Source organism: Mytilus californianus, unplaced genomic scaffold (assembly GCF_021869535.1).
Source record: "Mytilus californianus isolate M0D057914Y unplaced genomic scaffold, xbMytCali1.0.p SCAF_5, whole genome shotgun sequence".
NCBI lineage: Eukaryota > Metazoa > Mollusca > Bivalvia > Mytilida > Mytilidae > Mytilus > Mytilus californianus.
The window spans coordinates 91,324,021-91,376,237 of NW_026262701.1; the positions used below are offsets into that span (position 1 = coordinate 91,324,021).

The following is a 52,217-nucleotide window of genomic DNA, read 5'->3' on the forward strand; positions in this document are numbered from 1 at the left end:
GTAATCGTCTTCGTTATATAAAAATAAAGAAGATGTGGTATGATTGCCAATGAGACAACTCTCCACCAGAGACCAAATGACATAAAAGTTGAACAGCTATGGGTCACCGTACGGTATTAAACAATGAGCAAAACCCATACAGCATAGTCAGATATAAAAGCATAGGCACTTGTCTCTGAAAAAAAAACCTATATACTTAATTTAACAGTATATAGGTAAAGAAAAATTTCAGAGACAAGTGCCTGTACATAAAAGGCCCCGAAATGACAAATGTAAAACATTCAAACGAGAAAACTAACGGTCTGATTTATGTACAAAACAATGAACGAAATAACAAATATGACATACAGCAACACACGACAACCACTGAATTACAGGCTTCTGGCTTGGGACAGACACACATATAATGTGGCGGGGTTAAACATGTTTGCGGTCGCCTAACCCTCCCCTAACCTGGGACAGTGGTGTAACAGCACAACATATGAACAAACTATAAAAATCAGTTGAAAAGGGCTTTACTCATCAAATCGATATAAAACAGAAAAACAAGTAACAAAAACACAGACCGGACGTAACATCCCCATCACCAAAAAAGTCACTAAGTACAGATCACATGCTTCACCTGCCATGGCCAAGTCAATGGCCAAGTGGGGCATTACCAGATGTTTATTATATCCTTTTGATTTACTCCCTATACATGTATAGTCTGAATATATATAAACTCAGCTTATATTCTACCAGAAATCAAAAATCGGAATTAGCCTTTGCTGATCTGACTTTTGTAAAAAAGTTTTTCAATAATTATATAGCTATATTTAAGTATCTTTTTTTTCATGGAAAATATTCAATTTCTGCGACTCTTTTCACAAAAAATCTTAAGAGTAAAAATACTCGTAAGTCATACATATTTCAGTATAACTTACGATTAATTTTAATCGTAAGATTTTTTGTGAAAACAGTCGCTGGATCCTATACTGAAATGAAAAGTAAAATAACAAAAAATACCGAACTCCAAGGGAAATTCTAAACGGAAAGTTCTTTATAAAGTTGCAAAATCTAAAGCTCAAACTCATCAAACGAATGGAAAACAACCGTCATATGATGCAGATCTGTATAATACAGATGTACTTTTGAACAGGCTTTTTCTATATATGAAAAACAAATTCTAAATATGTACGAGGAGAAAAAGCAATGGTCGCCAAAAAAGGAACTGAATGCGACAAATATTTTTTTAAAAGATTAAAAGATGTAATACTGAATAAACAAACAGAATATTAGCAATTAGTGATATCTGCATTAAGTTCGGCACAATTGTTCATAAATCCTTTAGGTACATAAATATTTACTTTTTGGAGTTGCACCTGACAATTAATAATATTACTATGTGCTGTAAGTCGATTAAATACTTACTGCATCCCATGAAAAGTAAACCAGTCAAGCAGGAGTTTGCAAAAGCCATAAGCACGTATAGATCTTCTTTACAATGTATTTTTTAAAACTTCCTGTTTGCACTTAAAAATATAAAATGTCAGATAACACATATACTACACAAGTGTTATTCATAATAGAATGAGTTAAATGTATTTAAATAATCGGATAAGGTTTGAAAAAAAAACTTGTATAAGGGGAGGAGGGATCGATAAGTACACCATACATACATTATGCACATATATATTTCTTACATAAAATAGATAAGGAAACAATTGTATGTGATGTATACGCTTGTCATTGAAAAGGCATCAATGAGAGGACCACTACATGTATGCTCGCAAAAATTATCTTTCGTTTAGTTTTTTGATTTCCCATGCACGTCTGTGTTAATCCTAAATTAATCCGTTCTATAAAAGAATCTTAGACTAATTTAAATCTTAGATATCTTTTAGATTTTGACATACTACAGAAACTATAGAACTAAATATTTTTATAAAAATTGACAAAGATTGAAAATTCACAAGTGTGATATAATAATCAGTATGACAAAATGCGACGATTCAGCATTTCTAATTGTTCACGTCCGATTCTCGAGTTCAAGTATAACATTTTCTCCGAGCATAAGGAATCTGTTGATATGATATGCCAGTGAGAGTTTATTAAATAAATTAATTTCAAATGATCAAAAGCATTAATAACTCATGAATTCACGAGATATTAGTATGATCTATACTATATCTTAAATAAACTCGCGAATAGAAGTTTCTGATCTATTCGTGAAAATGGCAATAAAGCATGTTCATGGTTTCTTAATTGACAACCAATTTACCAACTTTCATGTGCAAAATATAATTTGGTATTTGCATGTTGTTTTATTTTTCTCTTAATAATTGTTGGTTAAAAGAACTCCTTTATAAATATGTTGCCAGTCATACTTTATCACACTGTTTCCTGTTTGCCTTTTTTCGGAAAGGTAACTTTCTATCGATTGTAATGCTGATTCGGATACAGAAAACGCGGAATGATTGAAATTAAAAGAAAACAAAAAAATAACGGATTTTGGAGGAAAAAAGGGGGAATTGTCCTGTATCCATGTACTTTTGTGATCATTAAGTGGGATAGAAATGTTTATCCTGAAATGATGCTTCATGGTTTCAGCAGCTGTATTTGCCCTACTACAGTTGAAGTTCAGAAGTTAGCGGTTTGTTAATCATTAATTCATTTTTATTAGTAATAGTACTTGCAATTTAAGATATAAAACAGACCACTGAAAGCGATTGTCTTTTATTAATATTGGACATGAGCTTCCACAAATCTACATGTATTATTTTTTATTAGTGGTTCTTTTCTCTTTTGCATTTGTTATTTATATTGTCTTTTTTTAATTTTTTTTTATTTAGTTTTTTTTTGTCAAGAATAGGAGCCTGTATGCCTTTAGCGACCGTTTTTCAACACTGGTTTCATTTATCTTTTTATGTATAAATTCATCAGATATTTCTTTAAATTCAAGATTAGATGTTTCTATTTTATTTTTGTTATTTTTTATGATATTATGGTGGTTATTATCAACAGCAGTTTCGTTTCCAATATTTTTTGCCACATTTATAAAGAAATCATTAAAACATTCTGCAACTTTGTTTTGATCATTTATAATTTCATCTTTTTCACATAATATTTCATTTTAAGTAAAGTGGCTCCCTTTATTGGTTAAAAAGGGTTTTAGAGTAGGCCAAAAGTCCTTTGATTTTGGACTACCTATACATCTTTCATAGATAGAAATACGTTTTTTATAGATGAGGGGGTGGACAGTTTTTGAGGGAGGTGGGAGACAAAACATAGGTTTTCCCATTTTGTTTTTTGTTTTACACTTGTTATATTTAGTATATAGTTATCAAATGAAATAGATATATGACTTAAAGTCTTTAAGCTCGGAACTACCAGAAGTGACTTATTAAATGTGTGTATTTTTAGTTGCGCAGAATAAACGTGTACACGTTAAACGAAGTTACCATTGTTAACAAATCAACACTTCATGCTCAAAGGGAAGCACACTTCCGGTTGAACCAATAACCCGACTGTTGTTGTTGTTGACGAAGAATTTACTACGTTTGTAAATATATCTTTCCGTTTAGCTGGTTTTGTGGTATTGCATGATTTAAATGGTTGCATTTGTTCATTCTTTGAATGTTGTGCATGCCAAAAAGAAAGATAATGAATTGACAAAAAGTTTATTGGTTTTAACTTTTACCTAGGCTATTTTTGGATTCTGCTGGTCAAGTTACATGACTTTACATGTACCGTCAGTTGTCAGTGAGTGTCTGTCCCCTTGCCTTTCAAGGCTTTCGAGACCGGTTGAATACAAACAACCATTTTTACCACAGACCATTTCGACAACATAATGAACATTATTTGATAATGTTCTTAACATAAAATATGCATTAAATGTTTTGACAGATTTATTATTTGATAAAAAGTAATTTTATAGATAAAGTGTTGCTGTGATTCACAAGAACACAAGATTTTCTTATGTTGCACTTGGTTAAGACAATATTAATGGCAGATTTTGATTATAGTATTTCCTGCAGCTATTGAAAAGGGCAGGGTAGTTTTTTTCTCAGAGGGCACTCTTATCGTGATTGGCTACCCTTTACAGGAATTCTGGGCCGTTCGCCCTGATTCGCGTTCCCCCTAGTACCTGTTCACCTTTATACCCTGGCTTCGTTCACTCTGACTTTTATTTTATTGTGTTGTCTTGTTGTATAATGCTTATTATAAATTTGAAAAGAGTATGTTAAAGTTTGTTGAAAATTTCGCTGAATTATCAATATTTATATTGTATTGCTGCTACCAAATAATTATTTTCCTTTTATCTACACTGTAGAGTACCAGGAATACAAGGTATTTAACATAAAACAACTGAAGACTATGTTATCTGCATGTATTTATCTTTATTGTTATATTTTAACAATTTCAAAACAATCATTAACAGTTATAACAAGATCAAATTCAAACTTCGCATCACACAACAGTTATGTCCTTAATTTTTTACACTATTATTATTTTAAAGAGCACATATATAGGAAATATGTCCAAACGAACTTGAGCATGTTGAGATCAAAGAAACCAAGCCGTGTGTGAAAAAACATTCCCTTTTATGTCTCGTACATCGTCGTTTTTGTCTCGCTTGACGGAGTCAAAAAGCGAGACATAGGTATGATGTTCTGGCGGCGGCGTCAACAATGTATTAGTTTGTGATTAGGTCTAGTTTGTGGTGAACCACAAGTTGTAGGTCAATCATATTTGGTATACAGTTGTATTAGCATTGGCACATCTCATTTCCATGGAGATTATTTGGCCCTGCCCCCTCAGTCATGATCTGTTGACTTTGAAACTTTTGCTTATTTTACACGTATTAGTTTGTGATTAGGTCAGTTTATGAGGAACCATTAGTGGTAGGTCAAAGATATTTGGTTATGCAGTTGTATAAGCATTGGCATATCTCATTTTCATGGAGATTATTTGGCTCAGCCCCTTAGTCATGGTCTATTGACTTTGAAAATTTTGCTTAGGGTAGTTAACATGTATTAGTTTGTGATTAGGTCAGTTCAAGGGGAACTATTAGTGGTAGGCCAATGTTAATTGGTATACAGTTGTATAAGCATTAGCACATCTCATTTCAATGGAGAATATTTGGCCCCATCCCCTCAGTCATGGCTTATTGATTTTGAAACTTTTGCTTAGTTTACATGTACCAGGGCTCACGCTACCAGGCGACTGTGGCGATAAAGTCGCTTTCTCCTCTGTCACTTCGCTTTGCCCAACCGTCAAAAGCGAAATCTAGACGCCCTGTTGTTCACCATACTCGCTTTCAGTCGCTTTCGTCATCGGACATTTTCAATTTTTAGCAAGTCGATGAAACATCAATCTTTTAGTGATAATTAAAGAAATTGAGACATAAACGATTCATTTACTGAAGATAAGAGGTTTAAGCATTGACTTTACAGTGTGTAGCAGGTTATTTAATAAAAAAATACAGTTTTTTATCACTTCATGCACTTCCGGTACTTGTTACTCGATAGCGTACATCAATCTAACTTTCGGCGACAAAATAAGTTTGTTACTTCATTTGAACGTGATAAACGTTGCCTCCAGTAAATGTTTAATCCATTAATTGCATTAAAAACGTCATATTCCTTTCCAAATAGCTTGTCAAACATCGTTTATTTTTGTAAATTTTCTTCGTCCGCCATAACTGTTTACTAAATACGGATCGAAAACGGACCAGCTACATGTATGACCGAAATCCGTATTTTTATAATAATAACTATGGACGCATGAATGGAACAGCTGACAGAAGAATATTGATCCCAAAAGGAAAAATTATGCATTCCACACGCATTAACAGACTTTTGGTTAGATCTACATGTACTTGATTAATGTATATAATTCCATACATATGGATTGTTTCAAAATATTGATTAAAGTTGCATAACTCTGTGACTATAATACTATTATATCAATATATTACGGCCCAGCTTAACTTTGTATATCTTTTGACATGTTTGATGAGAAACACTGAATTTCATAAACATGATAATCAAGATAGTTTTTTAATTGAATTGTAATTGATATATTATAATTTCTTTACCTTTTTGACATAAAAAAAACCAAACTTTTTAGCGCTAGATATTTAGTTGGTTAGGTTCTCACAAGAACCTAAACTTAAACAACTTTGAATTTGAACTGTTACTTTAATTGTATACTCAGATATGAATTGAAGAATATAAAAAGAACATTATTTACATATGACCCTTTGTACTATAGGTAGTAAAAACCAAACATCATACCGCAGCGCGCGAAGGAGCACTTCTCTTTCAAATCTCACCACTTCTCCCTATCAGTTTCAAAAAGAGAAGTCACTTCTCCCTATGATTCTGAAGTAGTGTGAGCCCTGTGAACATGTATTAGTTTGTGATAAGATCAGTTTAAGATGAACTGCTAATGTTAAGTCAATGATATTTGGTATGCAAATTTATTGGCATTTGTACATGTTGTAAGTATCGTTTCCATGGAGATTATATAGCTCCACCCCCTCTTCATGGTTCATTGACTTTGAAACTTTTACATAGTTTACAAGTTAATGTTTGTGTTTAGGTTTGTTTAAAGGGAACGACTTATAATAAGTCAATGATATTTTGTATGCAGTTGTATTAGCATTGGTGCATCTCATTTACATGGAGATGGTTTAGCCATGTACCTCAGTCATGGTTCATTGACTTTGAATATTAGCCTAACTTGTTTTAATTCCAACATTTGCATAATCAAAATTACAAAAATGCGAGACATCTCTGTGATAACAGTTTATTACTCATTTCAAGCTGTCTAGTTTATTTTTTTTTTAAAATGTTAATTTCATTATTAATTACAAAAAAGCGAGACACATCTCTGTGATAACAGTTTATTACTCATTTCAAGCTGACTGGTTTATTTTAAAAAAAAAAGGTTAATTTCATTCTTAATCCAACAAACACAATTAATACAAAAATAAGTGAACTCAAAGACATCATAATTATACCTAATCAGCATTCTAAATAAAACAAATGTATGAATGAAGCCTATTAATGCTCCAAAACAAGCCATTATTTTTATGCCCCCCCCATAGCGGTGGGGGCATTAAGTTTTACCCTTGTCTGTACGGACGTACAAACGTAAGTCTCAAAATTGGTTTCCGTTCTCTAACTTGAGTTTGCTTCAAACAAATGTTATGAAACTTATACACAATGCTTATTACCACATAACACAGATCATGTTTGAATTTTAGTGGCGTCACTATAACCGTTCTAGAGTTATGCCCCTTTATAAATGGAAAAATTGCAAAATTTTTAGTTTCCGTTCTCTAACTGAAGTTTGCCTCAACTAAATGTTATGAAACTTATACACAATGCTTGTAACCACAAAACACAGATCAAGTTTGAATTTTGGTGGCGTCACTTTAACCATCCTAGAGTTATGCCCTTTATAAATGGAAAAATTGCAAAATTAATAGACTATAGTCTCCGTTCTCTAACTGAAGTTTGCCTCAACCAAATGTTATGAAACTTATACACAATGCTTATTACCACAAAACACAGATCAAGGTTGGATTTTGGTGGCGTCACTTTAACCGTTCTAGAGTTATGTCCCTTTATAAATGGAAAAATTGCAAAATTTTTATTTTCTTCTAAATATCAAGTAATTTTTAAAAATGGAGTTATCTTCCTTTGCCCATGCATATGATTATAGTTGAATCAACTACAATCAATGCTTTATACAATGCAATGTTTAATTTTGACTTCCAGTGATAAAACACAGATCAAGTTGAAATGGGTAGTGTCACTTTAACCATTATTTAGTTATGCCCCCTTATAAATCGAAAGATTGCAAAATTTTTAGTTTCCATTCTGTAACATAAGTTAGCCCAACAAAACATTATGAAACCTATACACAATATTCATTACCACAAAACTAAGATCAATTACAAATTTTTTGTTTCTGTTTTCTAACTTTAGTTTGCCTCAACCAAATGTTATGAAACTTATACACAATGCTTATTACTACATAATACAGATTAAGTACGAAATTTGGTGGCGACACTTTTACCATTCTTGAGTTATGTCTCTTTATAAACATAAAAATTGCTGAATTTTTCGTTTCCGTTCTCTAACTTTAGTTTTGTCTCAACCAAATGTTATAAAACTTATACACAACCGTTCTAGAGTTATGCGTGTTTACAAATAGAAAAATTGCTGAATTTTTAGTTTCTGTTCTCTACTTAAGTTAGCCTCAACCAAATGTTATGAGACTTACACACACTGCTTATTACCACAAAACTCAGATCAAGTTCAAATTTGGGTAGCGCCACTTTTACCGTTCTTCAGTTATGTCCCTTTATAACTATATGATATGCAAGCGGGGGCATCATCTGTGTCCACATGAATACACTATCCACATTATTTTAAATATTTCCATGTTTTTTCATGAATTTTGAGAAAATATATTTTCTTAAATATTAATCATATAAATATCTGAATATGTTAATACAGACTCTATGGGCGAACAGACTCAGGGCGAACGACCCAGGGCAAACATGTAATCAGGGCAAACGTACCCTGTACCCCCTTTAAAGACACCCTTTGCTTGGAGGATAGCACTTTTAGGGCACCCTTTACATACATGTAGATATATTAAGGCACGGTTATAGATTAGGATTTAATCTAAACATACCATTGTTTAATATTTACTGTTTAGAAATAAAGATACATGTATGTATATTAGGTAACCTGGTTACTAAGTAAATTCCTTTTTGTAATAGAATTATTACTTCTAGACTCAGTAATTAAAATCTTGAAAGTGTAAAAGTCTCATTTTAATCATTAACTTCAGTTATAAACTTTGATACTGGACCTGACTTCAGGCTTAACCACAAGTCCTATGGCCATGGCTTGTAAAATTGCTTTCGGGCTTGTAAAATTCTCCTTTACAAGCCAACACACTGACAGAATCCAACTAAAATTTTCAAAATATTGAGCGTCTGGCTTGTGGACTCAAATTTCCTATTAACATGATTAAGGTCTAGATCTTTAAGCATGATATATATATATATGGTTAACATAGAAACATACATTGTACATATATCACCCACTGCCTACATGTATCAATACTAAGGCATATGTTTGAGACCTACATCATTTTGTACTTGTGTCATTTTATATTGGCTGCTGTACATGTCAATTCAGAAATGTTTGCTAAGTTTTGGGCTATTTCCAAAATTTCCATGGGATAGGTTTCACAAAAATAGAATTTAGCATACTAAAATTTGATAATATTATTTGTATGCAGAATTTATGGAAATCGTAATAATTAAACTCAAATTTTTGTCCTTTGTTCAACCATTGCAATACTAAAAGACCAAGAGATTTTTGATTTTAAAGTATATATAATATTTGTGAAAAAACTGTATGTAAAAATATTTGTCAGCTTTTAACTAAGGAATTGGGGGTTTATCCTGGGATCTACCTCACAGAAAAAAATTGACTAGCATTGAATCATATGAATTTAAAGACAGTGGCCATAAACAATGTTAAACTCTATCAAACAAACTTAATTGCAAATATATTTGATTTGGAATGTATTGCATTAGACAGTTGACAGGTACTATTTTTATATATCCAAGACAAGCATGACAAGATTAAAAATCAACAATGTTAATGTTTTTCTAGTCCAAGTAATTATGACGTCTTGAAAGGCTTTTTTATTTTTTTCTTATGTGACGCCTCACAGAAAAATACTAAAATAGCCTTTCAAGATGTCATAATTATTTGGACTTGTGTTTTACAAGACGTTCTACATTGAACAAAGATGACATTTAGAAATCATTTCCTTTGATGATAAAATGAAACATAGACCAATATAAATGATATAGTATTTAAATGTTGTAATTATTTGGTATGAATAGACTGAGATATTGGTAATGTGTCAGTTAAGCAGCAAATCATCAATTCCTCAAAAACAGAAAAGATATGTACATGTAGAAATCAACAAACATGACAAAGTGTCTTTGAAATTAATAAGACATTTAATTTGGATATACCATATGTCAATCTCTTTATTGAATAGACAAGCTGTAAACAAATTACTGTGGATTCATTTATTTTTTATCAATACTAATTTTTGTGGATTGAGAAAAACTCATATTTTGGTGGATATTTGATTTTGTGGATTTGCCAAAAGTCTGTATAGAAGTAAGTTAGAAAATTGTACTATGTTGAACATTTGAATTTCGTGAATTACCTTTATCCACCAAAATTGGTATCCCATGAATAAAACTGAATCCACAGTAACCAACAAAGGTATGACATAATAATGTAAACAACAAATATACTAGCTCATGTACATGAAGTAAGGTTAAAATATTTGATTTTATTCTTAGTATTATCATGATTATATATGTAAATGGTATTATTATACCCCGCTTTAAAAAAGTGGGGGTATACTGTTTTACCTCTGTCTGTCCGCCCGTCTGTCCATCCATTAGTCCATCCATCCGTCCCATGAATATTTTTCGTTGCATCTTTCTCTGGTACTCAAGGATTTCTGAAATTTGGTTTCAGGGTTTATATAAGTCAGCTATACATGCTATACCGTGTGATGCATTTTCAGATTCATCACTCAACAACTTCCTGTTTACCGAACACTTGCATATTTTTACACTATTAAAATTATCCAGTTGCGGCAGGGGTATCATCATTGAGCAGTAGCTCTCAGTTTCACTTGTTTATTTTGTCTTTTTAACCGAAACTTACATGAATAGTAATACTTTTTTCATCTTCTTGTCATTTACAGATAATCACAGATGTTTTCAGATGAACAGTCTGTTGCTCAGGATCTGTACCACACAGATATGTCATCATCCACGATGGGAAATTCACAAATGACAACATCCATAATAGTGCAGCCTTCACAAATATCTGCTACAAAAATGGAACAGTTATCCACTACAGATATGGGAGACAATCCAGACAATCCAGGAACACTGTACATAGGAGACCAAATGATGGGACAGCAAATATCACCACCACCACAGGTACTAGGATATCAGATTGACTACAAATTGATGTGATAAAATAGTCCTTCTTTAGTTTCAATAAAATCCATTTTTGGTTAGCAAGCACATTCTATTGAATCATTATTGTGTTAGATTACTGAATTAATATTCTTTTTTTTTCAAAAGTCAGAAGTACCAGTATAGTGTTCTGTTTTTAAGCAGTTAAGCTGCTTTATGCGAGCACCCTAGATTTGTGTTCTACCCAATAAATGCTGAAATATGTGCCACTGTTATTATCTGGCTGGCTATTATGTTATTTATAACTAATTGAACACTTTTTTCATACTTTTTATTCTGGAATACAAAAAATATGACCAGAAAAACCTTAAATGATCGTCGAACCACCCAAAAGTTTTGAAGTTGCACATAGAAAGTAGTGCTCGCTTGAAACCCTTATGTAGATTATTATCCCCTGTGCTTTTGGCTAAGATGTCAAAGAACAATTGTATGAAATATTTAATCGCCGAAAATCTCTAATTACAAGTCGTTTACATTTGCCAAATTGCAAAAAGCGCAGGAATATTGTATAACGGCTGTGACTAATATGACACGGTGTTAAGTCTCAGTTGGCGGTAATTTTAACTTCGTCGACAAAACGTAAATCAAGGACGTTCTAAATTTGGTGGATTCAGATAATACGAAGGTAATTAATATTAATCATTTTATTCGTTTTTGTCTGAGATGATTGTGATTATTTAAATCATCTTAATTAAATGTATGCTCATTTGTTTTCTTGTTAACACTATTCCGTTTATCTCGTAAATGAGCGTAATGCTTGTCAAATCAAGTTGTTGTTATTGTTATTGAATGAAATAAAACTAGAGGTCTGATTGGTCGATGTCAAGGTCATTTCAAGATGGTTTCCTTTGTGTTTTTAGTTCAGGCTTTGGTGTTACAGACTGCTACACGTGCTTTGATTTAGCTCAATGTGCTTCAAATAATATTGAGATTAAAACTTTAACAATTATTTTCTAAAGGAACTTCCAAAGTCGCATATTTATGTAAAATATTAAGTCCGAATTTGTGACGCGTCTCACACCGTAATTGTTTTTGATTTACAAGGACTTTTCGATTTCCTGTATTGAAAAATACAACTTTTTCGATGTTTCTTATTATGAATTTTTTCATATTTAAACACTCATGAAGTGTTCTAGAATCATTTCTATGCGACTTTTCCATGAAAATACTGCAAAAAGAAATCGCATGATAAGAACAGAAGGTAACGTTAACGTTGTCAACAAGTTGAAGTTACAAACATTTTTTTTCTTAATTCCTATTACAGTTATTCTGGGAACAGTATATCTAACGGGAAATGAATCTGATACGCTTTTCAGTATAAAATTGATAAAATCTCGGACTCCCCGAGACTTCCCAAGATTTATGGATTTTGGTAGCGTCTGACTGAAAAACTATCAGAACAGTTCAACAAATAAACCACATAACTCTAATAGTAAATAAATACAAGTTTTATCATTTAGTAGATATATTTTGTCATATAAAATTACCAAAATAAGTTTGATTTATTTGATGTGAAGTGTTTTATAATAGTTTGGGAATTTGTAAATCATCGCGGCAATGGCCGCCATTTTTTTATTACCTGGTTTGCATTCTGCACAATTCTGTGATGAAATGATTGCGATTTTAACAAATTTGAAGTGACAGAATACAAGTTTGATACACTAGCATCACTATAAAACTAGTTTGAATGACATTTTATTGATAATATCAGAAATTATTAGGATAATAGCGAATCCGTTTTTAACACATGTCCGTTTCTGTATCGTATCTTTATTAACTATGGCACGACGATAAAATCGACTACAATCAGGTAGTGTCAAGTCCCGTCAATATATATGTTCCTGAGTTATTTAAATGTCAAATAAATGTTTTTTTTTATTATGATATTAATAATGGAAGACAGTGAAACCGTAATCAAGATATTTTAATTCACTTATAATTTTAAATAAAATTTAGAATAGGGAATGTGTTAAAGAGACAACAACCCGATCAAAGAGCAGACACCAGCCGAAGGTTACCAATGGATCTTCAATGCAGCGAGAAACTCCCACACCCGGAGGCTTGCTTCAGTTGGCCCCTTAACAAACATGTATACTAGTTCAGTGATAATGGACTTCATACTAAAATCGGAAATATACACAAGAAATTAAAATTAAAAATCATACAACACTAACAAAAGGCCAGGGGCTCCTGACTTGGGACCCCAGAGAATATAAACATTAATTATCACAGCATCAATGAAAATGGACAAAGCTAATACGTAAAGATTTTAGACATGAAGTTTTTTTGCTACATTGTATTTGTCAAAATAAGCAATATTATATACCTATTTGTATTTGTTTCTGTTTCTGTTTCAGCTTGATTCCAACCTTACGCCCCTTTGAACTTATTTACTTTAATGCACTACTGCAACAGTTTGTCATCGCAACTCCTCTCAAACCACACAACAGAATTTCATGAAACCTTTTCAGATAATAAGGACATACTACGTAGATGTGCATATCGACAGGAAATTACGATTCAATTTTTTTCCAGGAGTTACGCCCCTTTGAACTTATTTGCCCAATATACTACTGCAACCTTTTGTCATCGCAACTCCTCTCAAACCACACAACAGAATTTCATGAAACCTTTTCAGATAATAAGGACATACTACGTAGATGTGCATATCGACAGGAAATACGATTCAATTTATTTTCCAGGAGTTACGCCCCTTTGAACTTATTTGCCCAATATACTACTGCAACCTTTTGTCATCGCAACTCCTCTCAAACCACACAACAGAATTTCATGAAACTGTGTAGATAATAAGGACATACTATGTAGATGTGCATATTGACAGGAAATTATGATTCAATTTTTTTTTCTGATACAATTTTTTTTTCTTACACTTATTTTATTTCTCTAGTGACAATGTGGGAACGTGGGGTATGTGAGCGCGCTCACTAAGGTTCTTTCATTATTAAGTGCGCCTATCGGTCTAGCAATTTTTATTATTGTGCACTAAGAAGTATGCCTAGTAATCCAAAACATTTTGCATGAAGTTATATAAAGATAGTTGGAATTCATGATATTGATGCATTGTGCAGAAACATGAAATATTTTAGTTTGTATTCTTAACAATCCAAGAGTAGGGTTAAATTGTACCAAGGAGAATTACTTATTACTATAATTACGCAGCAGTATTTTGATTGTGGATTCTTTTCAATTTTATTATTTACTGAATGCATATTTGTCACTTGTTTAATGCCTTGTTCAAACGTAAGTTTAATTTGAATTGAATGTAAACCAATTTCACAAAATATTCTTTTTTTCATTTTGAAGCGAATTCAAATATAATGCGAATCGAATTCACTAATCGCGTTCACACACTCATCTTTTTTTAATTCGAATCTAATTCAAATTAGCTAATTTGCATTATCCAAATCTCATTAGAAATACCTTTTTGGGTTAATTCGATCAAACTTTGGTGTGAACACTTTCCAAATTGTAATTCAAATTAAACTATAATAGATTAATTCATAAATCACATGTGGAGCAGGACCTGCTTACCCTTCCGGAGCACCTGAGATCACCCCCCAGTTTTTGGTGGGGTTCGTGTTGCTTAGTTTTTGGTTTTCTATGTTGTGTCATCTGTACTATTATTTGTCTGTTTGTCTTTTTATTTTTGGCCATGGCGTTTTCGGTTTGTTTTCGATCTATGAGTTTGACTGTCCCTCTGGTATCTTTCGTCCCTCTCTTGAATTAAAAGTTAACGTCATTTGGACAGTAAAGCGATTTTGACACGTATTGCAATTTGAAGTAGAATTTACATTTGGACATTAAACATGTTAAACTTTTCGAATGGGTATTAAACTATAAATTCAAATCAGTTAATGCGAATCGAATTGGAATTATGTGTGAACACAGCATTTATATATCTAAGAAATGAGGAATATAAAATTATTAAAAAAAAGATGGCCAAATATTTGTATTAATTTTGTTGCAATTTTTGTCTTGCCTTGACAGAGTCGAAAAGAGAGACATCTATATATATAGGCATGCTGTTTTGGCGGCATCAACAATGTATTAGTTTGTGATTTTGTGATAAGGTCTAGGTTATGGTAGGTCAATGATATTTGGTAAGCAGTTGTGTAAGCATAGGCACATTTCATTACCATGGAGAATATTTGGCCCCACACCCTTAGTCATGGTCTATTGACTTTGAAACTTTTGCATAGTTTACATATGTATAAGTTTGTGATTAGGTCATTTTAGGGGGAACCAATAGTATTAGGTCAATGCTATTTGGTGTGCAGTTGTATAAACTTTGTCATTTCTAATTTCCATTGATATTATTTGGCCCGCCCCATCAATCATGCTCTCTTTACTTGAAACCTTATGTTACTTTGAAAATTCATTTATTAGCTTTTGATTAGGTTAGTATTAGGGAAACCAATAGTGGTAGGTCAATGATAATTGGCATGCAGGTGTAGAAGCATTAGTATGTCTCATTTCCATAGCGGATATTTGGTCCGTACTCGTCAGTCATATGCATGATCTATTGATTTTGAAACTTTTATTTAGTTTACATGAATTAGTTTGTGATTAGGTATTATGATGATGTCAGTTTAATATTACCAGTAATCTTAAGTCGAAGCTATTTGGTATGCAAACGTATTGGTATTTAAAAGGTTCATTTCCATGGATATTATTTAACCCCATCTCCTCATTATGGTTCATTGACTTAGAAATTGAAGTTGTGTTAAGGTTTGTTTAAAGGGAACGACTTATGAAAAGTCAATGGTATTTGGTAAGCAGTTGTATAAACATTGGCACATCTCATTCGCATGGAGATTGTTCAGCCCTGTACCATCAGTCATGGTTCATTGTCTTTGAATATATTTTACACGTTAAAGTATGCCTTTTTTAATTGCAATATTTGTATTATCAAAACAACAAATAGGCAAAACATGTCTCTGTGTGAACAGCTTATTATAGATTAGACATGTACAATTATTATAAAAATAAGAAGATGAGGAATGATTGCCAATGAGACAACTATCCACAAAAATTCAAATGAAGTGGATGTAAGCAATTATAGGCAACCGTATAGCCTTCTAAAACATATGTTGCATCATTGCTAGGCCATTTTAACAACATAAGCATGTATTGTAATATAATATACAAGAAAATAACACCACTTCAGATAGTTTCAGGTATGATTTGATAATTGTGCATAGTACTAGTGGCACCAGCTGATCCAACTAAAACCGCTAATATGGCATATTCAAACTCTAGTACATACAAAGTGGAATTAAACCATATATACACCAGGGCTTCCAAAATTTCCTGACGACAGCCGGACATTTTTCAAAGAAATATTTTTAACGGTCAATGATCAGCTGGATACTTAAATGTAACTGAGAGGATGCATAAATTGATATATGTCTAAATAATTAGTAGTGTTATATGCAATAAAATTATTTATATCTGTTTTGTTTTCTTCATTCTAAAAATAAATAAAATATTATCCTCCGTATTGTGTCATTTTTCTGTGTATCGTAATACAGTAACCATCATTGCATCAATCAGCTTCAGTACCTGACTGTTCTCATGTTTTTGTTTCTGTTTATATAATCTATCTTCTCTCTGTGAGTACTTAACACTTTTTATATTAAGGCCATCTTATTTGAAACTGTTGATGTTGGCTTTAATTGCAGTACAACTTGATCATCAATACACGTGATACTTTTCTTTTTGTGTATTGATTACCTGACCACGTGACTTTTACAACTGATGCGGTATTTATAGATAACATTGAGGAGGCCCAATGAAGGATATTGTTTTAAACCGTGTAAAATCTACTGAACAGTGATAACATTTTTCTTTGTACAATTTCCCAACCTGATTTAGAAAATAAGGAATAAATAAAAACATACTCAGTTGATAAATAATTTAATGAATAACAACATGATATTTTATGTAAGCATATAACAACAATAAAATATCAGAAGAGCACAATGTTGACAAACACACGCAATAAATATTACAATGAGCACATTGAAAAGAAGCACAGATCACAGCACAAGATTAGAGTGACGGTTACGAACGGATTGCCATTTGCGGATAGCAGGAACAGGGTCAAAGTCTTTAACATCTACACCTACTAAGCTTATCCTCATAAGTTGATCTAAAGCGTCAATACCTAGACTACACCTTAGTCGATCATAATTCCCACGGCGGGACTTAACTTTACGTCGGACATCGCCTCTTTCTCTATAACATCGGAAATTGTCTGAATAAATTCGGAGCAGGCATTGTTCTCTTGATATAATTTAGAAGTGATCACGGCACCATTTAACTTTAGCAATAAAGTAAGCATTACGGAACAAGGTGCACATTGCGTTGTCAGTCTTTTCATGAACTTTCTCAAATACTGATACAATTGGATTACTTTTGGAAGCTGTCTCTAATTTAAGAGCTTGAATGTGGTCATTGCTATTAGCATGCTCTACAACGGCTGACTTTCGAAAATTTGTCGAACCAGGCTTTACAAAGTTATTTTTAAGTCTATGTTTTTGACAAATGTCACAAAACATGGCATTTAGCATACTGTCAAATCTTAACCATAAAAACAGTTGTAACCATTTATGAATAAAGCTTCTAGCATTTTTAGCAGATTTCGAATTTTGATCGGAATCGTCACGTTTACGTTTGCCCATGATGGCAGATTTGTAAAGTTCAATTTGAGACAAAGTCTTTATAACAGTCGGAGATTGTCATGATTGGATATTATTCTTTATGATTTTAATTATAAAAACAGTTTTTAATATGAAAACAAGAATAGAGAACGCCCCCTTATTTATTGGACAACTCAGCTTGGTATACCCAAGCGAAGCTATTCTCGGTGTTTTTCCTATATATTTTAGTAAATTTTCCCCTTGAGAGTACCCCAGTATTTAACACGATGTACAGTGCTTAAATAAAATAATATATATCATACTTAATCATTTATAAATATCCTTATTTGAAGAATAACTTTTAAATATCAGGATACTTTTAAACTGAATGCTCATTTAAAATAATATCTATAAAGCGTAATTAAATAGGATGTTGTTCCGTACACGCTTACATGTTTGACCTCGTTTACCTGATTACCTTTATGTACATTGTTATGCATCATTAATTCTATTGATAAAGACAAGCTAAGGACACCTCATCAAAGGTAACAAACCTGTAATCAGTGAATGATTTATGGCTTCAATATAACTTATTGAAGGGATAATTGTTTGACAGCTTGTTGTTATTTAAATAAAAGAAAACGTGTTTTTTCTACTTTTTATTGATGTACACAAGCTAAAGACCAAGCCGTACATTTATGTACCCAGAGGATTAGACTAACTGAGACACTTCAAAGTATCTGAAATATGCTGCTTCTGTTTTATTAAACCCAATTATGACCGAAATATCTTTGTGAAATAGATTGCCACAATTATAAACTAAAATGCCCAAACGGACATGCCCAAAGCCCCAAACGGACATTTTTATCGATCGATAGTTGGTAAAAATTGAAATGACCGTTTCATGAAAATGCCTTGAATAACAAAATGTGGCACACCAATTCTATTTGACCGTTTGAGGCTGAGAGCAGCCGGTCTTTTTATGAAAGTTTCGGTCAAGTCCGGAATATATGACCGTTTTGGAAGCCCTGATATACACCACTGTTGGACACCATTATCGAAATTATTATTCAGATAAGAATATTCCTCCATGCAGCCTGCAACAATTAGCAAAACCTATACTGCATAGTAAGCTATAAACGACCATGAATTGACAAATGTAAAACAATAAAACTGAAGCATCCTGATTTATGTACAAAACAATTATAAAAAATAAATATGATATACAGCAACAATCACCAAATTAGTGGGTCCTCACTATGGACAGGTACATGCAGAATGTGGCGGCTTAAACATGTTAGCTGGCACAAAATTCTCCCCTGAATGGGACAGTGTATGTGCATAATCTCAGACTGAATCTTTAAAAATATAAATTGGAAATAACTTTTGAAAGTGGTGGAATTGGATAGCGTACACATTTCTGTACAAACATTATTTGATACTTCAGAAATAGCTGAGAATAATGCCTGAGATAAATATTTCCACTATATTCATCTGAACTTCTGCCAAGTTTGCCTTTGGTTTTTTAATTAACTGCCTATAGCGCCCTTGGTGCTTTGATTTTTTTTGCATGTATGTACTTCTGATATTTTTTGGTAACTGTGGATTCATTATTATTCAATGGGTTCTAATTTTTGTGGATTTCATTGTTATATATTGATTTTGGTGAACAACATATACATGACATATTCAATTATAACATATATGGTGTAGCATTCTTCTTTTTTCATGGTTATTACGATCACGTTATTCAAAGGGTATTCCATGTACATTGTACCTGAAGCCTTGTTTCTATTTATAAATATATTGACGCTATGTTTCTATTTATATATATATTGATGCTATACTTCAAAATTTATACATATTTTTCCTCAATCCACAAGAAATTGGTATCTACGAATATAAATGAATCTACAGTAACTCATGAACATGATGAAAACAAAGTCAACAATTCTATGATACTTTGCAAAAAGAAAAATGTGGAATGTAAGCAATATTTAAATGGAATTATCAGTATCATCTACAAAATGTACTTCTACTTTGCAACTTATTTTAAAGGTTTCCACAACAGTTGATCTCCATTCTTCAGACTCCGGACATAGCTCCCAATTCCAAGAGCCTATAGCTCCATGTCTGGTATGTGGAGATAAAGGATCAGGGTATCATTACTCTGTTTTCTCCTGTGAAGGTTGTAAGGGCTTTTTCAAGAGGACTGTTCAAAAGTTTCTCACATACACATGTAAAGGTTCAGGGAATTGTAATGTGAGCAAGTTCACCCGTAACAACTGTCAGGCTTGCCGATTTCAGAAATGTTTGGAGGCTGGTATGAAGAAAGAAGGTAAGATAATACTAAAACTGTTCGGTCATGTTTGTCTTTGAGGGGAGATAAAACTTGAAATGTTATTGTTTCTTGAAATTTAAAAATAAGAAATATAAAGATGTAACTATACAATATTTAGTACACAAAAAGGAACAAGATAATTATTGAGCATTTTGGTGTCATTGTATGATTAAATATATTAAAGAGACAGTAAACCACCAACGAAAGTTGTAAATGCATTCACCAGCGACAAGGGAAGTGAGATAAACACATTATTGACAAGCCATTGATTTAAAAAATGGTACAATACTTAGTTTTTATACGCCCGTTTACGGGACGTATTATGGTATACCGTTGTCCGTCCGTCTGTCCGTCCGTCCGTCTGTCCGTCCGTCCGTCGTCAACATGTCGGACATTAACTCAAAAATGCTTTAACCAATTTGCATAAAACTTTGGTGAATTGTTTATATCTATTGACGTGAGCTCCCTTTCGTTTTTTATAAATTTTAGATTTTATGTTTCAGAGTTGTGGGGTTTTATTCATTAAAAAAAGGGGGATTTTCCAATTTTCGGACAATAACTCAAGAATACTTTCACCAACTTGCAAAAAAATTGTGGTGAATTGTTTATATCTATTGACATGAGCTCCCTTTCGATTTTTATAAATTTTAGATTTTACGTTTCCGAGTTGCAGGGTTTTATTAAAAAAAAGGGGGATTTTCCAGTTTTCGGACAAATACTCAAAAATGCTTTCAGCAGTTCTTATGAAACTTTGGTGAATTGTTTATATCTATTGATGTAAGCTCCCTTTAGAATTTTATAAATTTTACATTTTACATTTCTGAGTTATGGGGTTTTATTCATTAAAAAAGGGGGATTTTCCAGTTTTCTGACAATAACTCAAAAATGCTGTCAGCAATTCCCATGAAACTTTGGTGAATTGTTTATATTTATTGATGTAAGCTCCTTTTGATTTTCATAATTTTCTAATATGACATTGAGAATTAATTGAACTTTATTTGTTTATAGTCTGACAACAGATTTACTAAGTATTGCGCAACAGCACAGTGTATTGCACAACAGCAAGAAATCTTTAATTGAATATAAATTCAATTCATATAACCAATTTCAAGTTCTTTGACTACATTTATTCAGAAACCTGTAATATGTCAAATATTTAATTACAATCCAAATTCAGACCTGTATCAAGTTTGAATATTGTGTCCATTTTTGCCCGAACTGTTCAGGGTTGGACCTCTGCGGGCGTATCCAGCTGCACTCAGCGAAGCAGTTTATTGGCTTATTTTTATCTATGAAGCTTGCAGGACATATATAGCCTTATTCTGTTAATGGTAATTCGATTTTGTTATTTTTTATTTGTCTGTTGTTATCCTGCATTTTAAATGTCCCAGTCACTTACTGCGACTGACTGAAACGTTTTAAGGCAGCAAGAGATAAAAGAGAGGCAAATGACACAAAAAATAATAATAAATTTCCTCCTAAAAAACAATCTGTTTGCTCAATATGACCTGTCTGTACTGTATATTAATCTCTCCTAGACATTCTTTGACAATTTTGTTGTTAAAATGAAAAATTTATTTGAATATTGTAATGAACATTTTACATATATGTAACAAATATGTTTTAAGCTGTTCGTGATGACAGATCACCTGGTGGTAAGAACAGGAACAAGAGACAACGATTAGAAGACATTCCAGGTTTAATTAATCCAGATGGTACCATTAACATTATACCAGAGAGTATAGAACCAGAAGAAGATAACCTAATTGTTGGACTGGTACAAGCCAAACCAGATCTAACTCCTAAATTTGAAAGTGGTAATGTGATAAGGAATCATCTGGCACTTGTTTACATATAAGCAATAGGTCAACTCCATTTGTTGTATAAAATGATTGTAAAGTGTATATGTTCGTCTGGCATTGTTCATCAGCCCTTGAACTCATTTATTTTCATGGTTCATTACTCAACATTTACTTTTCATGATGGGTCCTTTTCTCAGAAACTGTAATTATGTTTGGTGATTGGAATGATTGTTAGGTGTACATGTCCGTCTAGCATGGTTCCCTTAGTCCCTTTTCTCAGATATTATAAGCAATAGGTCAACCATATCTGATTTCTCCAGGGCTTGTCATTTTCACCATTTACAAAATGATTTTCGAATTGACAAAAGTATATATGATCAATTACTTCATTTAAATTTGTAAAAGTAAAAAAATGAATTGTTCAAAATTTTGCCTGGCAACAGGTTTATGACGAGTTTACAACCCTAAGCTTATCAACAGTCACACCTGATGTCATAATTAATTCATTAAAATAGAATCCATCAGTCAACATTTTGTCTTTTCGAATTTTTTCATATGACCACACAATTTGGAAATTTTACCGTAGTTTCATGATGAAAACGTAATTGACAGAAACCGTAATGAACATTAAACAAACTTTGTTTTACTAGAATTCTGTTAATATGGTTGATTAGAATATTAAATTCAGACGTATTTTGTCTTTGCCTGCTCTCACTTTTGATATTAAAATAACAAAACTGGCGCCATTGGTTGTATTCACTTTTATTGTGTATAATCCTCGGAAGAAGGCTACGTAAGAGCACACCCGAAAACAAGAATGATAACTTTTAAAATAACAATTTTTCCTAGTGTTGAAATACCTACCCAAGATCTGTCTACATACTTCTGACTTTAGGACTTATAGGTTTAGGAGGTCTTTTAAGTTATGGTGAAGGTTAAGGGGGCTTGGGTCAACAATTTCTGTATTCTTTATTTATTATACAAATCTTCTCTATTTTGTATTTAAGCACCCATTATTTTCTCTTGTTCATGTTTTTGCCCATTTTTCTCTGTTATTTAATTTTAATTTAAAACATTTTCTATATTCTGTAGCACAAACAAACCATAAGCTAATTATAAGGACAGGAATATTGACTAATAGATTCATTATATTAGTCCCAGTTTTGAGACATAACAATCAAAACAAAAACATACAATATGTATCTTTTGAAGAAAACAAACCAGCTGTTTTGATTTAATCTTTATTGTTATATTTTTATTTGTATACTAATGAAATACTGAAAAAGATTTTTTTTAATGTATTTAACCCTATGCAATAACTACCTTATACCTATGATGTTAAGCTGCTACCCAAGAAACATTAGAAAGGTCAGTTTTCTTATCATGCAAAAGTGACTAAAGCCCTCAAAAATCCTCACTTAAACACTGACTATATTTGGTATATGAAATAATAGTTGTACATGATTGTAAGGTGTAAATGTTCATCTGGCTGGCAATGTCCATCAGACCTTGAGCTCATTTTCGTTGATCATTGATAATGTTGAGTTTATGCGAAACCTGCAGTAAAACCTCAGTTTAAAAAATTTTCAACATAAAATTAAAACATGATGAGTAAAGCAGGAGTGTCACTACAGCATGTCCACTCTGTTTTACAACTTAGAGATTTAAAGATAATTTTGAAAACACTTTTGATTGATTTGTATGCATTATATATAAATGTGCATTTATTTAAAGAAAGGCCATGGTTCTGTACTAGCCCCATTATGTCCATTATTTGAAGATGAAAAGTTGATGCACAATCTGGGAGAAAGTGAGAGGGACTAATTTTGTCTTATTTTTCTTACAAAGCTTACAGTTACACCCCAGTTACGTAAAAAATAGAGATTTTTTGTGAAAGTTGACCGAATCTTTTGGATTTCAACCACAGTTAGGCCTAGGAAACATAGAGGGCAGGGTTTGACAAACTAAATATTAAAGGAGAGCTAGTTCCTTTGTTTTTACAAACATAACATTAAAAATCTTTTTTGTGGACACATACACTCTATACTTACAGTCTCAAAAATGTATTGAAATTTGCATGTTTTCATTGGATTTTGTGGAAAATTAAGAGTTATGCTTATAATAAAGTCCTTAAAAAATGCAGATATGCAAATTTCAAACAAGGATACCTATTTCCTATCTAGTCAATGTTAAAGCTGATACATTGCAATGATGGCCATTGAATTTTTATTTGTAATAGTAAGCTATAAATAGGCACCATATTGTGGCCTAATTGAACATACTCCTTTCATTTGAGTATATTTATCAAATGATTTGTGTAAATGACTATTTTTTTTATATTAGTTAATGTTCAAGACAACGCCCCTAAGTTGTATGCAAAATCTATCAAAATTTGTGACATTGCCCATTTTAGTGTTCCTTGAACTTTTTAAACGTAAGTTTCAGACTGTGAATTAATGTCTGCTGTTTGCATGCAGTGCAATTTTTCCATAAATTACATTGAAAAGTTCGAGCGAAAACTTGTTAAAAAACAATACAATAATTTCTGGAACTATGGCCGGGACTGATATATAAAAATACATACTGCCAAACAGAAAATGGCCCATAAAACATGCAAAAAATTATCTTTATGTTCATTTAAAGCCAGTTTGAAGGCTATATTATTCCTCAGCTATCTAAAAAATAATTTTATTGCACAATAATTTTGAAAATGTGAAACCAAACTCCTAACTATGTATTGCTACCAAAGATCACATGCTTGTTCTGATTAAAACAATTAGCTATCCTGTACATAGTTAAAATGATCTATTATTTCATTGCAGCTATAAACCAAAAAGTTACTTTGTTAAGTCACAGTATGTATTCGTCTCCTGTATTTAGTCAGTCCATTTATATATGTTGTAAATGTCTCAGTGGTCTCATTGTATTGTACTCAGCTGGAGTACAGAAAGATAGGGGTTCTACTCTTGGCTAGATAAATCCAAAGACTTTAAAAATGGTATTTACTGATCCTCCATCGAGCATATGTCATTTATGAGTAAGAGCAAACTAGTTGGCACAAAGTCTGAAAAAAATTTATAAAAAAAAACTTGTTTAGACCAAATTCAACATTGTTGAACCTGTCAAAAAAGGCTTTCTTGATTGGGTAGATAAAATTTTTTATGCCCCACCTAGGGGCATTATGTTTTTCGGTCTGTGCGTCCGTTCTTTCGTCTGTCCGTCTGTCCAGCTTCAGGTTAAAGTTTTTGGTCAAGGTAGTTTTTGATAAAGTTGAAATCCAATAAACTTGAACCTTAGTACACATGTTCCCTATGATATGATCTTTCTAATTTTAATGCCAAATTAGAGTTTAGACCCCAATTTCACGGTCCACTGAACATAGAAAATGATAGTCCCGCTTCAGGTAAAAGTTTTTGTTTAAAGTTTTTGGTCAAGGTAGTTTTTGATGAAGTTGAATCCAATCAACTTGAAACTTAGTACACATGTTCCCTATGATATGATCTTTCTAATTTTAATGCCAAATTAGAGTTTAGACCCCAATTTCACGGTCCACTGAACATAGAAAATGATAGTGCGAGTGGGGCATCCTTGTACTATGGACACATTCTTGTTTTTTTAGCAGTTTTATAAAAATTGACGAACATGAACCTCAAGTATTACCATAGAAATGTATGTGGTTCAAAAAGGACATTATCGTTTCTTTTAATTTACATGTTTACACATACAATCCTCTGTTCAGGTTTTTTAGACATCAATAACTTTGTCAAACCTTCATTGAATTTAATGAAACTTGGACAGAAGCTTCTTTAAGATCACTAAAAAGCATCCGAAGATAAAACTTCTAATTCGGTCATTCTTTTCTGTATTTTACTAATGAATTGACTTCGTTTTTTGGCAGTCAACAGTACACATTTTGACTGACAACAGCAATCGCAGGCAAGACACAGGGTTCCACTGAACCCTTTACAAACTTTTGTATTACTTCCATAGGAGAGTTGACACATAGGGATAACTAACAGCTATCTTGCATTTTTGTTGTAAAACAAATAGAAAATTGTGTTTGGCATTGTCCAATTATTTGTTTACCGTTCATGTTTGTTTTATTTTCAGGTAACTTGGATTCTGAGTATATTGACATAAATCAGATCATGCAGCATGGTTATGCAGAGTTAAAGTTTATCATTGACTGGGCCAAGAAAGTTCCAGGTCAGTTATTTAAAAGTTTAGTGAAGACTGAAAAAGTATGAGGTCCAATATATTATTAATTGAACATAATTTAAACCCAGTTGTGCATGCATTTAATTTGTTTTTTTACAAGGAAAGTAGAAAGCGTTCATTGCCATACCTACCAACCTTTTGGAGCTACAAAGTGTGTGATATCTTTCCAGCTTCACTGAGGGGGAGATTTTGTGTGAAGACCTTTATATGCAACCACAGTCAGGTGAAGGGGGCATTAAGGTTTACCCTTGTCCCTCTGTACATATGCCCCTAATTTGGTTTCTGTTCTCTAATGTTATAAATGAAAAAAGTGGAATTTGCTGTTTCATCACTCTAACTTTACTTTGCCAATTGTTATGAAACTATGTACCTGTCCTCATCCATGTCCAGTGCACAATGTTAAAACAACATTGTTGACATCACGATATTTATAATGTTAACGCGATATCGTGTCAACATCGTTTACATTGTATGAAGTCTTATATATTGTTTACATCGTTGACATCGTTAACATCGCGATGTATACAATGTTGTAAAGATATCGTGTTTACATCGTTTACATTGCGATATCAACCGTGTTAACACTATATTGTGTCAACATCGTTTACATTGTAACAGCTGTTTATACTGTTTACATCGTATACATCACGATGTATACGATGTAGTAACGATGTAGTGTTAACATCGTTTACATTGCGATGTTAACAAGATATATTGTCAACATTGTTTACATTGTAACAACTCTTATATACTGTTTACATCGGTGACATCGTTAACATCGCGATGTATACAATGTATTATCAATATCGTGTTTACATCGTTTGCATTGTAGTGTGCACGATATGGTGTCAACATTATTTATAATGTTTGAAATGTAATAAAACGTTTGCATCGTTTTCATCGATATATTACAATTTATTAACGATATATTATTGATTACAAATGTGTCAATTTTTGTAATTGGATAACAATACGGAGATGTCAGTATATATTCAGGAAACTGCCGGGGTATATACTACATTTTTTACCCAATTGGAACATCAACAACGTCATCATAGCAAACGTTACAATGTGCCGTAGTCTTAAGCTATGCAGAACATTTAAAGAATGTAAGAGGCTCTCAGAGGGAAAATAATGGCGTGTATCAGTCAATAATATGTTTTTAATTTAAAACCACGCTATTTACACATTCAATACTTAAGTAATGTTTTAAAGTGCTATTACAGTAGACTCCACCTAATCCGATATCGGCTAAACGAATATATCGGCTATTGTAATATTATTTCAAAACACCAAACCCTTCCCTATATGTTTAATGTTAATTTCATCGGGTAATCGAATATCGGATATAAGAATATATCGGCAAATCGGATAAGAATATTCAGGTAATTTTGTTCAAAACCATGCACAATCGGATATTTTCAATGTTTTTCTGACAGGAAATGAACCCGGAAGTTACGAATTAACAATCCTGCAGACAAGAAGATTTCGTTTTTACTAAATAAAAAGGAACTATTTCTTAATAAATTGTTGTCTTTATTCATTGTCTTCCTTTATCATGTGAATTAGATGCCCTTTTACTTCAAATGGTTTGAATTTACAAAACTCGTCAGTTGACAAGAGCAGTACGATGCTGTTTGGGGAATTTTGATAAAACTCTAAATGCTCACACAACCAGAAATATAATGTAAACTGAATGTACCTCCTTCTGAATAATTTATTGCAATATAAATATAAATCCCTTTTGACAAGAGAAATCTGACTTTTGTCAGAAATTTTTTTTTCACATGTGCAAAAGTAACCACATGTCATGGCCGCCATTTTGGTTTGTTTACAAATTTGTGAGGAAGCCTCTAGAACCATGACCTAAACATAAATAGTCTTCAGAAAATGTAAACTTTATACAATTATATTTTATCAATCATGATTATTTTCATCAATTTAAATTTGATTATTTAAAGAAATCAAATTATAACAAATACGATTTTAGTTTGGAGATTCTACACAAACATGCTTTGATCTATTTATAGCCAAATTAGTTTACCTGTGTGATAATGTAAATAATGGATATTAATTTGTTTTCAAAACAAATAAAGACACAAACTATGGAGGGTAGATAATAATTCACATTTTTCAGGACATTTAATTTATTTTAATAAATATAGGATTTAAAAACTGCAAACAAATTTCATCATTATGTAATCAGCTGAAATCTTTTTAAAAAACAACGTGGTGATGTAACTGATAAAAAAAATCACTCCATCAATCCTCCAGCCCTTTCACATATTTAGCAATTGTCAGGGTTAGTAACATCTCAGGATTAGATCTACTCATTATTGCAGAATATTCAATGAATATACATTCATCGTCTAATTGAATATATCGGATAATCGGATATTTTTAGCTGACATTTTGGGTATCCGATTTGCCGGAGTCTACTGTACAAGTTATTGCATATATGATAGAATTATTTTCACAGCAAATTATAGAATCATTTACATATGTGGAAAATATCAAGTTTTTTTTTCAGTATTTGTTGTTGTTAAAAAAAATACATAGAAAATACAAACGGTATACATGAAATCTAAAAACTTTATTGAAAAATATCAATGAAGAAAAAAAAAATTGAGAAGATGGAAAACTTGTATTTAAAGAAATTACACAAAATATTAAGAAATAATAAACATGTACTGAATAAATATACTGCGTGGTGAATGTAAAACAAATACCTGATATTGATAAAAAAAAAATAGGCAAATATAATCAGTAATATATGTGTAATTCGAGTTTCAGACAAGGTATATAATGTGACATTCCCGGCTTAGGGTTTATATGTTGTGAACGATGTAAATAGAAAGGTATAGATTTCATGTACAACATAAACACGATGTTGACACGATATTGTCAACATCACGATGTATACGATGTGAACGATGTAAACACCAAGGTATACACTTTGTATACAATATAAACACGACATTGACACGATATTGTTAACATTGCAATGTTTCGATGTGAACGATGTAAACACAAAGGTATAGACTCTATATACAACATAAACATGGTGTTGACACGATATTGTTTACATTGCGATGTATACGATGTGAACGATGTAAATAGAAAGGTACAGACTCTATATATAACATAAACATGATGTTGGTATGATATTGTCAACATCACGATGTATACGATGTGAACGATGTAAATAGAAAGGTATAGACTCTATATACAACATCAACATGATGTTGGTACGATATTGTCAACATCACGATGTATACGATGTGAACGATGTAAACACAAAGGTATAGACTTGTTACACAACATTAATACGATGTTAACGATGTGAACGATGTAAACACGATATTGTCAACTTCACGATGTATATGATGTGAACAATGTAAACAGAAAGGTATAGACTCTATATACAACATAAACACGATGTTGACACGATATTGTCAACATCACGATGTATACGATGTGAACAATGTAAACACAAAAGTGTAGACTTGGTACACACCATTAATACGATGTTGACACTGTGAACGATGTAAACACGATATTGTCAACATCACGATGTATACGATGAGAACGATGTAAACACAAAGGTATAGACTAGATATACAATATAAACACGATGTTGACACGATATTGTTAACATTGCGATGTATACGATGTGAACGATGTAAACAGAAAAGTATACACTCTATATATACAACATAAACACGATGTTGAAACGATATTGTCAACATCACGATGTATACGATGTGAACGATGTTAACAGAACATATATATATAGATAGGATACAATGAAAACACAATAATGACATGATAAAGTAGACATTGCGATGTTGACAATATCGACAAAACATTGTGTACTGGACATACTTCAATGTATAAGGGTTGTAGCCTTATACATTGCCTTTTTCAATGATGACAATAAAGCTAATGTATTAAAAATACATAAAAGAACTAGTGCCCATGGGACTAAGTCAGGAATCTGATGTTCAGTAGTTGTCGTTTGTTGATGTGGTTCATAAGTGTTTCTCGTTTCTCGTTTTTTATATAGATTAGACCGTTGGTATTCCCGTTTAAATGGTTTTACACTAGTAATTTTTGGGGCCCTTTATAGCTTGTTGTTCGGTGTGAGCCAAGGCTCCGTGTTGAAGACCGTACTTTGACCTATAATGGTTTACTTTTATAAATTTTGACTTGGATGGAGAGTTGTCTCATTGGCACTCATACCACATCTTCTTATATCTATACACAATGCTTATTACCACTTAACACAGATCAAGTTCAAATTTGGGTGGAGTCAATTTCACTGTTCTTGAGTTTCGAGCCTTTGTTAATGGATAATTTGCTGTATATTTACAAGAGGGACATCTGTGTCCCATGGGCACTAGTTCTTTTATGTATTTTTAATACATTAGCTTTATTGTCATCATTGAAAAAAGCAATGTATAAGGCTACAACCCTTATACAGAAGAAATGGATAGCGTACATGTTGTAGAGTAAAGTGAGAATATTAAATTATTTTTTAGACATCAAATCATACAATAACCTAGTGCATCACTATTAATCATATATCTAACAAGAATGACATTTATAGTTTAATCATATGAATAAAAAGAGATTTTGGGGGAGGGGTTAAACATTATTGAGACAGCAACCAGACGACAAAAATAACCAAAATACATCATAAGAAGTAGGTCAACTATATTTGGTATATGGAATGATTTTAAGGTATACATGTCAGTCTGGTAGGTTTCATTAGACCTTGACCTCATTTTTGCAGTTCATTGGTCGATGTTAAGTTTTTGCGGTTTGGTTTGTTTCTTGTATACTATAAGTCAAATATATTTGATGTATGGAATGATTGTAAGGTGTACATGTTTGTTTGGCTTGGTTAATCTGACATTGGCCTCATTTTCATGGATCATTGATAATGTTAAGGACTATCAACATAAAATCAATCATGGTAAGTTAAGCAGGCAAGACATTTCAGTGTGTACATCCTTGTTCATTTCACATGCCATATCAACCCAGAATATAAGTTCTGATATAGGTCCTGGATTTATAGGCCAATATCATATACTGCGAATTTCATTTATTTTCATGGATACCAATTTTTGTGGATATTTGATTTCTAGGATTTGACAAAATCTGTTTACAAGCCTTAAGAAAATATGTACTTCGTTGAACATTTAAATTTGTTTTACCTACACCAACAAAATTAATGAAAAATTGGTATCGCACGAATAGTAATGAATCTACAGTACTTTTTATCCTAAATATCAGTCATTACCGATATCAATATCATGTATAATGGTGTACATGTGGGTCATGTGATTTAATTGTGGTGTAAAACAGTTATGCTATTACAAGACCATTTGCTACTATAAAATGAAGAAAGACAAGTCAGCACACTGGCTGAAAATACAACAACAGTCCTCAAAATATTACACAGAAATAATTGATAGTTTCAGGGCCATAAATTATGTGGAGGCATACAGGCATTTGCCTCCTATTGTTGGCAAATCAAAAAAATATATGAATAATAAAAGCAAGAAAGAAAAGAACCACAAATAAAAAAATAATATATGTGGATTTGTGGAAGCTCCAATATTAATAAAAGAAACAGAGCTACTGTGCTTAAAGTGGTCTGTTTTAAAGAGCAAGTAATATCGCTAATAAGAATGAAACAATGATTAAAAAAACGCTAACATCTGAACCTCAGCTATAGTATGGCAAACGCAGCAGCTGAAATCATGGAGCACCATTTCAGGATAAGCATTTTTATCCCACTTATTGATCAAATTGGTACTTGGGGTATAGGACAATTTTTTTTTTAGCCCTCCCCCTTTTTTCAAAGTCTGTTATTTTTTTGGTTTTGTTTAAACTTATCTTATTTTTGTGTTTTCTGTGTTAAAAAAAATTTCTCCTGTTCCCAAGTACCTATGGTTGATCACACCTTCAATCATTAATAACACTAGGCCTGCAAATATTGATCGCACCTTCAAACAAACATCACACCTTCAAACATTGATCACATCTTCAAACATCTAAAATAAATTTGGCAAAGATACCAGACTTATAATTTTGTATGTCAGATGCACTTTAGTCTACAAAAGACTCATCAGTGACGCTTGAATAAAAAAAGTTAAAAGTCCAAACAAAGTATGAAGTTGGAGAGCATTGAGGATAAAAAATTCTGTAAGGGTTAACCAAATACAACTAATATAAGTTATATGGTTCGCTACTGACCCCCTACGGATCCATAGAGGGTTAGTAAAATCCATAGGGGCAGAGGCCGAAGGCCGAATCCCCTATGGATTTTATTCACCCTCTATGGTCTGTAGGGGGTCAGTAGTGAACCGTATAACGAATTTATCGCACACGATACTTTTTCTGCAGCGTTTTGTAGAAAAATAAACAATGAAATACAAAAACATCAATAGATGACGTCACCATTAACAGTAGCCGTGATGTCAAGAAACCCACTATGAAATTTACTAACCCCCTACGGATCCATAGGGGGTCACCACGTGACAGCGTTAAACCAATCACAACGTAATAATTTACCCACGGTGCGATAAGGTAATCTATTCCTGGGGTAGAAAAACAAAAGGTTTGTAATGAAACAAAAACTTTATGTTTTTAATTACCCCAAGAGATTCACAAAAAATAATTTAAAGACATGACATCAAAATATTCCATATTACAAGTGATTGCAAATATGCATTTCTTTTAGAATAAAAGACAACCAATATTGCTTATTTTAGGGTTGCCTGTAGGATTCTGCAGTAGCGACCTAAACTTGGAACAGATCAATAATGACCAGAAGAAAAATATCTGGGAAAAAGCAGAACAAAGCATGAAAAACTATTCAGCTTTTGGGCACTTAGATGGCTGCAAAATCTCGCCTATTCTAATGCCTTCTATTACATAGATACTAATTTATGACCCTGGTTTTAAATGTGGAATAATATTCTTATAATACACATGTTAAAATGTGTTGCATTAATAAATTTAGTGAATTAGAACACTTTATATGTAATTATATTCGTATTGATGAACCTTTTTACAGCTAAAAATTTTTAAATTGAAGGAGTATTAGACTATATGATATTGAATAAATGACATATGAACATTTTATTCTAGGATTTAAAGCACTATGTATTGATGATCAAATGGCTTTGTTAAAGGCAGCCTTCATGGAGCTTAATGTATTGAGACTGTCATACAGGTATTTTATTGCAAAACATTTATGTAGATATCAAAGTGCAAGTTTTATAATAGTTATTATTAGAAATGTTTTTTTGCAAATTTAAACATAATTTTGCCAGAATCAGTTGTTTTCCCCAAATTATAAAACAGTAACAGAACTACCTTAGAACTCATCAAAAATATGTAACTGACTTCAGAAACTGTTTTTTGTTTATTGTTTTGAGCAAAGATCAGGCCATTTATTTTGTATTTTAAATTGTTTAACACTTAGTCATGCCAGAGCCTTTTATAGTCTACTATAGGGTATAGGTTTTGCTCATTGTTGAAGGAAATACAGAGCCCTAAAGTTGTTCACATCCCCATCCTTTGGTCTATGAAGTATTGTTGTCTCATTGGCAATCATACCACATCACCTTATTTTTTATATTCAGAGAAAGCATTAGATAGATATATAGTATGATGGCATCTGTAGTTTTACATTCCACCCTTATCTTCAAACTATACTCTGAGTCATTATCATGCATAGAAGCCATATATAATCCAAAGAGGCAAGGTCTCTGATAATTTCAATACAATGGTTTCTATCAGATTGATATTAAGATATGGAAATCTCATGAATTAACTTTGTCCTTGGGTTCTATCAAGTTTACCTAAAAACAAACATACAATTTGCAGGATTGAAGACTTATATTTCAACAGACTCCACATACATGTATTTCCCAAAATAAAATGGTAGCCATATTGTCCTGTCCTTGTCCTTAAATATGTCAATAAATATGTAAAAAAAAAATTCTGAATTAAAAATCTCATACATTTAACTTATAAGAAAATTAAATGTGAAAGAATGGTTTCATACCATTTGTATATGCCATTATGGGCAAGACATGTTCTATTCATTGATCCATTTGATTTTTGAGTTTTCCCAATTCAAAACATGGACTTTGCTATCTTATATTATACATTGTATAAGGAATTTTGTGAATGCGCACTCACACATATTACATTTTAAAAGAAATGTAACATGTCTGTGTAACTGTGACTGGAAGAATGAGGGATATTTATGTTTCAAATTTTGATTTAAACTGCATAGGACATGTTGGGGCCATGAGACGTCAGAAATAAGTCCATAAAGAAAACTTGGACATTGTTGAACTAGACATTGGACACAAGTTTTTTTCTTGAAATCGTAAAAGATCCATTTTTGTCTTGCCTTGACGGAGTCAAAAAGCGAGACATAGGTATGCTGTTTCCTGCGTCAGCGGCGGCATCAACAATGTATTAGTTTGTGATTAGGTCTAGTTCATGGTGAACCACTAGTGGTAGGTCAATGATATTTGGTATGCAGTTGTATTAACATTGGCACATCTCATTACCATGGAGATTATTTGGCCCCGCCCCCTCAGTCAAGGCCTATTGACTTTGAAACTTTTCATAGTTTACATGTTTTAGTTTATGATAAGTCAGTTCAAGGGGAACCATTAGTGGTAGGCCAATGTTAATTGGTATGCAGTTGTATAAGCATTTGCACATCTCATTTCTATGGAGAATATTTGGCCCTGCCCCCTCAGTCATGGTCTATTTACTTTGAAACTTTTGCTTACTTTACATACATGTATTAGGTTGTGATAAGATCAGTTTAAGATGAACTGCTTATGTTAAGTCAATGATATTTGGTATGCAAATTTATTGGCATTTGCAAGTATCGTTTCCATGGAGATTATATAGCCCCACCCCTGATCATGGTTCATTGACTTTGAAACTTTTACATAGTTTACAAGTGAATGTTTGTGTTTAGGTTTGTTTAAAGGGATCGACTTATAATTAGTCAATGGTATTTTGTATGTAGTTGTATTAGCATTGGCACATCTCATTCCGTGGAGATTGTTTAGCCATGTACCGTCAGTCATGGTTCATCGACTTTGAATATTTGCATAACTTACATGTTAAAGTATTGCTATTTTAATTTCAACATTTGCATTATCAAAATTACAAAAAGGCGAGACATATCTCTGTGATAACAGTTTATTAAGTATCTAAAAAAATATATTATTCGCTACCTTTTTAGTTTTACTCCTCGTACAGGGGGGTGTAACTTTTATTCTCATACTAACCCCTTGTACCATAAACCTTAAAACTTTTTCTTTTTTTCTTTTCCATTAAGAATTCTTCTGATCTTTAACATCAACACTAATATTTATGTCTACAACTTCAAAATACAATTCTTTTACTTCACTAAAATTTATAGATGAAAAGAAAATATGTCTTAATTCTATTTAAACCAGATATCTTACAATGTTAATTAAATATATTAATTTATATATTTATACATTTATAGGTCAATGGAGACATCAAACTGCATAAAGTTTGCGGAGGGTTTGATTGTTCCAACAGAATTAGCACAGGGTGTTGGTTTCGGGAAGGAATTGGTGAATGCCACTACAGAATTTGCAGCTCGTTTAAAAGAAATAGATATTGACTTAACAGAATTTTGTTGTTTGAATGCAATTGTTCTAACATATCCAGGTAGGTTTAATTTGAGTGAACCTGTGTCCATTCTTTGCCTTAAAGGATCTGACAATGCTCTGATCTACTTTCTGTTTTTAAGACCTTTTCATGATCCTTGGGTTTTTAAGCTCAACTTTCCCTTTGGGCCAGGTGATCTTTTGCCATCACTTGGCGTCTGTCCTCGATATCTGTCATCATTGTAAACTTTTTCAAAGATCATCTCCTCTGAAACTACAGAACCAATTTCAACCAAACTAGGGGTGAATGAATTTTATGGTAGCTAGTATAAAGTTTGTGGGGTTTTTTTTGGTCTGCCAACAAACATGGCCACCATGGCTAAAAATAGAACATATGTGTTAAATGCAGTTTCTGGCTTATATCTAAAAAAAAATAAAGCAGTTAGAGCAAAACTAAAAAAGTAAAAATGATCAGCAGGTCAAGATTTATTTGCTAAAAAAATTTCAGATGAATTTGGAGTTTTTGCCCCTGAATTAATTATTTTAATGAAATTTCTCAGTTTTTAGTGTTTTTCTTGAAAACTATTATAGATGAACAGACATTTTAAATAGCAAAAAATGTTCAGCAAAGTAAGATCTACCAGTTAGTTTAAGGACCGAATAAGTCAATTGATCCCTTACAGGAGCTATTGCCTTAAAAGTCTATTTTTATTAAATTTTAAAAATTTTCTTCAGAAACTTTGATAGCAAAAATGTTCAGCAAAGTAAGACCTAAAAATAAGTCATCATGACCAAAATTGTGAGTTAAGCTTTAAAAACCCTTTTAGGAATTTTATTACCCTTGAAAGACAGTTTTTTTCATTTTTATGCCCCCGCCATAGCGGTGGGGGCATTAAGTTTTACCCTTGTCCGTCCGTACGTACGTACGTACGTCCCAAAATTGGTTTCCATTCTCTAACTTGAGTTTGCCTCAACCAAATGTTATGAAACTTATACACAATGCTCATTACCACAAAACACAGATCAAATTTGAATTTGGGTGGCGTCACTTTAACCGTTCTAGAGTTATGCCCCTTTATAAATGGAAAAATTGCAAATTTTTTAGTTTCCGTTCTCCAACTTAAGTTTGCCTCAACCAAATGTTAAGAAACTTATACACACTGCTTATTAACAAAAAAACACAGATCAAGTTTGAATTTTGGTGGTGTCACTTTAACCGTTCTAGAATTATGCCACTTTATAAATGGAAAAATTGCAAAATTTTTATTTTCTTCTAAATATCAAGTAATTTTTAGACTTATTGTTTTTGATCAGTTCGTATTATTATTATTATTCTTCTTCTTCTCTTCTTCTTCCTCCTCCGCCGCTTTTAAATTTGAACTTGTCCGCACCCGTTCTCCAAAACTGCTTGTCAGATTAACTTAGGGTTTCACAGTATGTTAGACTAACATGTCTAGTGGTGCAATCAGGGTTTTGTTTGTGCAATGGGGTTTATAAAGGGGTATTTTGAGGGGCAAAAAGAAAAGAGGGTTTTACTATAGAACCCTATGGGATTTTATTTTTTTAAATTTTCAAATGATTATAGATTGAAAACCGTTTGTGATAGACACAATCTTTTTAATTGAAAATGTTCTAAATGATAAAGCCCATTAAATGAAATACTGGGTAAGTCCCCAGGGGTCACCCCCACCCCCTGCCATTTAAGAAAGTTCTAATACCTTGTAAGTGGTCGAGATCCCCACCCCTAAACCATATATATTCTGGTTTGTCATGCGAAGATGGTTTGAATGATATACAGGGTTAGTCCCCAGGGGTCATCCCGACCCCCTGCCATTTGAGAAAGTTCTAATATCTTGTAAATGGTCGAGATCCCCACCCCTAAACCATATATATTCTGGTTTGTCATGATAAAGCACATCAAATGAAATACAGGGTTAGTCCCCAGGGGTCATCCCGTCCCCCTGCCATTTGAGAAAGTTCTAATATCTTGTAAATGGTTGAGATCGCCACCCCTAAACCATATATATTCTGGTTTGTCACGATAAAGCACATCAAATGAAATACAGGGTTAGTCCCCAGGGGTCACCCCCACCCCCTGCCATTTAAGAAAGTTCTAATATCTTGTAAGTGGTCAAGATCCCTTCCCCTAAACCATATATATTCTGGTTTGTCATGCGAAGATGGTTTAAATGATATACAGGGTTAGTCCCCTGGGGTCATCCCGACCCCCTGCCATTTGAGAAAGTTCTAATATCTTGTAAATGGTTGAGATCCCCACCCCTAAACCATATATATTCTGGTTTGTTTATGATAAAGCACATCAAATGAAATACAGGGTTAGTCCCCAGGGGTCATCCCGACCCCCTGCCATTTGAGAAAGTTCTAATATCTTGTAAATGGTCGAGATCCCCACCCCTAAACCCTATATATTCTGGTTTGTCATGATAAAGCACATCAAATGAAATACAGGGTTAGTCCCCAGGGGTCACCCCCACCCCCTGCCATATAAGAAAGTTCTAATATCTTGTAAGTGGTCAAGATCCCCACCCCTAAACCATATATATTCTGGTTTGTCATGCGAAGATGGTTTGAATGATAAATAGGGTTAGTCCCCAGGGGTCATCCCGACCCCCTGCCATTTGAGAAAGTTCTAATATCTTGTAAATGGTTGAGATCCCCACCCCTAAACCATATATATTCTGGTTTGTCATGATAAAGCACATCAAATGAAATACAGGGTTAGTCCCCAGGGGTCAATCCCACCCCCTGCCATTTAAGAAAGTTCTAATATCTTGTAAATGGTCGAGATCCCCACCCCTAAATCGTATATATTCCTGTTCGTCATGTCTCAAACATTTGAATGACGTATAGGGTCAGTCCCCAGGGGTTCCCCCCACTCCCAATGTTCTAGTATCTTGTAAATGGTCGAGATCCCCACCCCTAAACCATATATATTCTGGTTTGTCATGCCAAGATGATTTGAATAATATACAGGGTTAGTCCCTAGGCATCACTAATGCATATAACTTTACTGAACCAAACCAATTTTCACTGGACTGTGCCCAATGTCGGGCGACCCTGGGAATTACGAATTATGGGAGCTTCGTTTGGGAGACTTCGTAACAGCATCCTGTTACAATCATTTCTTGTTAAAATTGGAGCTATCTTCCTTTGTCCATGATTATAGTTGAATCAACTACAATCAATGCTTTATACAATGAAATGTTTAATTTTGACTTCCACTGATAAAACACAGATCAAGTTGAATTTGGGTAGTGTCATTTTAACCATTATTGAGTTATGCCCCTTTATAAATCGAAAGATTTCAAAATTTTTAGTTTCCATTCTGTAACTTAAGTTTGCCCCCACCAAACATTATGAAACCTATACACAATATTCATTACCACAAAACTAAGATCAAGTACAAATTTTTTGTTTCCGTTTTCTAACTTTAGTTTGCCTCAACCAAATGTTATGAAACTTATACACAATGCTTATTACTACATAATACAGATTAAGTACGAAATTTGGTGGCGACACTTTTACCATTCTTGAGTGATGTCCCTTTATAAACATAAAAATTGCTGAATTTTTCGTTTCCATTCTCTAACTTTAGTTTGTCTCAACCAAATGTTATAAAACTTATACACAACCGTTGTAGAGTTATGCGTGTTTACAAATAGAAAAATTGCTGAATTTTTAGTTTCTGTTCTCTACTTAAGTTAGCCTCAACCAAATGTTATGAGACTTACACACAATGCTTATTACCACAAAACTCAGATCAAGTTCAAATTTGGGTAGCGTCACTTTTACCGTTCTTCAGTTATGTCCCTTTATAACTATATGATATGCAAGCGGGGGCATCATCTGTGTCCACATGTGGACACTATCCACATTTATTTAAATTTTTAAGCTGAAAATATGATCGATAGAGAGAAATTACAGACAGCAAATATGTTTAGCAAAGTAAGACCTACAAATTAGTCAACAAGCTCGAATTTTTAAATTGATCCCTTATAGGAGTTATTGCCATTGAAAGATGATTCTTACTATTTTTTCAGTTTTTTGCAACAACTATGATAGAAAGAGAGAAACTTCAAACAGCAAAAATGTTCAGCAAAGTAAGACCTACCAATAAATTCACATAACTAAAATCATTATTTGATCCCTTATAGGAGTTATTGCTGTCGAAAGATGATTTTTAACCAATTTTTTTAGTTTTTTACAGAAAATATGATACATAGAGAGAATCTTTAAAATACAAAAATGTTCAGCTAAGTAAGACCTATAGGCTCTGAGGAGTCTCTGGTTTGTAATCAGCCCTCAAAGTAGCTTCTGAAATGAAGTAGCCAACTGGCCACCAGACATGAAAATTTAGTGGCCAACTCAAAATTTCAGTGGCCAGGAAATAATTTTCAGGTTGCCTACATTTTTTTCTTGCTAAATAACCCTTGTGAAATAAAAGTATTAAGTTTTTGTTCTGTGTTTTTATGCTGTCGAGTGTAGAAAATAGTTTGTATAAATCAACTGTAAAATAACCACATGATTTTTTAAAAATTTTATTTCATTGTACATGTTTTACAACAATCTGCAACATTTATAGGTAGTCTGTCAGTATAGAAAAATCTCATCAGAACTTATGCAGAAGCACTGGTGATTGCCCCATCGATCTATTGAACATCTGAAATTTTTTGTGAAATTGTAGCCGGTATTTTATTGAATCTATGAGAACAAAGTTACAAAATTGTCGCCGACCTTGTTTCAGCTGTTTACTGACGAAATCGAGAACGAGGCTCGACCATGTGCTTTCAATAAACACAATCTATAAATGCCAATGGTTTTCTTTCTAACGGCATGTAATAGTCGAAAGTTGTGACTAAGTGCTGAAATACGAAGATAGAAAATTCTGTGCCATTGTCAGTAAATGCTTACAAATGACCTATAATTACCTGATGCAATAAAACGCTGACAAGATCAAGCTTAAATCTAAAAGGCGCTTGAAATACAGTATAAATTTGTGTTACTGTCAAGTGCTCAGACGATTTTTAAAACCTGACTGATCAGGGAAAAATTTCCGAAAATTTACGGTCACCAGATCTTCAATATTCTAATAGCCCAAATGGCGACCAGTTATGAATTTTTGGTCGCCAATCAGCTTTTAAAGTCGCCCAGGCGACCATTTCAGTAGACTAAATTGAGGGCTGGTAATGAAATAGTTCTTTAAAAATTTCTTAGGTTGACATAATATTTATTAGAATGAAAACTTGTCTGATCCTTGTAAGCAGGTACCGAGCTGGGCTTCGCCAATGTCGCAAATTGCGATTTTTTATTTCATCTGGCGATAAAATACTGCTGCTGGCGACATTTTGGCGCCAACATTCTCTTTGCCTGCTCTCACTTTTGATATGAAAATAACAAAACCAGCCGCCATTGTTGATCATATCACTTCTACTGCGTTCTGTGTATTACCCCCCCGAAGAAGGAGCACACCCGAATAAAGAAAGACAACTCAACTTTATTTTTTCCTAGTATTGAGATACCTACTCAAGATATGTCGACATACTTCTGACTTAGGAATTTATAGGTTTAGGAGGTCTTTTGAGTTATGGGCAAAGTTAAGAGGGTCTTGGTAGCAGGATGGGTAGCGTGCTTGGGTCATCATTTTCTGTATTCTTTATTTTTTATACAAATTTTCACTATTCTATATATCTTAACACCTATTATTCTCTTTTCTTCATTTAATTGCCCATTTTTTCTATTCTTTATTTTTATACAACCGCAAAAAAATTTTGGGGATCTTATAATGGTATGATGTCGTCGTCATCTGCGTCGTCGTCCGAAGACACATTCGTTTCCGGACTATTACTTTAGTTTAAGTTAATGGATCTCTATGAAATTTTTTAAGAAGGTTCAATACCACAAAAGGAAAGTAGGGATTGATTTTGGGGATGATGGTCCAAACCGTTAGGAATTAGGGGCCCAAAAGGGGCCCAAAACAAACATTTTTCTAGTTTCAGGATAATAACTTGTGTATAAGTATTTCGATTTGCTCTGAAATTGTACGACAATGTTTAATACCACAAGACGAAGGTTGGGATTCATATTAGGGGTTATGGGGCAAACAGTTTAGGAATAAAGGGCCTAAAAGGGGCAAAAACAACAATTTTTGTAGTTTCCGGACAATAACTTGTGTGTAAGTATCTGGATCTCTCTGATATTGTACCATACAGCCCTCAATTTAGTCTACTGAAATGGTCGCCTGGGCGACTTTAAAAGCTGATTGGCGACCAAAAATTCATAACTGGTCGCCATTTGGGCTATTAGAATATTGAAGATCTGGCGACCGTAAATTTTCGGAAATTTTTCCCTGATCAGAGTCGGGTTTTAAAAATCGTCTGAGTGCTTGACAGTAACACAAATTTATACTGTATTTCAAGCACCTTTTAGATTTAAGCTTGATCTTGCCAGCGTTTTATTGCATCAGGTAATTATACGTCATTTGTAAGCATCGACTGAAAATGGCACAGAATTTTCTATCTTCGTATTTTAGCACTCAGTCACAACTTTCGACTATTACATGCCGTTAGAAAGAAAACCATTGGCATTTATAGATTGTGTTTATTGAAAGCACATGGTCGCGCCTCGTTCTCAATTTCGTCAGTAAACAGATGAAACAAGGTCGGCGACAATTTTGTAACTTTGTTCTCATAGATGCAATTATTTCCTGGCCACTAAAATTTTGAGTTGGCCACTAAATTTTCATGTCTGGTGGCCAGTTGGCTACTTCATTTCAGAAGCGACTTTGAGGGCTGCCATAAGGTTCCATATCACAAAGGGAAGGCTGGGATTGAGTTTGGGGGTAATTGCCTAAAACATGTAGGAATTAGGGGCCAAAAAAAGGCCAAAAACATGCATTATTCTAGTTTCCAAACAATAACTTGTGTTAGATGTGTATGGATCTCTCTGAAATTGTACTACAAGGTTCCATACTACAAAGGAAAGAATTGGATCCAGTCTTGGGGTAATTGCTCCAAGGGGGGATTCCAAAAGTTGCGGGGGGGGGGGGGGTTGGGTTTCCAATTTTTTTAAGGAATTCACATTTTTTTCAAAAATTTTCAAATTTCAAATTTTGTAAAAGTTTCAAGTAATCTTCAATTGCACAGTATTGCGCAATAGATTTGTAAGATCTTTTACCACATTTCTTTTGTGTCAGAAACCTATATTATGTCAAAAATTTGATCACAATCAAAATTGAGAAAGTATCAAGCTTGAATATTATATCCAAAAAAAAAACTGTTCAGGGTTCGATCTCTGCGGTCGTATCAGGCTGCGCTCAGCGAAGCATTTTATTCATTTTAAAAACATTTTCTCTATTTTGTAGCATATACAGACCATAAGCTAATTATAAGGACAGGAACATTGATCAATAGTCATTATATAAGTCCCATTAGTCACTGTTCGGAGACATAAACATTCAAATAAAAACATACAATATGCTGTTTTGTGGAAAATCAGCTGCTCTGTTTTAATCTTTATTGTTATATTTTTATTCATATACTTATGAAATACTGACAAAGAAAATAAAAGTACACATGTTGTTTTCCTTGTATATAAACCCTTTGCAATAACTACCTTAGTCTATCATGTTAAATGATGTACAGTGCATAAGAAATTTAAATTGAACATGGTTTCAATTTTGGTAGAGAATGGCTCTAAAGTTGGCTCCAAGTTTTCAAAACTTTGTTGTATTTTCTCGCCTGTGTAAAGTCTTGTTGCCAACATGTAAGTTTAGTCTGTGGTTAAAGGTTTGTATTTGTCAAACATTTATGGAGTTTTATGAAATTTGAACAAAAGCTTCCTCATGATCAAGAAATAGCACCTGGGTCAAAATTTTAAAAGATAATTTCTTTTTCATTTATCTGTATTTTACTGATAAATGACTTAGTTTGTTTGCTTTTTTAAGTTTACTTGAAGATACAGTGTACATTTTTCTAGACCTCTATAATTTTGTCAAACCTTTAATCGAATTTTATGGAACTAATAATAATTACTTGGACTTTGCATTTATTCTGTTTTTCCGTATTTTACTGATAGATGGACTTTCACTTTTTGCAGTTTTGCAGAGAAGAGTACTTGATAAAGCATACCATTCTATGTGATAACAGGATGATCTTATTTATATTACAGATGCTGCAGGGCTTAAAGATAAGCCAAAGATTCTTGCAATGCAAGGTAAAATCTTGGAATCATTACGACGCTACACTGCCACTCAGTATCCAAATGATCCACGTCGTTACAGTAAAATATTGTTGCGTTTACCATCTTTGAGGAGTGTGAGTGCTAAGGCGGCAGAGAGGTTCCTGTCCCTTTCCCTTGATGGTTCTTTACAACTCAACAGCTTGGTACTTGATATGATTACTTGATGAACTGATGTCACATGATCAGCTTTATGACTGTTAAATGAAACACTCCTTCTATGAGAAGTGTGTTGCTCAAATGTCTGTGATTTCATTTGTAAATTCAAATTCTAATTTGATGTATATTTTTTATTTTATTGTCCAAAACATGGAATAAAAATCATGTTAATTAAAGGCTTGCTCAAGCCTACATTCAGACATGTTACTGTTCATGGATTTTCCATTGGACTCGCTGATTGGATAATGTCAAGATTCCCAGATTGACTTGACAATCTTGAAGTATGACAATTTTATAAACTGAAGTTTGAGATGACAGAACTTTTTTATTGTAGTGATTAGAAGAAATCATTACATGAATTAACTAAAATTTCAGGTTTTAATCATGCATTTTATCTGACAGGATAATCACTTATTAATTGATATGCTTGTTTTTATTTGTAAAATTATGTATTTGTTGTTATCAGAGATAAATGTTTACTTTCCGCTGTTTACTTCTCTTTGAATATGTTTAACAAAGCATGAATGTGTACATACAGTAGTCACCTTCTCTTCAAGTCTCAGATTCTATGGAGTGTATTATGTTAATAATAGGGATGACTGCTTGTAAAGAATGGAATAATAGAATATGATAAAAGGTCAGATCCTTAGGGTGTTCATGCTTTGCTTTAAAAAAAAAATGAATGTTTTCTGTGCTACTTTCTGTTATAAATATGATTTCAAACAATGAAATATCTGTCTCCAAAAAGTATTCACAATAAAAAGTAAAACTGACAGTTTTTAGATCCTTGTAAGCAATGTGGGGACACACAGCCTACATTTTAATCAGTTTTGTGTAAAATAAGTATTTATTACACCGGTGATTGATCATCAATGATGAATGAGTTAATTAATACCTTGAGAAGGGCCTACTATTTATAATTTGTTATCCTTACAATAAGCATGAAATATGTACCATTGGACATGTATACAAATTATTTCCATATATATGATCTTTGTCAAATCGAATTGACATAATACACTGTAATAGGTAACTAACATGACATTTAATTTTTCAATTTTTTAATGAAAAAAGACAATCAGGTAAATGCAGTGTTAAATTTTGTCATTTGCATTATTTTATAGCTGTGAAGAAGAAAATTTTCACAAGGGTTTTATTTTAGTATTTATCTTTAAGAGGTATCAAAATCAAAGACAAGAAAAATGCGAAAAAAAATCCTTGTGAACAGGTTTGGCATTTGAAATTGGGGAATTTAAACACAGTTGAAACAGACCACTTTACAGTAGAGCACAAATTCCATTTCATTTAATTCTTATATTATTGCTCTCATCTGTTGGCTGTTATAATCACAAAGTTGGAGATATATGTTATTTTGTGGTTATGCTTGTATTATTATTGTTCAAAGATAAACAAAATTCTGTTATAATCTGTGTAATAAAAAGATAAATGCAGCTTGTGTTGTGAATTTATCAATTCTTATCTTTAGAAAATAAGTTTTTATACAGCCCTTTGTTTCAGCTTGCAACTAAATGAATGCACATTAGTGTCACTACTAATCTACAGCAAAATATAATATTACTTTACTTAGTATTTTTTAAATACCATTGTCTCATGTGCACCAAGGAGGGGGTTGCAAGCCCATTTATAGAAATAATACATTTGTAATTGGTTCCATATAGTTTTCACACTATGAATAGGCTTTGGTGTTTTTATAAAATTGTATGAATGGTCACTCTTGAAAAGGAACCTTTGGGCCCAGAACACCTATTGTCTGGGAAATTTTTGGTTCCTTCTTGTCCCCTACTTATGTACATTGTTTTCATGTAATAGCCCAAGTAAAATTGATGGCAGATATGATTTTAAAATGGACATTCGAAATTCCTGATTTTTAGCTCAGCTGGCCCAAAGGGTGAGCTTTTCTCATCACTTGTTGTCCATTGTGCGACTTCGTCATTATCACCTGTTAACTTTTATAAAAATCTTCTCCTCTGAAACTACTGGACCAAGTTTACCAAACTTGGCCACAATCATCATTGGGGTATCTAGTTTAAAAAAATGTGTCCAATGACCCCGCATGCAAAACATGGCCAACATGGTTAAAAATAGAACATAGGGGTAAAATGCAAGGTTTGGTTATTATTTTGAAAACCATTATAGACAGAGAAAATCTGACAAGGCAAAAATGTTCAAAATGTTGAGCTCTACCAATTGTTCGTTAAGAAGTTATTGCCCTGAAATGACAAATTTTACCTATTTTTTTTTTCATTTTTGCCTATTATCTTGAAAACTATAACAGATAGAAAGAAACTTTAAGTTGCAAAAATTATCAGTAAGACAAGATTTAGGAATAAGTTTGCATAGTCGAAATTGTCAGTCGACTCCTTATTAGAGTTATTGCCCTTTGATGACGATTTTTACCATTTTTATGTGTTTTTGCCCAATATTTTAAAAACTATAATAGAAAGATAGAAACTTAAACAATCAAAAATGATCAGCAAGACAAGATCTACATTTAAAACAACATGAAGGAAATTTTCTGACAACTCCTTATTGGAGTTAATGCCTTTAATGACAATTTTTACCAACTTTTTTGCATTTTGCCTTTTACGATAAAAATTATAATAGATAAATAGAAACTTTAAATAACAAAAATGATCAGCAAGGCAAGATCAACAAACAAGTCAAATTTTGCCAATATAGTTAGTAGACTGTCACTCTTCAGCATAGTTTCAACCCATCGGGAATTTAAATACCAGGATGTGCAATAAATACCCGAAGTGATGGCAATATTTGGGAGAATATCTCATAAAACTAGTTTAACCCTGTCGACATATTCAAGCGGCTGTTTCGGTACCATATAGTCAGTGGGTGACTTATATTTATTATAGCATATCATACACCTTTTTTTTTATTTCATCAAGCGTTAGCACTACTTTTCTGCAATTTAATAAAAGTGTAGAGCATTGATCACACCTGCAAACATGCATCTCGTAAAATAAACTCGCCAAAGATACCAGGCTTATAATTTTGGATGTCAGACGCACTCTTCGTCTACAAAAGACTCATCAGTGACGCACGAATAAAAAAAGTCAAAAGGCCAAATAAACTGAGTGCGAAGTTGAGGAGCATTGAGGATAAACAATTCCGAGAGACTTTGCCAAATACAGCTAAGGGAATCTTATTTCTATTGTAGAAAAAAGACAGAAATGCTTTATGGATTCTCTTTATTTCCACGGTATTTCAAAAATTCAGTGGAGGACATTCTAGACTTCATAGTAGATGGGGCCTCTGTGGCTGAGTTGTCTAAGTAGATCGAACTATACTGTATCACTGGCTTGTCAACACTGAGGTTGTGAGTTCAAATCCCGCACGTGGCAGGTGCGCTCCACTCTAATCTTAATTGACTAGGATTGTTAGTTTTCCTACCGAAGGTCAGTGGTTCTCTCCGGTATCCCCCTTCAATAAAAACTGACCACCACGAAAAAGCACAATAGTGCTGAAGTGGCGTTAAACACCAATCAATCAATCAATCACAGTTTTATTGATATAATAGAATTTCGAAATGACATCCCATAGCCCGAGGAATTACCCCAAGAGATTCACAAAATAACAAAAGACATGAAATCAAAATGTTCCAAGCGATTGCAAATACGCATTCCTACTAAAATAAAAAAGAAATGATATTGCTTAATTTAGCGTTGCCTGTTGGATTCTGTAGTTGCTACCTAAACTTGGGAACAGACCAGTAATGACTAGAAGTAGACTATGTGCCCAGGCTATAATAACAGTTTTAAATATGTGAAGGAAAAGCAGAACAAATCACAAAAAAAAAAACTGCTCAGCTTCTGAGTGCTTAGGTGGCCGCAAAATCCCGCATATTATAAAGCCTCCTATTGCATATATACTAATTTAGGGACTTGACTTGATACCCAATTGCAAATTTTGCATGTTGTTGCGAAATTTTGCACCGAGGGACGTCGTTAACCAAAATGAATTAAAGTTTTTCCAAAGCTCAATACATGGTTATTTCCAACATAATGTGGAATTTTGTTAACTGTATTCTCTTTTATATTTGGAATAAATACTAAATATTTTCCAAAATATGTCAAAATTGCAGGGTTTGAGCTGTCTTCAGGTGTTTGTAATTTGATGGTCTGTTTAGAAATAGGCCATACTATTGTTAGAACCTTAAAGTACATACTTAGTGATGTGATACTATAAATTGAATACTCATGTTGCAGTAAAGTTTAACAGTTTAAAAAAATGGCTCTGTCTAGAAGAAATGCAGTGTAAATTGGTCCAAACTCTTTTACATGTTTTTGTAAAGATTTTGCATCATAGGACGTCGCTTACTTAAATGAATCAATTTGTATAAAAAAAAGTACATACTTTAATTAGATATACTTCCAATTTGCGTGCAACTTCTTTTGTTTTGGGTCAAGGACGTCCTTCGTGTATAACTTTGAGGTAAATCCTTAAAGTGGGCCAAAATCTCAAAATTGCGATGTGGGGTTAAATTCAGACGTTTATGATTTGGTGACCTTTTAAGGAATAAGCCATAATATTGCAAGCAACGTAAAGTACCGTGACATATTGGGCTGTGATACTATGAATTAAAAGAAAGCTTGGAATCTCAAAGAACTTTTTACAAATTGTCCTGGTGTGAAATGAATTCAAAGGAAATTTGCCCTACCCGTTGCTTTGTTTGGCATAACTATTTTATTTTCATTGTAATTGTGGATTTATATCCTGCAGCCTTTTTCTTGTTACTTTTTTTATCATTGAATTTCCCCGCACGTGACTTTTTCCTACATTCTTCAAACAGCACCGTGTCTTGGTCACAGGAATTAAAGTCACAATAACAATGAAATTAAAAAAAAATATTTGCAAAATTCGTTATTTTTTTCAGGATATTTTGTAAGAAATACGCCAAAAACTGTGTTATATTATCTGTACCACACTTCAGGGTTAAACAATATTTGGTCATATTTTAAGAACGTTCAAAGCCCGGGGCGTTATTGAGTAATTAAACTGAACTCGAGAAAGATTTCCAAACGATCCAAAGAAATATGAAGAAATAAAGAAACGTAATCTTTATTTTTATGTTCTCGTTTGTTATTTGTTTTCAAATTGGTTGTATTTTGTTTTCAAATATGTGCATGGGAAAAAAGAATCCCAATTGTAAAATTGTAAAAGAGAGGCGAATTATACCAAAGGGATATTCAAACTCAAATTAAAAAAAAACTGCACATGTCAATGCCATGGCAAGAATAGAAAAAGGACGAAAAGATTAAAACAGTATACAAAGCACAACATAAATAGAAAACTAAAGACTGAGCAACACTAGCCACACTAAAAACCGGGGGTGCTCTCAGGTGCCATAAAGGATCAGTGGCGTAGGATGTTAGACTGAAATATGTGTGTGGGGAAGGGGGCTTCTGAAAATAAAAAAAAAAATTCTTCGTTAGTCATATTGTGTCGTAGTTAGTCAGTTAGTCAGTAAGTCTAGTTGTTAGTCAGTTAGTCTAGTAGTTAGTCAGTTAGTCTTATAGTCTAGAAGTTAGTCAATTAGTCTAATAGTTAGTCAGTCACTGACTAGTAGTTGTAGTTAGTCAGTTAGTCTAGTAGTTGTAATTAGCCAGTTAGTCAAAAGGGGGCAAAAACATAGTTTTATAACAACACTTTTGAAAATGGGACAAGTTCTCCCTTGCTCCCGGCAAATACGCACCTGTAAGGGATCATAAGTTAAGTGCACGTCTCGGTAGATAAATATATATATGTTAGCGGCAATAAGTGAAATTAGGTATTAAGCTTAAATCCTAGACAATAAGGTAACGCATAGGCAGTAAGTCTATTGCCTAAATGATGATAGGCATTATTCTTAAATCATAGGGTTTAAGCTTAAATCCTGAAAAATGTTTCCAGGCATTAATCTTAATGTCTAAAATGTAAATGCGAGTAAATAAAAAAAAACATATATTCAAAGTTAAATATGTATACATTTGGTACATATAAACATGATAAGAACTGAGTTTTAAAACGTCAGCTACCTGAAATAAAGTCACTTAGTCTAGTTCTGGCCACTTTAGTTTTAACTCGGATATAACCAAAGCTGTAAATTCACGACCATTGTCACTAAAAAGATTTCAGTTTATTGGGCGCACCAAAAATTGTGAAAACATCAATTAAGTCGAAAGTGACACCTGAAGCACATTTTGACGTAAGAGCTCTAATGTTAAAAAGTTTCGTTTACTAGGTGATTTTGGTTTACCTAAGTTTACAGTTTTCATTTGGATTTCAAATCAACCCGTCTGTACTGTTGAACTCTTTGGATAAAATGGGTTTCACTACTACTCCGGATCCATTCCCTAAATACTTTTTCTTCATGGTTACAACTTTCGCAGAGTGAAAGAAATAGTTCGATGGAATCACGAGAAATATTTGCATAGCCATGGAATCACGAGAAATATTTGCATAGGCACTTATAAGTTGTTTAAATCATACGGTCTCTGACGCTATGACGTGTTTATGTGCCTTTTCCAAAGTACCATAAAGTTCCTCTAGAAAAACAGATGTTTTTAAAAATTTTCCTCATCATTCTCGATTACCGTACTTTTCAACCGTTCAAAGCCAGATAAAATCACTAAACCAGATAAAATCACTAAAGCCCCGTCCATAAATACCTTTAAAATCCAATTAGATAAATATTGGTCTGACGAAGAGCTCTATTACAATGACTATAGAGCAGAAATATCCGGAAGTCACGGACAAAACAGTATTAGAAATAACTTAAATTATGAGTCTGGTGAAGAGGAACCTTATAGGGATCCTATACTGGAAATCAACTATAAGTAACTATAAGTAAAAGTCTCCAATTGTTAAAATGTAAAAACTTAATAAAATTTAAACCGCTTTAAAAGATTTAAGAAATTTGTCTTCATTAGACATGTCACTTAAATGCTAATAATCCAGATTAAGAAGTGAAAAAGACAAGATGGTGTGGTAGTATTTAAAAAAATATTTAACAGTAATTTTTGCATATCCAATTAAATCAATGGAAAGATGATGTGAGCAAAAATTCATATTTTAATTTGTCTACTTTTGACCAGACCAAGACCAGCTCGATCGGTGAAGTGTGAATTTTCTTCAAATAATTTTCATATAGAATCACCAGTCCCCCCTCCTTTCATTAGATACAATCACTTGTTTGAAAAATATCATTTTTGTAATACCACAAAGAAATACAAGTTAATTCTGTTTAGAATATGAAAAAATACTAAAATTTGAAGATCCGTTAAATTAATTGTATATTAATATTTGGAATATAATTTTAACAATACTTTACACCAAGAATATTCACCGAATGTACTTTTACTTCCTACTAAATATAGATAAGAACCTTGTACAGTCTTAATTAGGTCAAAAGTGTTTAACTTGTCGGAAATTCCGCTGATTTTTCATATGAAACCACATTTTTAAAAACATAAAAAAATAAAGGCATGATTTTGATGAAATTTTTAATGTTACACTTATGGTTATTATGAAATATCTTCATGACATATAATTACTGAGAAATAATTATTTGTATACAAATATTAAAATTAAGTGTCATTTTGTCCTATATAACCATAATTTTTTTTCGGGCAGAAATTTACATTTGTCTATAAACAGTGATTTCCATAAAAGTGTAAATCATTTATATATTTCACAATCATTGCAAGAATAGTATTTTATTGTTTTAGTGCAAGAAACTGCAAACATTTCTGTATGCAATGAAAAAAAATCATTCAATTTGGACAAGACATATCTTCAGTAGAATTTTTTTTAACAATGTGTTTTTATATGAAATGATAGAGGAATTTCCAAAAGGTGAAATAATTTAACATAAGACTGTAGATATCAATGTATACTACATATGTTACAGGCATTTTCTAAAATGCCTTAAAACTTAAGGCATTTTCAAAAATGTCTGCAAGATTCAGGCATTTTACATAATTA

At 32.7% G+C, this 52,217-nt stretch overlaps 1 protein-coding gene across 3 annotated transcripts; it reads left to right on the forward strand.

The window, feature by feature from the left end:
• The first annotated feature begins 3,470 nt into the window (after positions 1-3,470).
• On the forward strand, positions 3,471-45,670 carry LOC127703256 (retinoic acid receptor RXR-alpha-B-like). 3 transcript variants are annotated; one of them, XM_052207769.1, is made up of 8 exons: positions 3,471-3,541; positions 10,813-11,053; positions 19,813-20,092; positions 21,724-21,912; positions 26,008-26,103; positions 33,277-33,361; positions 35,678-35,865; positions 43,992-45,670. In XM_052207769.1, exons 2-8 carry the CDS (start codon positions 10,823-10,825, stop codon positions 44,225-44,227), a joined length of 1,305 nt encoding a protein of 434 aa, XP_052063729.1. In that variant the 5' UTR covers positions 3,471-3,541; positions 10,813-10,822; the 3' UTR covers positions 44,228-45,670. The 3 variants fall into 3 exon arrangements, with proteins under 3 accessions (XP_052063729.1, XP_052063728.1, XP_052063730.1); XM_052207768.1 differs by having other exon boundaries at positions 3,481-3,537; XM_052207770.1 differs by lacking the exon at positions 3,471-3,541 and adding an exon at positions 10,141-10,211.
• Positions 45,671-52,217: the final 6,547 nt, after the last annotated feature.

What these genes read in the sequence shown, in the direction of transcription:
- LOC127703256 (XM_052207769.1), top strand. Translation starts at nt 10,823, where the DNA reads ATGTTTTCAGATGAACAGTCTGTTGCTCAGGATCTGTACCACACAGAT. An exon ending in AACTCCTAAATTTGAAAGTG is followed by an intron (nt 21,913 to 26,007) that starts GTAATGTGATAA and finishes TTTTATTTTCAG; the next exon opens with GTAACTTGGATTCTGAGTAT. An exon ending in CTGGGCCAAGAAAGTTCCAG is followed by an intron (nt 26,104 to 33,276) that starts GTCAGTTATTTA and finishes ATTTTATTCTAG; the next exon opens with GATTTAAAGCACTATGTATT.